Consider the following 71,314-nt stretch of genomic DNA (forward strand, 5'->3'; position numbering starts at 1 on the left):
GGTTAGCGGGTTGGGTCAATCGGGTCGGGTATTTTTGAGCACCCCTAATTAGTAGTCCCTCCATTGTTTTTTGAAGGAAAATTGCTCGAAATAATCCAACCTTTGTCTCATCCGCTCAAAATAATCTCATCTTTCGATTATTTTTTAATAATCCGACCTTTATACCTCTTCTGCTTTAAATGGTCCTAACCGGTCATCTAATTTGTTATTACAAGTTACTAGACACGTGTCAGCCTATGATTGATTAAAAAAAATTAAAAAAAAATAATCTTTTTTTAATAAATATAAATAAATATTAAATAAATAAAAAAAACAGAAAAATAATAATAAAAACCTCCAAACCCAGATTCCGGCAGCCCCAGCCACCGGCCTCCTACCCAATTCCGGCCACCATCTCCCTTCCCCTCTCCGATTCCGACCAACTCCTTTCCCCTTCCCGATTCCGGCCACCCCTTCCCCGTTTCCGGCCGACCCGACCCCAGCACCAGTCCGCAACACCTACTGCTGTTGCTTCTTCGCAAACGCGCCACCTACAACACCTACTGCTGCTGCTTCTCCTTAGCAAACGCACCACCCACAAACCCGCAACACCTACTGCTGCTGCTTCTCCTTTGCAAACGCGCCTCCCACAAACCCGCAACAACATCACAACCACTCTCCCCGCAGCAAACATCAAACGAACCCACCATTGCAATCAGTCGCCACCCACCACAACTACACCAACAACCGCCGGCAGACACCACAAACTCGAGCAGCCGCTTCGAACGGCCACAAATCAGCCCGAAAATCGCAAATTAAACCCATCACAGCCGCCATTCTTAAGGGAAAGGGACAGTTTCGGTGGGTGGGCTAGGTAGAGGAGGTGGTTTCGGTGGTGAGTCTGCCGAAGAGAGGGTGGCCATTGGTTTTTTTTTTTCCAACAATTTTTTTTGGAATAATTTTTTTTTTTAGATTGTGTGGTGACACGTGTGCAAACAATCCCAAGTCACAAATGGTAATGTGTTTAGTCAGCTTCAAATCACTTGGGACCATTGGGAGCGGATTGGTTATAAGGTCGGATTATTAAAAAATAATCAAATGGTGGGATTTTTTTGGTAGATGAGGCAAAGGTCGGATTATTTCGGGCAATTTTTCCTTTTTTAAATGTTATACTTTGACTTTTTTTCACTATTTAAATAATTATACGAAATATTGATTTTCGCACACCTTTATATAAGAATAGCAATGAAAATAGTGCTCTCAGAATAATGGACGTGTCAAAATCATTTTGGGAAATTCTCAATGGTAGCCCCGAACTTTTGGCAATTCTCAATGGTAGCCAGTTTTTTAAAAAATTCTCAATGGTAGCCCTGAACGTTTTAAAAAGTTGCTTCCGTAGCCTTTATGAGTAAAAAAACGTTAAGTTTCTGTTATTAAGTGGTCATTTCGGTTGTTAGGTTAACTAAAGCTAACTAAAGGTTATTTTAAAAGGTTAACTAAGCCTTCTTTCAAATTAAAAAAAAAAAGGTTAACTAAGCCTGGGCCACGAACGCAGCAGCAGGCAGCATTCAACGCAGCAGCAAGGTGTAGCAGCAGTCAGCGTAGCAGCGCAACCTTTGCACGCACAGCCACCGCAACCAAAGTAGCCGGAAAACGTCGAGCCACCGCAACCACCGACGTCCCAGTTGAACGGCGCGCAACCCTGGCACGCAACCACCTACGGTGGTGCCGCGACGAAGAAAAAGAACAAAAACGTCCCAAAATTCGAACAATTTCGAATTAAAATCAGGATTTTCTAGCGTTTGATGTTCGAATTTAATCCCAAAACAAGATTTTGGTATCAATTTTCAATCTTATTGAATTAATTTGATGATTTTCATTCAAAATCAAATTGGGGAAAAAGTTAGGGTTCATAAAAACTTTTGAATCAAACTCTTTGATTTCAAAACGAAAATAACAATTATTTACATGATTTTGCAATTGAAATCAAAAGAAAACAAAGCCCTCAATCAACTTCAACACAACTTGTCGAATTAGAGATCAAAATTTCGATTTTGTTTCCCCTTTGTTCGTTCTTTTTTTTTTTTTTTTTTTAATAATTAAACGAATTTAATTAAATATCAAAAAGTTAATTCCAATCAATTAAACAGTCTTAAATGCTGACCAACGTCAAATATTTAACCATAGTTCAAAGTTAACGGTTTCAAAGTAAATAGGCTACGGAAGCAACTTTTTAAAACGTTCAGGGCTACCATTGAGAATTTTTTAAAAAACTGGCTACTATTGAGAATTGCCAAAAGTTCGGGGCTACCATTGAGAATTTCCCAATCATTTTTCTCTAACATCTGATGATTCTGATCACATAGTTCAACAACTACATGAAAATTTTATTATAGCTTACCTCCAACAACAAAAACACTTATGGTTTTAAATTAGATATTAGATGTTATTTTAAGGATGTGGCCTTGCATAAAAGAGTGATTAAACGCAAAACTAAAACCAACTTGACATATATAGCTAACCATTAAAAATAAACCAACTTGACACATATAGCTAACCATAAAAAAATGCTACCCTTTTTCATGACTTTGGCTCATTCTATACGCAAAATAATCTAAGAGTTCAATTGTATCTATTGGATCCAAGATTAATTGCAATGAGTGTCGAATTATAGACCTAGCTACTCAACTATATTGTATGATTAAACCCAATCGATATGACAATATTATTTCGAGTGCACTGTACATATACAACTTAGCATTTGACATAATAATACATTAACACTTCCTTATTGCATAGCACTTTTTTCCCTTTATTTTCGTTATAGTAAAAAAAAAAAAAAAAAAAAAAAAAAAAAAAAAAAAAAAAAAAAAAAAATCTACCTAATGCAGTCAATCACAATCATAAAACACCTTGTAAAAACTAACAATGACGCGTATGTCACATCTTATAATCAGAGCGTTATTATAATAACTTTGTTTTTCATTTACCTATCACTCCATACGTAATACTTAATCCATAAATCTAATTTTAAACATGATTAGTATTCTTGATACAACTTTAATAATGTTACCCTAAAATAGCAACAATTTAACCCATACAAAGAATCCCAAAATCACACCTTGAAGATTCTTTCCTGGTATTATTATTCATCCACCCAGAAATTAACTGCAGTTTCACAATTAATCATCATTATTATTTACATCTTTCTCCCACAAATTCAATTCGCAGATTAGGAGAGAGAAAATCACTGAGATACCCAGAAAAATAAAGGTTCGTTACTTTCTTTCTTCGATCTCAATTTTTATTTTTATTTGAATCTTTCATCTTCTTCAATTTGTACTTTTATTGTAGTGGTATTAATTAGTTCAATCAATGCAATGTTGCGAATTCCCTTTATTTATTTCTTTGTGATTATTACTTTTTTTTTTTTTAATCATGATTGAATAATTTATGCATTGATTACAATACCCCAGATCTGATTATTATCCTGCTTTTCGTTTTATTGTGATATTCCTATCGCTGATTTCTTGCAATTTTTGAATCGCACTCTTGTTTTTTTCTTCAATTTGGATATTATTTTTGTTGATTTGTGATGAATTTTTCGAATTGGAGAGTTACATGTTTATTGCTGAATTGTGTCAATTGGTGCTGAATTGAAGTTTCCCCAATTTTTGAAAAATTGATTGATTATTAGGGTTTTCGGGCATGAAATTTCCGATGGAATTGATAGTGTGCGAATTTCTGAGAAAATTAGTTTGTTTGGGTTATTTAATTTACTGCGTTATTCTGACAAATTATTGTTAGGAATCAGCATTCCTATTAAGAGTCAGTCAATCACATGGAAAAGTTTATAAATTCCATGTTGTAGTATGGATAGATTTAGAGGTTAGACAGTGCAATTAGAACTCTGGAGCCTGTTTCTAAAAATGGAGTCTTAAATGGTTGGGGAAGAGTAAACTATTGACTTTTTCGCCTAGTAGAAATCAAGCATTTTGTTGTGTCGAAAAGGAGCCGTGTTCCTTGCTGCAATAATCATAATTTTCCATCGGTAAACTTACAACAAAGCCCAATTTATTGATCAATCGTTGCATGATCTTGGACCATTGTCCATTGCTCCTTTTTTTTTTTTTTTTTCCAATAGAATGGTTTCTAAAGATTTTATTGAGGAGTGAGATTAATGGCCCTGGACCATGCATAAACTTACAACAAAGCCCTATTATCGATTAGTCGTTGCATGATCTTGGGACCGTTGCTCTTTTTTTTTTTTTTTCCACAATAGAATGGTTATTAAAGGTTTTATAGAGTAGCGAGGAGTGAGATTAATGGCCCTGGACCATGCATAATTTTTGCTATCAAGGGGCATTTGGGAGAAGTGATTGAACCAGGGCCAAATTCCTGGAAACTAAATACGTACACTGGCTTAGCAACCTTCACTTCCTTTTAAAGTTGTGTGCTTAATTGCTTGTGGCCAAATGGGTCAAAATTTTGATCTTCATGCATTGCTTTCTCTGTTGAAGATCTGTTTTTTTTCTTACCAGCTGTGAAAACTGGAGTACTCTTTCTACAGTCTTAATAGAGCTCCGGATATAAATATTTGGTTCCAGTTATGAAATTTGTTAGTCACAGCTCATCTTAGTTTTTTTTGCTGCTAATCATGACTTAATTGCTCTGCTAGTGACCATCTTTTTTTTTTTTTTTGGATATTTTAAGCTTTTTGCATTGCTTGATATTTGTTATGATCATTAGCAAGACAAATTATGCCAAAATTTCCATCCTTGCATTTCTGAGAAAGTAGATTACTTGTTACCTGCTGTTCATACAGTTGTGAAATTCCAGAACTAGTTTGTCTAGCTGGCCTCTTGAGCTGGTACATTTGCCTAGCAGCAAGATGTTTATGCTGATACGTATAATGTTCTTTTTCAGCAGGTTGATTACATTTTGGTTAGAGACTGAATATGAGTCTCGCCTGTCTTGTGTGCCACAGTGTAGAAAGCCCGTCACATTCATTCAGAAGTTACTCTGTGTCTAGTTCAGACAATGATGGAAGATGTTCAGCAATGGCTAACTGCTTGAGTCGGAAGCTTGCAATTCCTCCACCTAGGGGAAACCCAGTCACATCATCGTCTAAAGTGACTCCACAGCCAGATATATCAAATCGGGGTGATATTTCAGGTCCTCCGCGCCTAGTTAGAAGTCGTGCTGTCAGAAGGGACCAAGTCAGAAACTGGAATTTCGAGGTTATTGAGCTACAGCAGTAGTTTAGCTAATATGACCAAGAGAATAGACTGCTTCTCTGGGTATTGTTTAGATATAGTTAGATCCCTCGGTCTTTCATCCTCCTTTCTCTCCCACTGTCAACATTATTTTCCCACTAGCTTCTTTATGTAACTGAATTTCGTTAGATTAATGTCTTTTTCTTGTCAGGATGACTGAATTATGTCATTGTGTCCAATCTTTTACATGAAAATCTTGTGCATATTAATAATAGTCGATGTGAAGTACTCAGCTCATTATTTTAAAACTGCAGTCACAAAGGTTTAAGATAATTATATGCAATATTGTTTAAACAAAATGTTTACAATAAGCTGCAATGTGTAAATGAACAATCATAAGTTTTATGTTGTTACATTTCATAATATTGATATCAATACTCTTCTTTTGAGAAATTCCAGGTCTAGTGGTTATATCCTTAACCGCTACTTGAAGTAGTGATTTTGCTTGTAATTTTTCAATTTTAAACCTTTGTTTCTATTTTTAAAAAAACTTGGATGGCCTCCCATGTAAAGAGGGTTAGACTTGCACAATTTACCCATACAATAACACATAGGATGTCAACAAATGAACCTTAATCAAATACTCCGGAATTAACAACATACGAAGGGAGTACAACGGATCGATTTGGAGCATTTGGTGTTTGTATGTTACCCATTACACTTTTACGTTATGCCATTATAGTTCAAAATCATTATTTAGTCATTAAGAAAAAGAAAATGTATGGGAAATTTTAAAAATCACATCATTTGTTATTTAAAAATGTTAGGGTAACATCTAATAACGAGAGATTCTACACCTCATTCCTCAACCTACATACAGTTCATACTAGAAAATAAAATAAAATAAATAACGAGGGCCATTCACTCTCTAACAAGCCCATGCATTCATAGTAAGAAGTAAGAACCCAAAAATTAAAGCTAGCCCATTATTATGAAAAAACTTTATAAATTCATCCTTCATCATCAAGACTGGAGTTTCTGAACTTACAAATTTTTACACTCACTCCACTCAGCAAAGAATAATACTCTGTACTTCAGTACTTCTGTAGCAGAAACCCAGAATCCGTGACTACTTAATCATTCAAACAGTGCTGCGAAAAAATGGCGTTGAAGAACAACACTCCATTATCATCTTTCCCATGTTCAATTCCCTCTCTTCTCCTCTCTTTCTCTCTCCTCTGTAACCTTTTTTTCATCTTCTTCAATCGACCCACTTCCATCTCCAATGACCCCACTTCGATCTCTCAATTTTTCCAGAAAAATTCCCTCAATGTTATGGACTATTGGAGAAATACTGGTCTTTACCCCCTGATTCTCGGATCCCCAGTGACCCGGATCACGAACCCGGCTCGAATCGAAAACCCGGAATCCTTGAGTTCCCAGAAAATCCATTGATAAAACAGTATAGTGCTGAGTATTGGATATTGGGTGATCTTATGACACCTCAGAATTTGCGAAGTGGGTCTTTTGCAAATAGGGTTTTTGATGCAAAAGAGGCGGATGTGATTTTTGTGCCGTTTTTTGCAACTTTGAGTGCTGAAATTCAGCTGAGTTTGGATAGAAGCGTTTTCAGGAAGAAATCTGGGAATGAAGATTATCAGAGGCAAAGAGAAGTTCTGAATCTGGTTAAAATTCTGAGGCTTGGAAATTATCTGGTGGCCGTGATCATGTTTTTGTTTTGACAGGTATAATGTTTCGTACTCTTATTAATTAAATGTAATTAGCTTTCTAAATTTGTGAAAATTGCATGATTTGTTAGGATTGTATGGTATATGGTTGCAACTGAAAACTTGATGGTTTTTTTTATTATATGGTGTATTGTTTACCACTTTGATAGGATTCAATATAATGTAGAAATATTAGAACCAATGATGTTACGTGCTTTAAGCTTCTATTGAGTTATAATTAAGTGTCTGTAATATGCATCGTTCCGGAGGTGTAATTAAGCACTATCTGTTATGTGAGATATGATATGTGTTGTAGATGTTGTTGGATGGTAATTGTATGGACTGGACTCAAAGAGTGTGTTGTGGATATTCATTATAGCAGTCCTTGGCAAGCTGTACCGTTCTTTTAGCTATGAGATTTGGTACTCTATAAATGACTGTAAGTCATTGCCCTGTGCTGTAGGGTTTGAATATTGTTGGTGGTTTAGAGTTAAATATCAGTGTCCAAAAATAGACTGGGTTTACTACAATGGACCCCTATGTTATACGGTTTAACTTGAATCTTTTCACCCTTCATCACAATTTCACATAGCCATCAAGGAATCATGGTCTTTAGCTTAGCAGCTTAGCTATTTGATCTGTGTAGTCCTTCTACTGCCCAAAGGTATCTAGAAAATGACACTCAAATGGAAATTTCACAAATACGAAGTATTATAGAAGGGAAAGCTATAATGAGTTTACTTGCTGACTGCTGAGTACCAGGTTAAGGGCTTGACTGGCCTGTTGTCTGAGCTGCTCACTTATAATTTGGAGAAGGGGTGGTTTCGTGGTTTCTTTATTATTGGCGTAAGAAAAAGCTGTATGGTCTTTTACTTACTAAAGTACCTTCGTCTGGACAGGACATTTTTATTTTTATTTTTAATTCTGTGACCTTGCAACATTCATTCCCTTGTTTGGCTCTTTCATTCTGGAAAGAAGGGAATTCTACGTGTTGATTTTTTTTCTTTTTGGGTTGAGTAATTGATTGTGCAAAAATTTCTATTGCTAGATATTACCTTTCAAAAATATATGGTCTTTATTTCATTGTATTTCTTTGCCAAAGAGGTGCTCTAAATTAGAAAATATGAAGAAAAACCAGGAACTTATGGAAAAAATTGTATGATCTCCATTGGGAAATAGTTATCATTGCTCGGTATTGGCATTAGTTGATGTAAAAATCTCAATAAGAACAACATGATTGTAGTGAAGGGGACTGGGGAGCACAGTTAACAAAAAATCATGAATTTTTTATGTTTATAAGTAATCGTGGCTGAAAATAACATTACTATATTTTGTGGTAATAGTGAGTTATGAGAGAGATTCAAATTGAGATTATAAATTAGCAGTCACATTAGATGTGATTTTTAAGAATAATGTATTATAAAAGTGTGTATTTTATGGTGATGTCATTAAATGCATGCAACTCGCTGTATATACTTCATGGCTGTATGCGCTGAATATGTAATAGTCTCTTACAACTTAAGCAACCTTTGTTCGGCAAATTTATGGCTTATTAACCTAATCGCCTTGTATGAGCCAATATTTTAAACCATGGGTTAATATTTAGTAATGTCCAAATAGCCGATGTTAGACCTCAAATGACTGTGTTGTGCATCACTTACATTTGGTGCCATAAAGGATTATGGTCGTCTGTTTGAGGTTAATATAACCAGTGGACAAACTGGACACTTCCATATGAACTTTTCTCGAAATTTTCATTGTTTACATGAAGCAATTATTCTTTTTGGCATTTAATGTTGGGCTTAGTGTAGTCAGTGTCATGCTAGCCAATTAGGTTTCTGCTGATGATTTCTTTGGGAAGGAACAGTGTCAAAGCCTGTCAAGATTATATCCTGGCGATCTGGTCTAATGGCACCTAGGATACAAAGGGTTTATAATCCCACCTTGTTCATCTCTTGACCTTTACTTACATTATCAATTTTCATCAAGTGTTTACTACTTAACTGTGCTCTCAAACTCTCACTAGCTATCAGGTCATCCAATTTTCTTTCTAGAAATGTTCTGTGTTTGGGAAGATCCTGCAGCCTGCAGGCATGACTTAGCCAGCACAATAAGTCCTTTCAGGTCTCTTCTACGTTGTAAGTAGATATGCGATGTTGTCAGCCTTGGATTGTTGTTTGGACTATATGTAATTCCCTCTAATTTTCCTTGAAATAATTTGCCAGTCCTATGTATAAACCTATTATGTATGAGTTATCTCTTTGCCTGAGAAGTACTGGATTTGATGTAGTTCATTGCTGTTATCATTGGGATGGCCCTTAATATGCCTTCAGCATGGCTCTTTGTTGCAAAAATATTTTGGAAAACGGTTGGATTTTTTACCTCTCTCTCTCTCTCTCTCTCTCTCTCTCTCTCTCTCTCTCTCTCTCTCTAGATCTTTCCTTAGTAATTTAAAATAATTTTTCATGCATGATTTGTGGTTTTTAACTTGGGTTCATAATGGTCCATTGCTCAGTTCTATTTTTGTTCCTGATAGAAACCATAACATACAAGTAATGCTGTGCGCTTTAGCAGCTTATGGTTTAGTGTCTGGATTCTCAGGTTGTTTTAAACCTTGAAGCATTATTTGGCAGACCCTGTTGCAATGTGGCATGTTAGAGATGAGATTTCCCCAGCCATACTTCTTGTTGTAGACTTTGGTGGGTGGTATAGACTTGACGCAAAGTCATCCAATGGCAACTCATCGGAGAGGATTCGACATACACAAGTTTCTTTGCTGAAGGATGTGATTGTTCCATACACCCATCTGCTCCCTGCATTGCGCTTATCAGAAGATCAGCCACGGCATACCCTTCTTTACTTTAATGGAGCTAAACATAGGCATAGGGTCAGTATTCTATTCATTGTTTGTTTATTGGTTTTTCTTTATTAGCCATAAGTTCCATTGTGTCATTCATGGTGTTGTTGGTTGGAATATATTTTCAATCAAGCCAAAATACCTTCATGAGGTTTTATACTTATTGGGGGAAAGACATGAAAAACATAATCGTTGGGCATTGAAATCTTTTGACAATTCTTAGAATATCAATCACTTTTCTCATAAAGTAGAAATTTTTTTTCCATTCAGAAGACTTAAAATGTTTCTCCTTACTATCTTGTAATCTTGTTTTCAAATGACAACATAAAGGAAGATATATTCCACCCAACCAAATGCCAATAAGCAATAGAGAACATTCTCTGATCTGAAGCTAAATCTTGTATGCAGGGAGGTGTAGTTCGAGAGAGATTATGGGACTTGCTAGTAAATGAACCTGGGGTAGTTATGGAGGAAGGTTTCCCCAATGCCACAGGTAAAGAGCAATCAATTAAAGGGATGAGAACCTCAGAGTTTTGTTTACATCCTGCTGGAGATACACCAACATCATGCCGCCTTTTTGACGCCATTCAAAGTTTATGTATTCCTGTCATAGTCAGTGATAGAATTGAATTGCCATTTGAAGGGATGATTGATTATTCAGACTTTTCAGTTTTTGTGTCTGAAAATGATGCACTGCAATCAAAATGGCTTGTATCTCATCTTCAAAGCATTTCTAAGAAGCAAAGAGAAAAATTTCGCAGAAACATGGCTCTAGTTCAGCCAATGTTCGTGTATGATAATGGCCATCCTGGCGGTATTGGTCCAATTCTACCAAATGGAGCAGTGAATCAAATTTGGAAAAAGGTTTACCAAAAGCTGCCAATGTTAAAGGAAGCTATAGTTCGAGATAGAAGAAAACCACCTGGTGTTTCAATTCCACTTCGCTGCCAATGTATCTGATGTTATATGTAAACCCCTTTGTGGCTTTTTTCTTACGAGTCCCTCATACATATATTTATCTTTAGTTTGACTAATTTAATGAGAATCGTTTGTTGTTGATTTGCAATCAAAGGAATTTCCCCCAGATCCTGTTTTTCCATAGTTTTCTAATGTTACTGTTACAGTGTTACTACTTCGGTCATTGGTATTATGGTATATATTATTGACATGTTATAGTGCATTGATATTCAAACAAATAATAATGCGTGAAGGGAGTACTAAGCTGATTTTTTCCATCTTAAGGTTGCAAATACAGGGGATGTGTCTGTAGCAAAAAGGGATGGCAGATACCCCTTCTTTTACTAGGAAACAAAACAAATAAAAGACTTACTACAAATCCAACGACCAAAGGAACAGTGTTGGTCACTTTTCTTGGAATTGCAGGGTAATAACATTGCTGAACATCATTGTGTAACGCAGCAAAAGTCAGAAATGCAATTACCGACAGCAATGTATGGAAGAGATCGGACCATCTCAGCTTGTAATCAGATGGAATGAGGGGGCTCTTCCGACCTCCGTTGAAGGTCCATATTCCTCTGATGGTTGCTATCCCATAATATAACCCCCCATTTGCAGCTCTGAAGCTGTCAGTTATGGAGAAGAAGATGCAGGAAACAGAACAAAGTGCCCAGAAACTGCCCATGAGCCATCTGTCTAGAGTACTGCACTTGCCGTCATTTGTCAGGAGGGGAGTGAAGATAGTGTAAGCTAAAATCGTAAAACTGGGCAGAAGAACATTGAGCCGAGCAGTGCCACTAAGGATGGCATTGAGAATATACATGCAATAACGTTCATCTATGCCATCATCCAAGTAATTAGAATTATCAGATTCATCAGCTGCAAGTAGAGTAGCATTGATTGATTCATCCATTTTGGTGGGGATGGAACGGTAGTTTTTTTGCATGTATTGCGGAGGCACAAGTCATCCATTTAAAGACTTCTAGTTTTTTATGTTTGAGCATCCTTTGCTTTCTGCTCAATCCAGATATAGCAAGAATCTCATTGTTTTAGAAATGAATTATACCTTTCCATTATTTACGGAGTAGGCAAGAACCTATTTGGTCTCATAATGCCTACTTTGGAATTGTTCCTCTTTGACTTCGCTGTGAAGAAATTGGTTTCAGTTTTTAATGGATTACATAAGCTTAATCCGCCTACTCTGCCTTAAGTTCAGGAAAAACGTCTGAAAAGCTAGAATCAAAAATTATATTCGCAGAAACGGCTGAAAACCTGCACACAGTTGGCTTAATTCTAACGTATAACGAAGATAGATCAACCAACACTCGACTCCCTTGTAGACCATAAAAAAGTTATTAAGGTAAGAGGACTTTCATTATACAAAGTATAAGGTACCAAGGTAAAAAGCCCTCGATTAACAATTAGGAAGGACTTCATATTTGTGGATAAAATAAGCATATTCAAGAAGCAGCATACAAACAATTATCTTCTTGAATTAGACGATCAGGATACCAATGTTCAACATTCAACTGTTCACAGAAACAAAAATAGTATAAAAAATAGTTTCAGTATAGTAGTTTTCAGCTTCAGCATTATCAAAGCTCCAAATATATGCTTTGTCGTCATTACCGCAGCTTGCTACAGAATTTACAAAATTTTCATGCGTATATAGCTCAACCTGCACACAGTTGGCCTAATTCTAACATAACATATACCCAGTTATCTGCTAAATAATCGCAGCATAACCGGTTGTTATGTGCAGCAGCAGTAGCAATCTATGTACAGTATCAATTTTTAACTGTAAAAAAATAAAAAAAAAATAAAAAAAGGGAAAGAAAATTAAAGTGCAAATGAGTAAAGAATGTTGAACTGAAGCTAATCTTGGGTTGGAAGACTATCTAGCTCCTCCTTGCGCTTCTCTTGGGTTGGAACACCAATTAGCTCCTCCTGCTTCTCTGACTTTGTGACAGATATATCATGAACTTTGACGCCACAAAGTTTGCAAGGATTGGAAGATCTGTTTGAACACCAGTGATCTGGGACAGTCAGGAAGTGAGTGTCCATGAACTTCCTAAACCTTTTCTTATATTCTTGTGGTGAGATAATGGTTGGTGAGGAATTCTTGGGAACAACAAGAGATGACTTCACCCATGTTTCAAATTGCTTATCCCAAGTGTATTGTCTTAGATAATCTATGATCCCACATATCAGCTCTCGGCGTTGCCTATCAACCCCCACCAATAAAGAATAATCCATGACTCCTATATTCTGCCATGAAAGGAAGAAAAAATGATCAGAAACAAAAGGTACACCATAAGGCCCTACCCATCTAATCCCTAAAGATAAATGTTAGTAAATGTCAACTTTCACCAATGAAAAATAGCTTTAATTAGTAAAAGGGAGTACTGGATATGAAAGCAAAAAGAAAAAAAGAAAAGAAAAATAAAAAACTCTGTAGAACCAGCATAAATTATTTTGAATTGGTGAAAATCAGTTATTAGCAGTAAAATTCAGTTCTAATAAGCAAAAATCAGAATTTTCATTTCAATTTAGTCCAAAATCAGGTAAAGAGAGCAGAGTCTAGGTAACTTGATATATACTTGTATATATATAAAAAATAATAATAATAATAATAATAATAATAATAATAATAATAATAATAAAAATAAAAAAAAATGTAGATTAACTAGATTTCATTCATTCTATCCTGCATTCATACATGGGGTGAGGGTAGAGGATGCAACCAAAATAAGATGCTATGCAGATCATCAGAACTTACTTTGAGAAATGTTGTATCATTCCAGACTGCCCGTTGTAGAAGTCTCTTAGCTTTCTGGCCAACATATAAAGGTGATGAATTCATGTCATTCACAAAATTCTGGTCCAATAGAACATCTCCTGCACCATCAGCAGTTGTGGTGAAACGAGCATGCAATGCACCCTTTAAATCATACTGACGAGTAATGTTCCTGCCAAAAGAAAGGTTCTCCTGAACCATGAGATCATGCTTTGTCTCTTTGCCGCTCTTGGGATTTCTAATAGTGACCTGCAAACACGGATGCAAAGATTAAAAAAGGTCCATGCATAAGGCAATTATCGATATAAAAAGTGAAAGCAAGGATGAAACCATGTAGAAATGTATTCAAACCTGATAAATTCCCAGAATTTTCGCAAGGCAAGTCTGATTCCCAGAGTAAACAGATTCCTTCATGTGCTTAAAATACTCATTGGCAAACTTCATGAACGACTCAAATTCAGTCTTCTTAATTTCCTTGACAATAAGCCTCTCGTCAAGTGTTTTGGCAAAGACAGACTTGCTCTTCCCACCTTTGGCATCCCAAATTTTACAGCGACTAAGGGAAGCAATATAATCAAGTTCTGATGGGCAGCATCTTTCCCGAAGATCGCGGAATTCAGTGGGATGTATAATAACTACTGAATATTTTCCCTTCATAGGATACTTTTCAATGCCTAGAATAACTTCGTTGTACACTCGCCCATAAGAAACAAGAGAATCCACTCGATTCAAGCTGTCAATGCTGGATAGATGAGATTCTGTGAAAGTCATGCTTGATGAAGAATGAATAAAATCTGGATCATGAAAGCTGCTCAAAGGCCAAGGCTCAGATGTAGCACGTTTCAGAGAAGTAAATTCATCTCTAATTGATGCTGGAGGGGCTGAAATTTCCATTAAGGCCAACGCACAAGCGACGGAGCTTGAGATTTCACCATCAAAATCCGATACAATGAAGTCACCATCTCTGAGAGGCATGTGAATCCTGGTACCCTCATCAATGATTACTTGAGATACTGTAGGCAAGAAGTCAGGAGAGTGTAGCAGTTCAAATTTGGGCAAGTGACCGAATTTAGACGGGCGGCCTTCCAGAAGATCCTCCATGCACTCATTTCGAGTTTGTTTAAATGGATTCCACCACGGGGAGTCTAACTTCAGCAGAGAAGTTATTCTTTCAGATACCTCTCCATCAGCAGAGCAACTACTATCTTCCTTATCCGCATCAATGGATATGCTTCTATCTTCCGACAGATGGCTAGACAGTGAAACACTGTCCTGTTGAGTAATCTCATCAGAATGAAGATGGGAAGGAAGATCTGTGCTCCCATTAGACTCTTGAGACAATGATATACTTGAGACTAAATCATCTGAGGGTGGCATCACAGTATTCTCCTCGACAATGGGCAAGCTTATCAAGTCTTGCTCTCCACGGCATACAAGGATTCCCTCATTTGGGAATTCCTTATCTAAATGATTTTCTGTTTCTGCAACCATCTCAATTTGGACCTCTACATCATTAGGGTTCTCAGAAGTTCTGTCATAACCATGTGCAATAACTTCATTCTCAATCTTTAAATTAGAATGGCCATCTTCAGTTCTCTGTACTCCAATTTCTTCAGCACCTCCATTGTTTGACCCAGTTTGTCTTTCCACCACCTTAGTAGTAGTTTCCACTGTCCCGTCACTATGCTCTTTTTCTGAATCCACAAGCGCTTGCGAATCATTATCAGCAATCTTTTGTATCATTTCACCCTCTGTTCCAGATCTGTGCTTTTCCAACAGCATTTGCTTTTGTGCTGTTTCTGCAGCTGTCTTAGACTCTTCAGTTACTTTTCCAGGGAAGCCATCCTCCTTCAAACCCAGTTGCCTCTGCGCCACTTCATTATTGTCAGTAACAGTAGACTGGGGAAATTCACGGGAAGAAGAAAGTAGTGACTGCAATCGCCGGTCCCAAATACATGCTTCAAGCATAATTTCCCATCGAAGTCGGTTCATGCTCAGAAGTTTATGCACAGAGTCATGTGAATCTTCATTCTTATTTTTAAAGTTCTCCTGTTTTTCACAATAATACAGCCAAAATAATAAGATAATCTTAGTTTGGGTTTTGGAATGCAGTGATGCACTACATCCAAGTGCCGTGACATGAGCGAGTGCATAATTACTTTGGCATTCATTTAAGTTAAATTTAAGACAGAGAATCAAGGCTAATGCTAACTGGGATGACTAAATAGAAAAAAGAAAATGAAACAATGATGATGAAGAAGGAGAATGGTTCCCTATATCCACTCAAGCAGTGAGCACAGATCAGGAATTCAGGATACATGAAAGCTCACATGCATGGAAAAGGAAACTTACTTCAAATTCAGACTTTTCCAACTTCAACATGTCTACAATGTCAGCAAACCCTTTTGAATATCCATTAAGAACCAGATTACAGCCAGAAAAGCGAGATTCAATTTTTTTCAAGTATTTTTCAAGTTCATTAAAAAGGCATAGCCCTGAAGTGTAGACCTGCAAGGAATAGAGGGAAGGAAACTAATTAAATCTTACAGAAGAAACCATTTGGCACCTTTCTTCCATACAGAATCTTAAAAAAGAAAGGGCATACCGTCCCAATATCGGATTGGAGCCAGTCTCTGTCAATTAAACTATTGAACTCCAACTTGTGGGCTGGCACAGAAACGGTATATATTGCAACACGAGAGTACTGAAACATAGCAACCATAGAGCCCAGACTGCAAGTCGTGTAATAAATCAGAAGGTCATATAGAACAGTGAACGATCATATTTACAGTCGAAACAGAAACAATGACATTTGATTACACTTTTTGAACAAAGTTTCAAGCCAGATACTTGCATTTCCAACCATTAGAAAGAGCTTTCCTAAGAGCACAGGGTTGAAAAAGTTTTTCCTTAATGCAGCCAGTAAACTAATCAAAACAAGGATAAAGTGCAACACTGTCATTAGAAAGAGTTCTGAGTTCTGAGTTGAAATAGGACTTTGTTTCTAAAATGTAATTAAAAGGGCTCTATCTTACGGAGTAGTAATTAATACCACAAAACTAAACAAAAGTGTACAATAGGGAAAATAAGTAAGCAAAAATTAAGCATATAGGACAGAATATATACCCAAAAAAGTAGAGGAAGTCCTTCTGAAAGGAATGCCCACAGCCAGCAAGCCTATTAAATGAAGAATGACTTGAAAAGCTGAGCTCCAAAAATTTGCCAAATGACAAGCAACGTGCAGCATCAGATATCAATACTCTTTTGGTTGCCTTCTCTTTATCAGGTTCACATTTACTACAACGACTCCACATCCAAAGTTTCCCTTCAGGTTCTCTAGGCAAATGCTTATCACCAAGTTGTTTGACTCGTATAGTGAGCTGCTTGCTGTGATGAGCATAATAGTAGTAATGAGCTTCAGGACCTTGACCGCATGTCTCACAATTAAGATCCTACACATCCAATAGATTCAGTAAGGCTCGCATTCAAAATATATAAATACACATTTAAATACAACACACCCAACTTTATGGAAATAAACGGATTTAGAATCAGACTACACCGCATCAGTGAAACATACCGCCAGTAATTTAAAAATTTTACGCAATTCTCTCATTTATTCACAATGAAATCACACGAGTCATTCACATATAGTGCAGAAGGATTTACTTATAGTTCTATAAATCACCCAATCAAACGTATAGAAACCAACCACAAAAATCTGAGCAACAACAGCTTAAGAAAAAACAAAGTTGCACATTCAACAAAGGATAGTTACTAAAACAGTCCAGCAGAATGGATATAACCTGATTGAAAAGATTATCCCGTAAGAACTTCCCAAGGGGAACATCAAAATTCCTGTAAAATTTGATTTGAGAAAAATGGCTTTGCTCGCAAATAGTCCCTTTTATAGCATTTCGTCTAGACATCAAAACCAAGATACTCTCAGAGTCCAAAACACTGCTGATTTCATCCTTTGCAGTGATGCTCTCTTCACCATCATCTGCAGGTCCCTTTGCCCCCTCAGCGGTAGAGGAAGTGGACACTGGCTGGGAATCATTATAAATGGAATTGTCTTCTTTGGCCAAGTTCTTTGCCTCTATGTCAGATCGCTCGGCAGGATCTTCAGTGGGTGACACAGGAATTGAGACTGCAGTTTGAGCTTCAAGTTCCCTCCCATTCAAGTCCATGTAAGTAGACATGTGTTCATAAGTAGCTGGGGAGACAGTTGAAAGTATCTCTGGGGCATTTGAGAATGCTCTTGATGCGACAGAGAGTTTGGGAGGCAACTGGCAGTCAGCTGCAAACTGCATATTGTGGGAAAGTTTGTCATGAGATCCACGGGGAGAAGCAATCTCAGCATCTTTGGCAGTGAACTCCTTGGCATGAAAGGACTCTCCCTCTTGAACCTCATTGGAAGCCATAATATCATGGGCAGCTCGCTCATAAGAAGACGCCTGATCATCACCATCGGAGATGAGGACCTGTACTCCATCTGCCGGTAAATCACCTAGATTAGGCTCCTCACTATGCGGAATACTGGAATGTTCAGAGACAACAGAAGTGGACTGTTCATTGGTTGATGAGATATCAGCAGCTTTTCCAGAGGCAATAGTGGAGAACATAGATTTCTGATCCAAAAGAAAGGAAGTTTCCAAGAGAAAATGATAAGCCATTACAACAGCACACTGTACAACACACTTGATCTTCTTCAACTCTTCAGCATGAGAACCCTTTAGCAGAATCTGTGCCATTAAAATTCAAGTCATTTATTTAATATTCTAAACAATAGTCATATCAACCCTCAACAGTTTAAATAATTCACAGTATTCCACCCTGCTCCCATTTAAAGCATCAGTACTTTACTAGAAGATAATCCTAATGGATAAGCGTTCTAGGACACCAGAATAATTAGGAAAGCTAGACACTGCATAAAGAATGGCACACAATAATCTCTTTATTACTTCCTCCGTTTTTTATTAGATCCATCACTTTCTAAAAAAGGAAGTTTTAATTTAGATGCATCTCTTTCCCTTTTTGTTAAAAAAATTTCTCTATCTCTCTCCTATCACATGGGCCCTCTATAATTTTTTCTCTCTTTCTCTCTCTACTCCAAAAATTGCCTAGGAATCCGCAATTATATAAGTGATGCATCTAAATAAAACGGAGGAAGTAGTTCACGCGACATGTAATCAGCCTTTATCCTTGTCTCAAGTAATTATGCATATGTCAAAATCATGTGAACTAGAAAATCTAGACCTTTATTTACCACAGGACCCTGCACATAGGGGCAAATCTAGACCTTTATTTGGTAGGAAAAACGAAAAAAAAAAAAAAAACAAAAATGATTCTCCAGTAGCTCCTAAATGATCAGTTTATCATGTGAACTAGAACATTATACACCTACTCGTGTATTTCGGTACTCCTGTCCTAAGTAGGCCAAGCTCAGGATCCACTCATTCCCCTGTTTTAGTAATTTGCATAGGCAGTGAAAAGACTTCTACAAATAAATTTACAAGAGTAGCATATTAAAATTGGACTTACTGTGCAACCAAGACGTGTCGGACTTCCCACCACAAACATCAAAGTCTTAGATGGCTTTTTTCCACCTTCAGCAACAATAGTATGCTCCTCCACAAACTTCTCAAAATAAAGTTCAGTGCAATGTTTTAGCTCCTGATTAAATGGTGAATCACAGGACAAGATGGGTGAATTAATACAACGAGCAATCCTTTCCAAGCGATCAAGCTTCATATCAAGGACCAGGGTAACTCCCATTTGAAGGATCTTCTCCATGACAGCACGAGAAGCAGATTTCTCCACCAAAATAACGTTTGGTTGACATGCTTGCAAATTCTGCATAAGTTCACCCCAGTTGACTTCATCCTATCAAAGGAACTTAATCCAATCAGAACAAGCAGCAACTTATAATTAAAATGACAAGAAAGAAATTTAAACTTTCAAACAACGACAATTTACCTCAGAAATCATTGAGCTAAATGATGACAGCCCAGATGAAACAGATGATGGACCCAGCATTCCTTGTATTAGTAACAATCTAGGATTTGTGTAATTGGTAATCATGTGTTTGTGAGCAGCATGCTTCTTAAAAACCAAGCCTTTAATTAATTGACTGCAAAACATATGTACACATTAATTTTCATTAAGACAGAAGCAGACAACTTCATTACAAAACTAATACCTCGCTAAAAATCTCAGTACACTCATGGATTCCTTAAATCACAGAAAAATTTACTAAGATAAACTATGAAGTATGTTGCAAATAAAACTTGCTGTCATCTAGAGACTTCTTTTACATCAAAGAAACCACCAAACTGATTGAGAAATGGAAATCAGTGAAGAAAACATAATTTACTAGAGTTTTTTTTTTTTTTTTTTTTCAAACAGTATGTAAGCAATCTAAGATCTCCTGAAACCACAAAATTTCTCGTCAACTGATTAACAGAATGCAAAAGGTGCATGTAGAAAGCTCAATATGAACCCAAAAAACCTTTCTTTAGGAGATCCAGCAGCAACACATTTGATCTTCACATATCCAAATGGATCCATAGCTTTACCCTCAGTGACACCAGGCTCCACAAATTTAGCAGCTTGCCATGCCAAATCTGTAACAATATCCACCCAGTTTTCATCCTTGTCATTACAGATTTCTACACCAAGTTTACTAAGTAGCTGGCTCACCAAGTCCTTGAACTTCTCATTCTTTACATTTTCCCTGGCCAACTCAATCTCCTTCGATCTGGGATTTCCCCACTCTGAGCTATCGGCATTAGCATACTCTTCAACATCAAAACCCACGCTATTTGCAATGTCATCATTTGCATTCTCAGCTTCTGGTGGATCCCAAATCTCATCTCGTTCATAAAAGGTAGGAGTTGATACATCTGCTTCATCAAAAGACTCATCACTGCTTGTACCACCCTCACTATTTGTAACGTGACTGTCCAAGTTTTCAAGCATCAAACCATTTTTATCCTCCTCGTGATTTTCCTTAACATCATGTAACTGCTCAGGAGCTTGATACAACCTAGCTTGATATAACCTGTATCTGGGATCCTCAAAACCACTCTCGGACCCATGCCCATCTTCTCTAGTATGTCTAGCAAAATTAAATAAGAAAAAAGAAGTCATGCATCTAGCATACAGAAACTTAGGAAAAGTGTAAACCCTATGTAGAATATCATTGTCATCTGTAATCTAGAACACACAATATTATCATAATTACATTCACAGTCCTGGAAATACAAAGTTACAGACATACCCATCACTATATGGGTTGACATCCACAGAGTACTCACCTGGAAAACAAAAGGCAGCCATGAGATCATACAAAATCATACTAAACTCATCATTGAAATGCACAAGTACAGCATCTTACTGCTAATAGAAGCAGAACTTTCACAGCTCGCCAGTGATTTAGGTGGACCGAGTGAGGGCTCTTCAAGAGTACTTGAAGCATCCTTCTGTACAATTCCGTGTTCAGGATTAACAGCATGTGATATAGAGGAAACTACTTTCTCTTCCCCGGTAAGCCCCGACAATTCTTGATTATCATTTGGTTCCATTTGTTCATTTGACTCGGAACTAAACTGACACATCTACAACATTAGTCCAAGTCAAGAAACTCGTCTGCTGCCAAACTAGATGAACACAAGATATTCAGTTGACTACATCATCCCAAAAAAAACTTATAATGTAATATGCACAAACATCAACAGATTCCAATCTCAAATACCAAAATCCAGTCCATTATTGGTTGTTTAACAATTCCTTTTTATCATCCCCTTCTCAAGCATCAAGATCAAAATTCGTCGAAAGTCAACGATTAAGACTAATACAATCAATTAACTCATGAAACTACCCATATTGATCAATATAAACTGCATAATCAATCAAAAGAAACCCAGAATTGATCAAAATACACCCATACCATAATCAAGAAATCAGTCGAAATATACCCAAACAAATATACACCCAAAAATCAAATTAGATGACAACCATTTCAATTTTCACAATATACCCACAAATCAAACTACTGAAATTTCAAGATTCAAGTATCAATTACTCCATATACTCACAATTCAAATACTCCGTATACCCATAATTCAAATACTCCGTATATTCACAATTCCACAAGCTACTCAAAACTAGATTTCAACTATAATTTATCCACTAATTGAATTTTCAGGGAAAAAAAAAAAGGATTGATCACCAGAATTTAAGTTCGAGAGGATTTATTTACACGCCATTAATGAAAACACGCAAAGTAAAACAAAAGCAAAAAAAAAAAAGACAAACATACTAGAAATTCACAGAAATCAATGGAATTGATACTATAAAAAATTGAAAGTGGAAAAATAATTAAAGCAACTGACCTTACAAGTAACCAAATTAATGCAAAGTTAAGCAAATTTCACTGGAAATTGAAGTCGTAAAACAGTCAACAGAGTTCAAACCAATAAATTCTGATTGTGCCCCAAAAAAATTCTCAAAGAATTTCTGATCAGAAGCAAATAACCCGTGAAGAAACGCAAAGACTTCTTCAGGAGGAGAGAGAAAAAGTGTAAGAGAGAGAAAGGAGGAGAGGAGAGAGAGAGAGAGAGAGAGAGAGTGAGAGGAAATGTAGAAGAGGAAGAATAGAAACGAGGAGAAGAAATTGTCAATATAAAGGTGGGTCCACACTCTTCTCCGTCACCACAACTAAATTTAAATACCATAGTATTTTATTTTATTTTTTAAATTATACGAAATATAAATTAAATTTTCCACCGCTATTAATTAATCATAATAACAATAATATTAATGTTGATGTGCTTTCAAAAAAAAAAAAAAAATGTTGATGTCCTGCCAAAACAAAAATTATAATGGAAATGATATACATAGTCCTGCGATAAAAATATGATCAAAAAGATTATTTCTGCTAATTTTACCATTAATTTGAGATAATACACTAATTGAAATTTTCATTAGAAATTTAGAAGCTTGGCATTTACAAGTACATTATAAGAACATCACTTGTCAAGTTGTTGCCAAATTTGAAAGATGATAGAAGATGACATAGGTTTAGCGGCTATAAATATATTTGTATTTCACGTGTGAATCCTTTTCTGTAATAGATTATGTGTGTGTTTATTTCTAGTTTATGTCGAAAAGTTGATTGTAATTATGAGATCATGTCTAATCCATTAGCTTAGTTGCTTGTATTTAATATAATTTGATCATGTTATTGTCTATTGTGGTTATTGTATATTTTTACATGAAAAAATAATTTAAAAAGTGTAGGAATTTTTTTAGTAAGTGCAATTATACACACATAGTATTTTTATTTTTATTTTTTTTGAAGGAAAAAAGAGCTATCATTAATATACAATACATAGTATAAGTCAAATAATGATGAAAAGTTAAAAATCTTCACCCCAATTTCCCTTTAAAAAACATGCATTTAGGCTTTTGCACTTTTAGTTGTTTTAGGTACGGAGTATTATTTAAGGGGGAGAGAGTATCAAATATCATTATAATGTTTAAGATTCTGGTCTCATTATCTAAGATGAGATCTGCTGGTGTATGTGTTGTGGCCTTTGTGGGGCATGTGATGTTCATATATTATTACTATGGACTTGTACGTATAAACTTTTTTGTTAAAAAAAAAATAATAATAATAAAAAAATCATTTTTAGGTTCCATTGAATATACAAATTACATATATTTAAAAACATAAAAAAGAGAAAAGAAAATTTAGACTTGTGGTATACATACTTTTAATTTTTGTATAGTTTAAATATGGAGTTTGATTATGAATAAAGAAGAAATACTAATAGAACGATGGAGGCGATAAAACTGTTATATACGAAGTAATTACAAAACACGAAATATTCTGTATAAAATTTTAAAAAAGTTGTTGAACTGTAATTTTATTTTATTTTCAATGGGAGAAATACACAATTGAAGGTATTTTTTTTTTTTTTTTTTTTTTTGGTATACGGTAGGCAGGCATACAATTGTTGGTACTTGGTACAGAGGTGTGGTTGACTTTGATGTCCAAAATTGATGTTTACTTGTATTTTACTGTACGGCGCAAGGTTTTCACATTTATTTCCTGCCCCACAAAATTTTATTTTATTTTATTTTATTTTTATTCACAGGGCTTGAGAGAGTAAGTGAAACATGTAATTTTCCCAAGGTAAAATCCAATTCCTATTTTCTACAAATCTCACCAATGAACATCAATGGGCTGAATCTCAAAACAATAGGTTTTTGTAAGAGGGTAGTCATATAAGGGAATTGTACTGCTATGTTCCAATACTTATGTGGAAATCAATACTATCGGCAATGACTTAATTTAGCAACAGCTGATCTGAGACGGTTAAATCATTGATTTGGTACAGGTAAGACTTGACATATTAGTATATGAAAGGGTTTGGCGACCTAGTTCTTACAAGGATTGACACGTATTACTAATTTCTATACTTCTATAAGTTCTATATTTCATGTATTGAATGTGGTATAAAGGCATATAAACAAATTCATTGGCTAAAGTGCTTAGAGAGGTACACTTGACAAAATATAAGGGGTAGTTAAACGTCGCTCCCATTTTACCCCTCGCATTTTTTATATGAACTTCCGTATTTACCCCTCATAAACAAATACTCACAACACTCATTTCTGAAATCACAACTCACTTCACTCTCATTTCATCTCTCTAAAAAAAAAAAAAAAAAAAAAAAAAAAAAAAAAAAAAAGTGGAGTTCCGCCTGAAAATTCCGGAAGTACCAAGGAGGATCCGAAATTTTCAGGCGGATCTACCCATCCGCCTTAAATTTCCGGATGTTCGGTGGTGGATCCGCCTGAAAATTCCGGATCCTCTTTGGTACTTCCGGAATTTTCAGGCGGAACTCTACTTTTTATTTTATTTTTTTTTCCAGATTTTACTTAATTTGATTTATTTTTTTTTATTTTTTTTTTAATTTTTTTTTTTCCAGATTTTACTTAATTTGATTTTTTTTTTTTCCTAGAGAGATTAAATGAGCAAATAATTACAACATGGATCACAACAACAATAATAATACTAATTACTCAATTTATCACAAAATTAATAATAATCACAATAAAAATTATAATAATAATCATACAAAGATTACATTAATAAATTTGATTATTTAATCAAATAAAAAAATCAAAAAAAAAAACAGATCCGCCCAGAATTTCCGGATCCACCTTTAGGCGGATGTTTTAATTTCAAAAAAAAAAAAAAAAGTACGAGGACTTACAGAATACTCCGACGATGCCTCCGGTGTACGATCGTTGTCGTCGTCCATCGTCTTAAACCCATCGCTAAAGCTTAATAAATTTTTTAAGAAAAAATTTCGGATTTTTGGTGTTGGATCGAATGTGGTGGGGTCGGGATTTTTTTTTTTTTTACCACGTGGTAGTAAGTGGAGGGGTCGGGAATGATATTATACCATTATATACTACAACTTACACAAAGGGCAATATCGTCCTTCCATGTCAAAAAAGGAGCGATGTCATGTAAAATGGGAGCGTTGTTTAGCAGTTCACAATAAAAATCAAATCATTCAGTAACATTCTAGTTTTAGAAATAAGATCGATGAAAACATATACAATTAATGGTGCAAACCGACCATGAGAAAATCAATTAATAAAGTTAGTTATACTTAATTTAAAGCATTAAATTCCATGTTCCTTATATTTTTCCGCCAAGGTTGGATATTATGGTACTAATCATTTAATCAAAATGTATCCTTGAATTAAATTAATCAAACAAAGAAAGAAAAAGGAATAGTCGTTACAATTTCATAAAGAAAAAAAAATTCCAAAATTTGCAAATTATTATTTATTACTATATATATCAAAGTATGTAATACGTGAAAGACTTTGTTGAGTTTATAATCATGATGTATAAAATAAACATTTTACGTCACAATCACACACTTTGTATCAAAGGAAAATATGAACATGACGTTCACCTAGAGCTGATCAAAGTGAGCCCGGCCTGATTTTGGGCGGGTTTTGCATGGGTAGATTTTTTTTTTTTGGGCGGGCTTGGGAAAACGTTTTTATGCCATTTTAGTTGTTTTTTTTGCCCAGCCCGACCATTTTAGACGGGCTTGAACACATAATTTCCGGCCCAAACTTGGCTCGACCCGAGAAATGGGCTGATTTTTTTGGCCTCAACCCGCTCCTTCCAATGATCACCTTTACGTTCACCCATAGTTTAGTTACCAATTACCAAAGCGTGGATGTGAGATTCATCCATCGCCTGAGACCAAAATTTCCTAGGACCAAAATCTCAGGCTGACTACGGAGTAGTATATTTACTATTTTACTCTACTTGCTACAAAGTACAAATTGGTTGTATGGAGTACCGTCCAATTGGTTTTTACAGCGGTCAATACAATAATTTAACAAAATTTATCTTTAATACGCAATGGTTAATATTACAAAGTAATAAGCTTATACTTCGTATATTGAATCATCATTTTTAACATTATCTCACATGATTACATTTTTTCATATATATATACTAGTGAGATTTGCAATTAAATTTTTACAGCTCCTACCGCATGATTTAGGTATGTAGTTCATTCCATATCAACAAGTCACAAAATCATCCATATCATTAATAGGAGTATATAATTCATATAGATCCTAATCTCATTTTAACAAAATTTTTTGTTCCTAAAAAAACCTGTGTTTAGTATGGAGTACTATATTTTTCTTATAATAGTCCTATAAATGCATAAAGGGTAACTCCAACATAATAAATGAATTTGGGATGCTTAAATATACGAAATACTTCAATTCGTATTTAAATAATTTCAAAACAAATTTAGATACAAGTATTTGCGTTCTCCACCCTATAGTTGCGTACAAGTTCAAGTATAAGCAAGATGTAATTCTCATTTCAATGTTTCTTCCAAAATCTTTGACGAGAAAAATTTAGATATTATTTTTAACTTTAAAAAAATCAACAACTATTAAAATACAATTATTTTGAGAAGCCAATGATTTGGGCACCAACAAATATGGAGTTCCAGCTGGCTACTCGTACATGAACACAGATAAGCAACATTATTAAAAAAAAAAAAATCCTAAGAAAATGTAGTAACATGATTAATATAATTAATATCCTACGTGTCCGAATATTAGTGGAGAATTACAATCCTTGTTTGCATCAAAAGTTACACATTGGTCCATCAATCATTTGTGATTATGTTAAGGAAGCCTAAGCTGTCCTCGAACTAATCATTTAATCAATCCCATGGTTACGGTTTTCTTTCATGTCATTTCATTAGCAATTTGAAGTTCCTAGGATTTTTGATTCTTGATGTTATAACTTATAAGTGATGTAAGAACTTGAGAAGATACAACACCCTATCTAAACATCACCTAAATCGAGAACCAAATGTAAGTTGGCTTAATACTTCATGTATGTTTGAAAATTCGTCTTAAATTTCATGATATACAGAACAAAAAGAAAAGATATACGTTATATACGGCAACTCATTTGAACTATAAACAAATGTGTGATTGAGTTGTCCAAAACATAAAAAAAATAAAAAAAAATTTAATTATGTTCGTTGATGGACTCGACATAGAGGGTTCACTCATTTGAAGACGTATCGTCAATCATTTTAGATATCGATCCATAGGTTTAGATAACATTGAGCACATCCTTTTGTTATTCGTGTAACTTATACTTGTAATACAAAATTTAGGTGCAAGTAAAGAAAAAATAACTAATTACTTGTCATATATATACTTCATATATAACTAATATCTCGGTTAATACATAGAAAATAAATTATCTTTTAAAGGCCTATTTTGTTCACCTTATTTTTTACTTAGGTCTAATAAGTTCAATTCAGGAAAAATAAATTCTGATAAGGGTAACCCAAGTTCAAATTACAACTAAAATAAGTTTTAATTTAATAAGTTCAGATAAGTTTAAATAAATTCAGGTAAGATAATTAGATAAGTAAAAATCAGGTGAATAGAACACAAATTTTTTATTTTTTATTTTTAACAAAATTTATACTTCATATTACCTTGGTGCACCCCATAGCTAGGTTGTTATGACATACTAATTTTAGAAACTTCATAACATAGATGGATAATAAAATTAGAAAAATTAATTCCTTACTTAAATTATTAAACATATAATCAACATTAATAAGAGATAATTAAGTTTAAGCATGTAACTCACACATCACCTTTCACAATTAAGTTTAAGTGTATGATTGACGGCTCCTTTGGTCATTATGGATTGATAACATTATTGGGACTCTTAGCTTAAAATCCTTAAATTAGGAGTTTATGATCATTAAAAGCTAATTCGTACTTAGTATCATACCACACACTTTTCTCTAAATTCATTAAAAACATTTGGTAAGATAATTGACAATTAAATAATTGAGGGGAAGTAAAATTGACAATCAACAAATTTGGAGATAACAAACATTTTTTTGTATATAAAATAGCCATTAGATATATATTACTCCATATATAAATCAATGTACTTAACACATAGACATATTGTTCAACTACTAAAATTAGTGGCAATGTGGCATCAATAAATTGTTACATAGTATAAAATTTTAAAACATCGTCATGATCTTTCGTAAAGACAAGTTAGAATAATCGTATTACTATTATTATAATAAGAAATCAATTGGCTGAAAAAAATTATAATAAGAAAACCAACGGGAATTTCCTGAAATAAAATCTGCAAGTGGGCAAGCATAATTCGGAGTAGTTTGTCTAATGGATTTAAGAAAGTTCGAGGAAGTTGAGGAAAGTAGACTACTTCTGTTTTTTTTTTTACACCTTTCTCTTTTCACGCTTGTCAATGCACTATTTTAACGTTTAATATCTCTAAATCACGACATTGTAAATTTATAAGAAGTGGATTTTAATAAAATATATATTGAGACGATTCAAACAAGAGTCCACTTAACTATGTTTTATCATAGTTATAAATCACAAAATCTAGTCAAAGTATAGTTAATGAATATTGTAAAAGTCAAATGGTGTCATTAAAAAAATGAAAGAAATACTATTTGTTTGTTTTTTTGTACGAGATTTTGTCAAACCCATTATTCCAATATCTCTTAAAAGTCAACTATTATCAGTTACTATTTCTTATTTTCTAAACCAATGATCCATCCAACATACATCCATCACATGTTCCTCCATGTTCATACATACAAATATACAATATACATCCAAGACGCGGTGGCTAAAAAAATTACTTTCCTCGTTTTAGAATTATTGTAAAACGAGGAGATTTACTCATCTCAATATACTATCTCCGTTAAATATTAGTTGCAACTTTGGAATATTTTATATTTCACAAATAATACCCCAAAATTACAACAAATATTTAACAGGGTATATATTTTTAACCTTAAATTTATGTGAGTATACAAATTACAAGATACAAGATTACATAATGTTGTAACTATTATACAACACTGCGTATAAAAAAAATATGAAATAAAACACAGTACACCTTAAAACTGAATTTGTATTTGTGATAATTGATTACAAAGGCAAGGAGTACATTGTTACCATGCATATTTTTCCAATTGTTGTGGAACCTAAAAACTTAAACGTGGGATCCAAATCATCTTATCATCTAAATATAGGTATAATTCTCCAATGCGTAATAAATCATGCTTTGAAAAACACAAAATAGTTATCCTAATAGTGTAAGTCACTTTCTAAACCCTTGAGTTTGTGAATTTTCATGCCGCCCACTTTTGATTTTTCGTTTTATTGATTTTTTCCATAATTTCATCTCTTGTCTCTTTCATAATCTATAGTTCCCGCAACTTTAATTAATTTATTTCAATTGATGTAAATTTGTGTTGAAAGCTAAGAACAAACAAGAAAAATGCCCTTCGAACTAAGTTAAGAACATTCCGTTGTTTGGAAGAGAAGAGTCCACTTTGCTTAATTGCTTGCAACAAATTATGCTAAAATCGGAGTTTTCACATTATTAAAGGCATAGCTACTGTCTCTCTCTTTTACTGTATTATTTTATTTCGAGTAATATGAAATAAGTAACTAAATTAAAATAGTTGAACATGACCAATATGCATGCGTGCTATGCATCCATAAATTTTGAAAGAATATGGCCATGTTTGGTAAAAAGCTAAAAGGTGAACCTGATTGTGTTAACTGATTTTGACTAGCTGATTGTATTAGCTGATTTGACTATGCGTGACCAACTGACTACTCATATAACGTTAGTATTGAAAACATTAATCTTAACTAATAATAGGAAAAAGGTATTTTAGGTGAGCATCATTCAATTTTTCTAGAGCTGATTTGTATAATAGAGATTTACTCGAGTATTTGATATGATGAAATAAACATAATCACCCTTCACGACGTACTGGCATATCCAAGATTCACATACAGGGTGTGCACAATTATGTACTTAATAGAAAATAATCCTAAATGTTCTAAACATATAGTAGTCAGTAAAAATAATGTTGGGAAAAATGTTTAACAATAGATTCGAACTCTAGATTAGAGTGACAATGCAAGAAAGCTTAAGAGACACTTGGATAACTAGCTAGTTACACTTAATTGTTTGCCATAAAGCTACTACAAATTTTATTTTATTGAACATGCCGGGTATGCAAAGGCATACCCTTGGTGTTAGCTGTATCCGACCCCTGCGTACTATCATATCTACTTTTCGATAATTGTTACTACCGCATTACTTGGATAACTACTACTTTGTAATATTCACTAAAACTTTTTTTGCTTGACACTAATTTTTTGACGATTTGTGTTAATTATAGTAACAGAGAAATTTTGTGCTTGAAGATTGAATATGTCGGTTGTAGGAAGAACTCAAGGGGATGAATTAAAGGAATATACTCCATACGTAGTTGCAAATCGATCTATACTTGTTAAATGTTAATTATATAAATGCGGTACTCATAAGCATGGTAAGATTTGTTTGTCCTTCATGGAGCATGCATATCAATTATCAAAGGTTGGTATACCACATTAAAAAAGAAAAAAAAAATCACATTTATTTAGAAAAATATAAGAAAGAATTGGCAGAAGCATGAAATGAAATTATAAGATAATGTTTGAAGGTCAATTGTATTTTATATGTGGCGTTTCTAGCCACTAAAATAGACTTGTACGGAAAATATACTTATATTATTGAATCATGCTATCCAATGTCTATAACATTTGTCAAATAAAAATAATATCCATGCAATGAGGCAATAATTGTTATCTTATTCAGTTGACAATTCATATACAACCTTACAAAAGAAGGTATATAGACATTTATCGTATATACTATTTGATGTCACGTCGTTATTTTGATGATTATTCATTCTCAAGGTGTTTACATATAAACATTTTGATTAATTATTTGCTATATGCCAAAATTTTACTATCTCTTTCATTGATGCCGGATTAGGGAATATGGTGTGTATTATTCCAAAAAGAAAAGGTTAGTATACCTTTTCTAAATATATTTTAATCATGCTTAAGTACACATTTACCACATATATAATATAGAATGTAGGGTTTATCGCTTAGGAGTAGTAGTTCAGTCATTAAGTTGTACAATATAGATGATAAATTCTTGTTTTAATTGAAAATATTTTGGCAGAAGAAATATACGAACATATAGAATAAGAAAATTCACTTTTCAAGCTAAGATTTAAGTTGTTTTGATATATACTTCAACGTAGAATTTACATACATATACTTATAGCGATGGAGACCCCTTTACCCCTACCACCTAAATTGTAGCAAGTTTTAAGGGCAATTCTTGCCTCATATTAAGCTTGTCAGTTTGCTTCACACCTTTATTACCTAGCCAATCATGCCAATCAACTACCATATCGTCCTTCATGTTATAACGAAGCAATTTAACTTCCCAAAAAAATACATACAATCAATATAGAATTAAATAGATTACAAGTGTACTAGCATAGATATGAAAATATTGAATTATATATATCTGATTATCTAACTCAAAACCGAACCACATGTGGTATAATGAACCCGAAAAAACCGAGCCGACTCAAAGCTGAACCAAATGTGGCATTATTGACCCGACCTAAACCATTGAGGTAAATTTAGATAAGACACAAAGCGTCAAGAAACACATTTTTCTTTGGGCCTTGAGGCATTTCATCAATCACTGAACTCACTCACTCAGCTGTAAATCCAGAACTATATTTCCCGCGAAATTAACAACTCTCACTCTGTCTCTCTCACTGTAACACCCACAAACAATATTCCAGAAGTTTCTTCTTCTCAAAATTGTTACACTGAAACCCTAACCAAAGAAATCACTCTGTAATCTACTAACCCCAATACTAAATTCATCAAAATAATCCCAAATCAAAACCCTAATATCAAGTTCAAAAATCAAATGGATTTCTGGAAAATGCAGGAAACCCAGATCGTGGATATGAAGGATTTCGACGATAATGGCGTCGACGAAGTAACAGGGGAAAAACAGAGGATTCCATTCTTTGGGTCAATGTCGAAGAACAAGGAGACTACTTGGGTCATATCATTGTTCGTTTTTGTTCATCTTGTCGTGTTTTTTTGTACGATGATTGTTAACAATTGCTTGAGTAACTCGCATGGAGATTGTGCTTTGATGTTCTTTCAGCCTCTTCATGAGAACCCTCTTCTTGGTCCTTCTTCTTCTGCGTTAGTCCCTCTCTTTCTCTCTTTGGATTTTTTATGTAATTTTTTTTTTGAGTATTTTGGGATGATATTTATGTGATTTTCTTCAAAATGTTGTTTATATGAACTTGTGATTTGTGGAATTGAACTGGGTTTACCTGTTTTCTATTTGTTTTATTGAATATGTAGTTGGAATTTCTTGAATTGAAATGGGGTTGAATTATCTGTTTTATGTTAAGTAATTCATACGAAGATGCTTTAAATTAGGGGTTGGATTTTGTGGGTTGATTTTGAGGAATTAAAAAATTGCATAATCTTGGACTGGAATCAATAGTACATACTACATTTGATGTGTCAATTGAAATGGGATGTGATTATTGCTTACATGAATCAATCAGATTGAAATAATGCTTACCTAGTCAATCAGATTTTACATGTGTATATTGGATTATTAAGCTATTGTTGAACTTTGAATTGGATTGGAATTCGTACTTTAATTCTTAAAATCAAGTGATCTTTCAATGGCAGACTATTAGGTTATTACTTCTTTTGAGTAGTAAAGTGTGGAGCAACAATGTATATCAATGTACCATACAAACACAAGTTTACAGTGATGTGCTGTAATGAAATGGCTACAGGTTGGGTAGGATGGGAGCGCTTCGTAGAATACATTTGACAAACATCCATGGAGTATGGCGCCTCTTCACCTCCCCTTTGCTTCATGCTGGTGTATTTCACCTTTTCATCAGCCTCTCCAGTGCTATCTTCATTGGGATTAATCTGGAACAGAAATATGGACCATGTAAAACTTCTTTTTTCCTATTTAGTATTCCCTAAGTGTCCTGGAAATCAGATATGTTCATGCTCTTCGTATCTTATCTGCAGCGAGGACTGGGATCATCTACATATTGTCGGTCTTCACTGGTAGTTTGATGGCCACACTCTTTGTCCAAAATAGACCTGATGTTTCCTCTTCAGCTGCTCTCTTTGGTTTGATTGGTGCTTCCTTTTCTGGGCTTATTCGAGATTGGAAATCATTCAGCAATAAGGTTTTTCTTTGCCCTCTACACATTATTCTCCTGCTTGATTGATGTGTTGCTTCTGTATCAAAGTTTCTAAAGTGCCTGCATTTGTGTGCAGTTTCAGGCTGTGATGGCACTACTCTTGGTCTTTGCAGTGAACTTTGCTCTTGGGATGCTACCCTTTATCGATAACTTCTCAAACATTGCAGGATTTCTGGCAGGATCCCTTCTTGGTTATGTCCTCTTTTTCTCTCCACAACTTAGGAAGCCAGCTTTACACAAAGGTTTATTTGATTATGGTGTAAAGAAGTCTGTGGCATTGAAGGATAAGTTGGACAGACCAACGTTAAGGATTGTCTGTCTTCTCCTATTTTTCCTCATGTGAGTTCTTCTCTCACTGGAAACAAAGCAAATACTTAGATGTTCGATCAAACCTGAGGTTTGGATTCCACATGCAGGGTAGCTGGCCTCATTGTAGCAGCTCTCAGCAGCATAGATATCAACAAATACTGCAGTTGGTGCCACTACGTTGATTGTGTGCCTTCAGGAAAGTGGATTTGTGATATCAAAACTTCATCCTGTAAGGTAATGTTCATCTAACAGAAAGGAATTGAATATAGGGTATTTCTTAACTAATTTGGTATGCTAATATTCTCAATTACAGTACCAAATGACATGCATAATGTTTTTATTCAGAGTAATAACTTGAAATAATGAAATTGCTCAAAAGTTGATTGAAACAATGATTTGATATGCTATTTTATAGATGATTTGCACAGAACCATCTCTTCTCACTGCTAATGCTGATTTATGATGTGATCCTGATTTCAGACTACTGAACTGAGGGGGCAGACGGTTTTAAGGTGCTTGCGAAGTGACAAACTCAAGATCTTGCCTTACACAGGCATCTCAGCTACAAGATTGGAGGAATTGTGCAGTATGATTTGCTCTTAATACAGACTTGGAGATTGCTTATGCTGATCCAATATATTCTGCAGTTTTGATTGTATATCAAGTGGGATAGGCTATTGTACCTTAATATTAGTATATAAAACTACAAGCTAAGTACTGTATCAATGTATGTTCATATTTTGTAAATCAGTCCAATGCTTATTCTTTGCATAGAGGCAGCAACAAGGGATGTAGTGAAATCAATTTTTTGAGAAAATGAATTGAAATTTTGCTGTACAGAATAGTACATTCTCAAGAAAATTGTTACAAGTTCGAAGGCAAGTTCAAACACTAATGAAGCCTGCTGATAGATACTATGGTAGCTTATTATTTTGCTACTTATACTACAATACATTATGCTTTCTTGCACAAAAGCATATCTTCTCCTTTCGCTCGTTACTGTGCAAGAAAGCAGAAGAAGATGCAACCTTCATCTTTTCTCTTCAAGAGTTCAAGTGCGTGACAAACTTATTAATAAATTGCTAATCAATATTATCAACTAATAATCGTCCCCGCTAATATGCCGTTTCAACAATTCTTGATCGATCTTTGTTTCGCTTGTTCTAGATCAAACATCTTGTCGTACCATTAACAACCAAATATTTGATGGGACATAATCTTCACCCCTCTAAAATCTTTAAGCTTTCCCTTTTGCTTTCTTCGGCTACTAAAAGTTTAGGTTGTGTAGGAAGATCATTCAAACCAATTAAACACATTTTGGCATTTCTTGTACCCTTCTTGCAACTTCCGCTTCGTATTTTCCAACTTCTTACAATATGACGAGTCATCCAGTTTAGGTGGTGATGATGAAAAAGGTTTATTAAGATTTTGATGTAGTACTTTTAGCTCTTTTCTTTTCCCATAACCATGTTGCGTTGATATTGATGAAGATGGCGGCTGCGGTAATTCTTCAAGAACACTATCTACCCCTTTCGCACCCAAATTATCGAGGATAAATTTCATCTCTTTGCCTTTTCCATGACGACATTGATGTGTTGGCGGTACATAAACCGGTGAGGACGAATGCCGTTCTACCTCTTCAAGAACACTATCTACTCTTGTCATCTTCTCATCCAAACTAACGACTTCGGTAATTCTTTGCTGCATTGAAACTCTACTAATAACTTCCCATGTGTCCTCTAAATTATCAAATTTTCTAGACGCCTCCTCCCACAAAGCAACTACATCCATATTTTCTTCCACGTAAAAGGAATTTCTCTCCAAGACTTCTTAGCGAATGATGAATGCATAGACAAAAGGAAATTAAAAGGTTGACCTAATGGTAGTATTTATAACAAAAGGAATTAAAAAAGTTGACCTAATGGTAGTATTTCGTAAATGAATGTTTTAGGATTAGATTTTACAAAATAAGATTGGTAGATTGCAGGATAGAAATATTAAAATATATGGATTACAAAATTAAATGGAAAGAAAATCTTGTTACGTTTAAAAAATTTATTTGGAAAACAATTTTCGTCTAAATTAGAGACATTAACTTCTATAAAGGTTAAGTCATATCTAATTCACTTAAAACATCAAAGGGCGCTCGTGGCCTAATGGATAAGGCATTTGACTTCTAATCAAAGGATTGTGGGTTCGAGTCCCACCGAGCGTGCTTTTTTTTATTTATTTTTTTAATAAAATACATTTGTATAAATCAGTGGCGGATCCATGATTTGATTAATAGGTTGTCCCATCATCGTCCATCGACCGCATAAAGTATCAAAAAATAGTCAAAGCTTGTATAATGAACAAAAAAAAAAAAAAAAAAAATTACATAAAAAAGTTCATTTCATAAAGTAATGCAAATTCGTATTACAACTAAAAAATTACTAATTTTATTACAATTGCTCTCGACGAGTTTTCATATTTTGATAACGATTTACAAAATCATCCATGCTAACATTGTAAAACAAATCTCTTTCTAAATAAGTAATCAAACAATCATTCAACGTTTGATCTCCCATGCCATTATGCAATTAAAAAGTAATAATACTATAAATCTATAATAGGGCTCAAATGGTCAAATATCCGGCCATAACTCACATTCACAAATCACACCATTCAAGCTCTAATAAAATCATACAAATTATCAAGTGACGATAATCAAGTCATAACATTCAAGCTTTAATAAAGTCATACACTCATACAGATAATCAAGCTCTAATAAAATCAAGAAATTTCACCCAAAAAAAAAAAAAAAAAAAAAAAAAAAAAAAAAAAAAAAAAAAAAAACTCATACAATGAATCAGTGATAGTCATACAGTCAGATAATTTGATAATTAAACATTTAAACTGATAATTTGATATAGAATCTAATCAATCTATAATCTTATTGTAATGTAATTATGTAAATTAAAACTAACCTAAAAAAAATCGAATTTCCACAAAGTACGACTGTAGGAGGCTAGGAGCCATGGACAGACGTCTCACGCAGTCACGCCTGACGGACGAAGCTTATACCGGCGACGGCGACGGTGAGTGACGGAGCACGAAAAACCGGTCGGTGAACGGCGACAGGACTGCTGCGGGGGATTTCGATTTAGGCGAGTTTGAAACTTAGGGTTTTAATTTGGGGGAATTGGGGAAATGTTCTGAGTTTCTGACATATGTTTTAATTTCTAAATCTTGAAAATTGAAAGTGAGGTTGTAAAGCAAAAAAAGAAAAAATGTGTGAGTAATGGGATTTGAACCCAGATCTCGTGTGTGGTGGGATGGGAAAAAAAAACCACTGGGCTGCAAGCTAAAATTCTTGATATTTAGTTTTTTTTTCATAATAAAATAATAGGTGGTCCGCGGACCCACTATGACTACACGTGGGTCCGCCACTGGTATAAATAGTTGAGTTTAGTTTCTCTAATTTACTTGTTTTGCAAGGAAAATTCAACAAGATACATACTTGTATTTTAGTGGCCAAATAAAGATTTCAAAGAAAGGCCAAAGTATTCTAAAATTTCAAAAGGATGTGGTTTATGAAAATTTAAAATTCTAAAATAATACCTCAAATAAAAAAAAGGTATCCAATCGATGTGTTTTTACTCTATATACGATTTAAATGTTAGCATAACGATAAATAAGAACATTTTAAAATCAGACTTAATTAGTATATTTGTTACCTTGTCTTATCATCTCAAACGCTTAGATTATGTCTAGATGTGCTTATCGTTACATTAGATCATTTTCTTTCTCAACTATAATCTTACTCTATTTAAATTAACTCAAAAAAAAAAAATACGAAAAACAATTTCGATCAAAATTAGAGACGTAATTTACTATCATATACTACTTGTTTGTACTTCGTATTAATAAGCGCTCGTGGCCTAATGGATAAGGCATTTGACTTCTAATCAAAGGATTGTGGGTTCGAGTCCCACCGAGCGTGTTTCAATATGATTTTTTATTTTATTTTTTGGGCCCAATACAACTGAAACGATATCCAAAAGGCCCAAAATATAGCCCTGTTCATTAAATGCTGAATTTATGAAGTAGAAGGAATGTTTGATTATTCTGTAACACTTGGAATAATTTATTTCTTCTACTGTTAATATAAGAGAAGAGATAGTAATTATAATTGAATGTGACCTTAGGCTTCATTAATATGAAGTGTTAGACCACTCTACTATAGGTGGCTGCTCTTTGACAGGTAGTTTTGGTCCATTTCCAGCCCATTTTCTGTTATCATTTAATTTGATCACCTCTTATTCACTCACTCTTTTAGCTGGAAACATTTATTATTTCGAACATAAATATGCAACACTTACGTTAAACAACTAGCTTGATAGTTATCTTCTAATAGCTGACATTGTTAGTTTTGTCGAACAAACCCTTAAACTTAGATTTCAAATGCCGTTGGTGAAAGGTGATACAATACACACAATCACTTTTTTTTTTCTTTTCTATAAGAGATATGTATGGCATCTTGACATGGATATCATTTGTGAAGTAGTATATATTAATGTTAATGTAATGCTCCTAATCATGATTAGAATCATCTTTACCCAATTAACAATCTACTAGATCCAAAAAAAATAGTGAATTTATACCCACAAAATTCATCACTACACAAAAATAATTCTATTAAAGATTAGAGGATTGACACATCAAAAGCCTAGAGTAATAATAATATTCCTAATATTATTGAGCAAAGTTAGGAAAATCAACATTAATTAAAAGGGTATTCCCTCTTTTTAAGGGAAAAAATTAAGGGGGCTAAAAGGCAAGTCTAAGGGTCTAGTGGAAGAGAATCCTTTAATTAATAAGAAAGTGGGCTTTTTTAGTTTAGTTTTTGGGTAAGGAGTAAGTTGGTTGAACCAAAAAGTGAAAGCGAAACCCCTGACTCCTGACTCTCATCATTATCATCAAATTTTCTGGTTCAAGCACTCTCCCTATATTATGAGTTTTTAGGCCCTAAAATGGACCCCATTTTAGAATTTATGTTAAATTGACCTTATTCTAATCTCTATTTATCATACCTTCCTACTATACTATACTTTTTTTTTACAAAAATATATATCAATGATCATGAATCATGATTAAATAGGTTGCTAGTATATCTAGACTAGACTCCACTCTTGACTAATTAGTAGCTTCTTTGAGTTTCTTTATAACGGCAACTTAACCTTTTTTTTTTTTTTTTTTTTGTGTTCCTTTTTTAACCACAATCAAATCCAATAGATTAAATTAATCCTACTCTTTTTGTTGTCATTTAAGTTTCTTCAATCCTTGACCCCAACTACTTGTGGTATACAAGTCATGTAACAAAGATATATGCTGAAAGCTATGTAAACTTGTTACACTAGTTGCAGCAAAGTAAATAATAATTAATTAGTCTAAGCGCGGGTTGTAGGAAGGCATTGGAGTCGATGACACATGTTGTGACCCTTCGCTCCTTCTTCTAATAACATTTCATCTTATCAACTCATATTATCGATGATTCATCAACTTTTCCCAACTAAATTATATATTTTGTATTTTTTATAGAAAACATGTTAACTATTAGATAATACTAAGATCGAAATCCAAAGAAAACTGTCTTATTATTCGATATATATAATTATAGAAAATTGCACTCGATTAGCATAATGAAATGGATGGAGTAGATTGAGAGGGAAGTAAAGTAATGAAATGGTAACTCAATAACTAAAACAAAGTTGAAACCTAAATGAGAAGTAACCCAACATAGTACTTGTATATAAAATACACTTAATTTAGGTGAAAAAAATATGATTAAATATAAAAATTGAGGTTGATAGATAGATGGGTAGAATGGAAAAGCTAGGCAAGCAATAGTACTGGTAGCAGCTACAGCCGCCAATCTTTAATTTGAAAGAGTTGTTGTGGGGCGAAAAGGCTACCCAATTATTGGCCAAGCTTAAAGGCCTCTAGACCCTCTGCCCTTCCCACTGTAATTCTGCATGCCTTTGGGTTTAACTACCCTACGCACCACTATTTTTTAGGTGCACACAATTTTTTAAATTCCAAAATTTCAATTTATATTTCTATTTCTAATTATATTTAATTTGGTAAGCCATGGGCTCACTCTATTATAGTTTCCGTACTTTGTAGTTTCTGATAAAAGAAAATTGGAACGGACGAGCTAAGGTTTGTTGGATTACACGGCACACTCTTGCCTTCTAGTAGCGATGGTGGAAGGTGGAGCTTTTGCACACGTAGTAGGAATAAGCTAATCAAGCTTTAACTTTGAATTCAGAAAAGAGAATCTCAAATCTACTTCAAGATAGAGTAAGTGCACATTCTTGTGGAGTTTGTGGATAAAGGGAATCTCAACTTCAAGAGTAAGTGCTCATTGTTGGTTTAAGCAAATCGTAGTTAGTTGTTACAACTATTCCAACCACTCAACGCACACAGAGATCTAAAAAAAAAATACAAGAACGTATCCATGCATATAATACTTCCGCTATTATTTTTTATTGCAACATTAGAGTTTACACGGTTGCCAATGCTTTTTTTTATATCATTAATATTTTAAAATAAATTTCAGTAAAAATTATGAAAAGTTAATACTCCGTATTTTAAAAGTGTATTTAAGTAAGGCCCTATTCTTTTGAGTTGTTCTGCTGAGCCCTGCTCTACTTTGCTCTGCTGAAATCTGCTCTGTAATGTTGGAAGCTCTGCTCTGCCCAGAAACTTAAAAGAACAGGACCTAAGTTTTTCCTAATGTATAAATCACAAAGAACGGTTAATGAAGGTTTGAGTAAAAGCTGAATTATTTCAATTATTGTAGACATATCATATATGAAAAGTTAAAAACTAATTTGTAATCGAGGAAGTATTAAAAAGCAATTTTCGATTAAGTACAAACTCCATCCGGAATTAGTCCTTTGACTATAAGAGGATAGGTGGCAAAAGAAAGAGCATCGATCGATCAAAAGTTTAAATATGTAGTGGAAGAGCGAATCTTAAAGTGGGCTTCTAAATATTTGCCTAGTTACAAAAGGAACCCTAGCTAACTACGTACGGTGTATTACCAAAGTCTTCTCTAATGTCCCCATCGATGAAAGTGGTAATATTTTTGTGGAGAGGTTAATATTTAAGGTATGAATTCATACAATCTAACATACCCAAAGAAGTTGATAAGGACTAATTACGGCCCTGTACATACCCCCACACACTAAAAAAAATATGTAAAATGAAAATATAATCACGACGAATAATAAGTACAGTACAACACGACTCATTATATATTTGGTAATCAACTTACAAGTCTATAAAATAAAGATCATTACTCAGCTCATCTGTCGTATATGAATAATTCTAATTGAATGGTTTCGATGTTATATGTGATATTTGTAATATTTTTGATAGAGGATGATGTATTCTTATTAGAAACTCACATCTCATCATAAAGTTTACATAACAAATCTATGAGTTTCTATCCTTACACTATTATTTTGTTAATAAAATGAACAAGACATACTAAACAAAAATTATACTGTAGGCTTAATCTCAATTTATATATTTGTTCATATTTATGTTTGCTTTAAAGATAAGTTTTGATTGAGATTTGACAAATTTATTCTAAAATGTAATTCTTCACGATAATCACACACAACTTTGAAGATTAAAGGTAGGTGAGTGATTACAAATTAATGTGTACTATATTCTTGTTAGATTATAATGTAACCAAAATTTATTTGTCTGATTGAGGAACAACTTTAGCATGCAAATCATTTTATGTTTCCAAATATATCTCTCTTAATCACACATAAGTCTAATAGTATGAGGTTATTTTAGTCCTTTTATGAGTACTTTTAAATAGTGTTACAAATCTAAAGGTGCTAAATCCCATGCCTTCTATTGCGAGAAATGAGGGTCCCACTGCCCATATCAAATAAAAAATAGTATTGTATAATAGAGGCGTGCAAAAATTTAATTAAACAGCAATTAAGGATTAAAAGTCAAGCACCCAAATCTTAGAAACTATGAATTAATAGTAGTAAGACTAATAATTCGATTATTCAAACAATCTATTATGAAATCTAAAACTTAAAGACATTCAATTGGAAAACAGTCAAAATTAATAATGTCGAATATAATAATTATTAATTTGATCACGGAGAGGTATCAAGTAGTCATTTCAAAGTGCTTTAAATTTGGCCTATTTTGCATGATAATTGTACTGCAATGCCCCAGTAAACTTGCATGGAATCAATTAGATGGATGTCTTGTCTACCCTTTTGGTACATCCATCGATCATTAGTTGCACTAATAGTAAACTATGTGCTGCCTTTTTATTATTTCCTATGATCATTGTGTTGCTACATTTTATTTTTTCTTCCTTCCTTAAAGCATACTCGGGCCCTACACAACTCCTTTAGTGAACAGTCTCGGTCTGTTGCCCCCTTCTGAAAAAACACATGTAATTATCCAAGTAATAAAAAGATCCGAAGTTTCTCTACTTGGTACTTCGATGAGTCGTGATTTCATACCTCAAATGAAAAAAGAACAAACTAAAAGATAAAGTCTAAGATCCAACAGTAAAAAAAAATCACCAACTTGAAATAAATCCGTATTTACGTTTAAAAATTTATAAAATATGGCACTTTTCATAGATTTTGACTTCCTTAAAGATAATTATGTCTATGCTTTTATGATAATCAAATAGGGAAAAGGGGTTACTTTGCTTAGATTGCCAAAGACAAAGATGGAAGATGAAAAAAAGGATTCTACTTTAGATGGTTAAATAAGAAGCATAAAAGTTTCTCCAGCTGTTTAATTTTCATCTTTTAGCCTAAATTTATTACACAATGTTAATTTCATAGCTAGATTCATATCACTTTCTCTCTCCAATCTTTATCAAGTGGGGGCATAACACTTTTCTCAAATTTCTCTTTGTTCTTTTCATTTGATGAACATACAAGATCTGTTTTATTCTTGCTTTTATGCACATTTTTGGATAGAGTACCAAGTTGAACCTGAAAATTAAGCTGATACGCATGAATTTCTTTTTATTTTGAGAATATTTGAGGCGTAAAGGTTGTTAATACAATAATGTGTATGTATTAAACAAAAAAAAATAAGAAGGGTTTCTAAGCACTTTTTATACCTTAAATATCTACCATACTAAAATTATAACCGCTATGTCAACATGCACAATGTATTACGAGTATAAATTGAAGTTAGATATTATTCAAGTTGAAAAATGAATTAGAGTGGACAAATCACATAATACTAGGAAAGTAACTAAATTTGTAACCAACAATCGAAAGTATTTTTAACATTTTACGAGTACAAATAAAATGTTATATAAGTAATATAAATGTTATACCTAGGTCGAATATGTACCATGTAGTGTAATAATAGTGAAGTAGAAAGTAGGGAGCTACATAAGACGAGTTTATATTCAAAAGAGGAAGAATCCTTAGGATCTCTGACATGGCGGCTTAATGATGGTGATTGAAGACCATAATTTTGTTGCCAGAAATCAATCTTTTTTACAGTTACAATTACAGCACATATCAGCCAATAATGAAAGATAGGCATTCAATGTTTTACAGAGTTATTCAAGAGGAAACTCCGATCCTTCATCAGACTTGTTAGTTGTGATCAACTTCATTCAATTACTGTATAAAAGATAGGCATTTAATGTTCCTGAGCACTTTAACTTATATTCTCTAGCCTATAAACCATCAACATATTTTTTTTTAAGCTTATTATAACAAATTAGCGTAAATAACCTGTTTCATATCTATGAATCGGACCTTATTAGATGTTATATGAAGTACGGAGTATTCACTATGTTGTGTTTCACACTTGTTCGTAATATAATTTATATGTTTACCGCTTTAATCATGTTTCTGTTTAATTTAACGTTCGTAATGAGACATCACGAACTAACTAATAAAGGTTGTTCAAACAACACACATACTAAATAAAAAAAGCATTTCGCTGTCTAAAGTATTTATGTACAATGAAGAATGAAATGAGTCATAGTACACTAACTAAAAGGCCACATTCTAGGGTATGAAGAAAAAAAGAAAAAAAAAATTCTGATTATCAAAAAGAAAAAAAAAATATGGCACTTTTTTTGGCCGGAAAACGCAGGTCAACGCCGGAGTTTGGTCAAAGGACCCTCCTCAAAACCCAATCGCCATAAAAAGACCTTTTGTGCCACCTTTTTCATAAAAAGACCTTCCTCACAAGGTTAACCACTTAAAAGGACCTTCATCGTAAATTTTCCTTGAATTAAACAAAATGGGTTCAATTGTTAAGGAAGAATTAAAGAAAGGCTCAAAAATTAATTGGGTACACAAAACTTGATTTCCTCCAATTAAAGATCGGCAACAAGCAAGTAATTTGGGAAATTGGGGGTCCATTGAATTGAGGATAGGTTAAATCAACTACAACACGATGAAATTGGGGACCATTGTTTAAACGATTATTCACTAATTTACAACTTCAATTTGCATCACTAATAAGTCAATTGCATCCCCAATGTTGTCCCAATTCGGGTTTTCTAAAATTTATGCATGTCACATCTTTCATTAATTTCACCAAACTTAAAATCTTCTTAATTATGCATTGACATTACTCCATTCATTTATTTTTATTTTATTTTTGCTAATTTGATTTTTAGATTCAATTTTGACACAAATATTTACGAATGAATTAATGTTACAAAGCTACTTTTTTATTACTCCATATATGATACATGTATAAGAGAAGGTTATATATATTTGATGACCTTGAATTTTGAAAGAAAAAAATCGTCAAATTTTGATAAATTATTAAAAAGACAAGTATATTGCCACTAAAGATGTAAGTATAAGCTTAAATGAAACTTTTTATTCATAGGAGGACTTTCCTCCTTACAGTATACCTGTACTACGATGGGATTTAATAGATAGTAACATTTTTTTTTTTTTGTAAAAAAAGTAAACAAGTCTATTCATTTCCCTCCTTCACATTTCTGCTCAGTTTTATTGTACATATTTTGAGCATATATATCTTTAAATACCATGTAACGTAAAATTCATGTTGTAGAAGGTTATTATTTTGAAATTCTCCATTAAGACGGGTAAGAAAGAAGCTTACAAGAGCTTGTAATCCATATGAGTGTAATCTTACTTGTATAATCTAATAAATACTCAGGATTAAAGTTTTTCATTCTTTCTTTAAATGAAATGCGGATTGTATATTTGTATTATTAATTGGAGAAACAAAAGGTGATATGAAGGAATAACATTTATTTGAAGTAACATAATATGGGCTGCGTACTTGTTACTTGGATATCCAAAAATTTATCTTTTGTAATTCGTGAGCAAAGAAAGGCAAGATTTTCAGCAATGCAAACAAATTTGGTGCTTAAGGTTACGCGTGAAAGATGTTCACCATGCAAGTATACATCATTCATTCAATTTACTTCACCAAAAACCACTTATATAATTTAAGTTTGATAACTAGCAACTACAGTACCAGCTGTATGCAATATTGCAATTCATATAATATATGGACATAATTTTTGAGAGAGAGCTTTTAATATAGTAGCTAGAATTTTTATTTTTTTTTATTTAAAAAATTCCTAATATAACAATGCATGAAGAAACCACCAAAAATTATGAATTTACCACCATCTCTGCAACTTTTACTAAACTAAACAAACATTCAACAACCAAATTTCTATTATACAGCCAAGCCTTCTTCTTTGGGCCAAATTCTCAAAAAGTTTTCATTCAAGAAATTTGATTCCCTGCTGTCAAGATTTGCATATTCTGGGTGTTCTTTTAATTTTTTTTTGCCATATGTTACCTCAATTTGGCCACCTTTTCTTTTTCCTTGCTCTACCAATTTTGGGTTTGTTTGGTCAATAATTAGTAAACACACTTTATTTTGGTTTTTAGTATTTGGTGCCAACATTTTTCACGGTTCTTCTTCTTGTACTGTTGTTATACATGCTCGTAAAGTCGTAATACAATATGTAACGACAATTGGTGATGGAGGAAGTACTACTACTAATAGAGATACCTTAAATTTTTTGTGTTAATATTAAAAAAAATACGGAGTATGTATGTAAATTATTTTAATGACATAGCACATAGAAGAAATAGAAAGCATTAGATGACATATCACATAAGCATGTCCGGTATAAGCAAAATTTAGGAAAATATTAAAAGTACTATACTAAAGTGGCATAAGTTTAATTTTGAACAGCTCAATGATTTAATGCAATAAAAAATGGAAGTGGAAAGATAATTTAGTCGAGATTCTGAGCGAAGTGCATGATGAAGATCACTAGCTTTTATTTTTAATTTTAGTAAATTGGGCGCAAGGTCACTAGCTTCTAAACTTACATATGCTCATACAATATTTTAGTACACTTGTATATCTAACGGAGAGAAAATGGAATCAAAATGATTAGAGGTATGTGGTGACCAAATTATTATGTTATTAACTTCATTTAAAAAAAAAATGTGAATAAAACATTGCTTAGTGGACAATAAATCCAATGAAGATAAGATAAAAATTTATACATTTCTACAAATCTAAAACTATTTGAGTATCTGATCTAATGCAATCAATCAAAACTTGACCATTTAAAATACCTGATATAGGTTGTCTAAAAAAACCCCTAATATATTCTCTTCATATAATACTATTTCTCAACATCAATTTTTGATAATTTAGAACTCTAATATTCCCTTGAATACTAAATCAAAGCTATATATGAATCTATATCACCCTAGATGCAAAACACTTTGTAATACAGAACAAAGGGAGTATATGTCGTACTAATTAGAGGTTTAGAGTAGTTGGGTTATTCTTATGATCTCATCACCACCCAATTTTTAATAATTTTTTTTTTAAGGAATGTTCAAATTATGGACCAATTATATTCATGTATAGGAAAATGAGTCATTTATTCCAAACACCCTACACATATCATCGTAAACACCATATATCCATTTTCTACGCAACCCTAATGAACCAGCAAGAACTCCAACAATAAGTCACAAGTCAATTCATAAATTAACTACTCCTATTTGGTCCAACAAATGAGGTTAACTGCAATTTTGTGCTTTGTGTCTAGCAAGTATGAAGCCAAAAAAGAGGGGTGAAATATTAATTAGGGGTGGACAAGTTTAAGCATAAAAGTCTTAAACTAAGCATTAGCATTAGCATTAGCAATAGGGCCCTAAGATAGATTTCAATGCTCTTAAAAATATAGTTAAAGAATTTAAATTATAAAAAAAATAATAATAAATTTTTTGGAAAAATCCTCTTAAATATGGTGCGTTCCAAACTCCAAGCCTCTTCACTTTCCAAAGAGATCTCAAAAGACCAACATACTCCTACCGTCGTATTCTCCAAAAACCCACGAGCATTCTACTATTAAACCCAACGCAATTTTTATATTATGCTAAACAAACATAATCCACATATTTCAGATTTCCTGGTCCCCCACCTGCTACCTTCCCTAGGCCCTCAAAACTTAGAGAAAAAGACATCTTTACAAATTTTTTTAATTATTTTTTTAATTATTTATAATTAGTTTAATTATTATACTAGTTGTTGGGTAGAAAAGAAAGCATAAGGTGTTAATCATCTATAGGAAGAATGTAGCTCTTTACTTTGTCACAATTCCATCTCTATACATGAACTAATCAAATGGTCATCTTTACCTTATGTGAATCATATATCAGCCAAATTGTAAGCAACTAATGAAAAATTGTCGGAAATCTTATTACTCAACTTATTAAAAGTTTCCCGTCACAAAAAAAAAAAAAAAAAAAACTATTAAAGTTTGACCCCTTCGAGAGGTGTGTTATGACGAGTCCAATATGAAAAGAATTAGTCTGATTACACTCTTAAAAGTTATAATAATAAATTCGTAATAACACATTGATTTAGAAAATCCTCCCACATATAAATGAGATTACGAGTAAATTTATTTCAGCATGAAATTAGATGAATAATAATCATATAAAAATAATCCTTAATAAAATCCTCTCCAATGCTAATAATTGATTCGTTGTATGAACCTATTGATTTCAAAATTTCTCTTAGATAGAAAGATACAGAGTATCAAATCAGATGAATAATAAACCTATGAAAAGAATCCACAAAGAAACTTCGCAAATAGAAAGACATCAAATAAGATTTCGGTATGAAATCAAATGAAGAATAGATGTACGAAAAGAACCCATAAAGAACGGCCCGGAACAATGAAGAGAGAAACAAGTAGGTTTGCCCCCTTGCCAAGGGAAGCAATGCACCAAATAACCAGGGAGCTAGAAGTTTGGAATGAGAAGGGGGCCTAAAAAGACTTGATAATTTGCATAGTAGAATGGAGTGTACAAGACAAATTCAAAGAACCCCATCGTTCCATCTGTCCCTTACATATAAAAAATAAAATATAAATATAAAAAAGGGAAGTAATCTAGGACAATTAGGAAGAAACGAAAATCCAGATTTCAATAGAAAAGGATGGAATTGAAAGTATAATTTGGGAACAAAGTCAGTTGCTCGAGGAAGGAAAAAGAGGGAAGAACAAGCCAAATTTAGCACTCAAATCAAGCATTACATATCCTTTGAAATTCCATTATCACAATTTTCATACATATAGAAGCAATTTAGAAGCAATAACTATATAAATTAGATTTAAATATCTCAGTCAATCTTCAGTCAAAGCTTTTTACTAGCCAATTACAACAATCTCATTTCATAGAAAACATAGCCCACCATATTATTAAAATAAGGAATTCAAGAATTTTTGTTTTATTGTTAGTGTTTTTAATTAAAAAAATAAAAATAAATGAAATGGACAATTCCACAAAAGTAACAAATTGGAAGGAAGCTCATGAAATTTGCATTGTTACTTAAAAAGAGTTTGTCCACTCTCTCATTCATCATCTCTTGCTTCCTTTATTTGAATTTTAATTATTTTTGGTTAAATAAAAATTTGATGAAATTCCCACTTAAAAATAAATTCCTTTCTGCCCATTTAACAATGAAAATGGCAGATTACCAATCATCCTTTCCCCTCTAAAGGAAACACCCATCATTGCTCCCAACAATCCTTTTCAACCTTTGAAACCTGAGCTTCTAAGATATTCCAATTCCTCCCCTCTTCAATTGCATTCCAATTCAATTCAATTCAATTCCCCTTTTTTTCATTTAATTCTATCAAAAAAATATAATTAAAAAAAAAAACTTTTTTTTTTCCTTCTCAATTTAAATACCCCCTTCTTTACAACCTTTTTCCTTCCCCTGCTTCTTCATTCACTCACTTCTCAACTCATAATCACCAAAATTCTTTCTCTTAAACTTTCTCTTTTGGGTTTCGGTGTCTCTCTCCTCTATCGTTAAATTATGGATCCTAGTTCATCTGTAAATGGGTTTTACACCTTCTTAACCAGAGGAATAGATGATCTAGAAAGAGTATTCCTTTCCAATAATTTCATGTCAATCCAATTCCTTCAAAGAACTCTTTCTCTTCTTCGATCATTTCATTCCCAATTAACTCTTCTTGTCCAAAAACTTCATCTTCCCGTTGGAGACAAATGGCTTGAAGAATACATGGATGAAAGCTCCAAGCTTTGGGAGGCTTGTCATGTCTTAAAATCCGGCATCTCTACCATGGAGAATTACTACTCTTCCGGCCTCAACATCGCTTCTTCTCTCGATAACCATCGCCATATCACTCCCCAGCTCTCTCGCCAGGTAATAATAACTCACACGTTCAAATCTCTCCATCCCAATTTGTATTTCAAATTTATGTTCTGATTGATCGGATTGGAAAAATAAATAAAAATACAGGTGATTCGAGGGCTATCAGGATGCAGAAGAGAAGCAATAGGATTGGAAGAAGAAAACAGAGCGTTAGTGGAGACAAGAATCCAAGCACTATCACTAAGAATGGATGAAAAAGTATTAATCGAATCGAAATTGAATGGATTCAATGGGTTCAGAGGAGTACTTTACGCGATGAGAAATGTAAGCTCATTACTACTAATGATCCTACTTTGTGGACTAGTGTACTGTTGGCCGGAATCAAGCAACTTTCTGAGGGGAGGTTATGATGATTACGAAGGGTGTGTGATATTCGGGTCGGGTTTTATGGTATCCACAACACGACTACAGCAAAGGGTAGGAGGACAAATAAACCAGATGAATGGTGGAGGAAGAGCAGGGGTGTTGTTGTACGAGTTTCGAAGATCGAAGGCGGCCATGGAAGAGCTCAGGGCAGAGTTGGAGAGGAAAGGAGGTGAGAGAGTGGAATGGGAATCTGAAGTGGGGATTAGAGATAGAGTGGACAATTTGAAAGGTTGTTTTGGAGTGTTGAGATCTGGTGCTGAGAATATTATTAGCCAACTTGATGATTTCTTTGATGAAATTGTTGAAGGTAGGAAGAAACTTTTGGACTTTTGCAGTCACAGTCACAGGTAAATTTAATTTAATTTTTTTTTTTTTGGAAAAAATCTAGGAAACCCCCAAAAAAAAAAGAAAAAAGAAAAAAAGTTGGAATTTGCTGGATTGGAAACTATCAGAGATCAAGCAAAGAAATACAGAGAAAACAAAAAAAAAAGGAAGAATGAAGATGACACAGTCAAAAAGAAAGAAAAAAAAAATGTTAAGTAAAATTAAGAAGGAATTGAAGAAGATGGGTTTTGGTTGTAATTTTAATTGTTGTTGTTGGTAAAGGCTTTTTTTCCCCACATTTTGCTCAACATGGTTTCCTTAGTGCACTTAGCAGCAACAACACTGATGATGAATCAAGGAGGATGTGTTTTTCCCAAAAAGCCCTTGTGTTTTTTTTTTAATAATTTATTTAATTATGTTTTTTTATTAGATGAGAATATTATTAGAGTAGGAATGTAGTAGTAGTAGTAGTTTCTTAATTTTTTGTGTTCAGCAACTAGTATATGATTCCATACTGCTGTAATCAATCATTTTCTGAATGTAGAGGAGTTTCAATGTAATCTATAAAAATCAAAACTTTCACAGTTTTTTTTTTGTAGTTTTTTTTTGTTTTTTTATTTTTCATTTCATTTTATTTTATTTTATTAGATTGTTATTCAAGTCAAGGATGAAATAACATAAGATGGGCACACAGATATGGTAAGTGGTATTCACCTCATTTACTCAAAAAAGAAAGGGATGGAAGGTTCTTCCAATTTTCTATTATCAAAGTCAAAATACCAACTATTTTTTTTTTTTTTTTTTTTTTTGACTTGTGCTTTCTTTTTCACCAGTACTAAGATTTTTTTTTGAAGAAACTAGTACTAAGATTTTATTTTACCCACATATTTTTTTTATCCTTTTTATTTTAAATTTAGTTTGTGAGATTGCCTTACATTACTGTTCCTTCTCAAGGGAACTGAAAGGAGTGCGGTCAAGTTGTGGCAGTAAATGACTAATCATTTCGGTTGAGAAACAATCATGAATTGGAGTGGGTTTCAACAGTAAAAATTAAAAATAAAAAGATTCCTGATTTTTACTGTATTTATTTTACTGTATCATCAAGTTTTAACCTGATTCGATTCTATTCTTCTTCACTCATGAAAGCAATGGAAGTGATAATGACACACTCTCTCTCTTATATCTGACTTCCAACCTGACATTGTCTCTTCTGCGCCTGCCTTTCTTTTCTTTTCTTTTTTTTTTTTTACTCTCAATTTAGAAACAAAGAAAGAAAAAAAGAAGCGTGTTTTTTCTGGGTTTGGTGTGTTAGTCACACCCAGAATGTTGCCCATTTCTGAGGGGGATTTTTGTGGGAGGCAACATTATATATTTATAATTAAGGGGCAACCCGACTCTAATCCGACCCGATTAGATGTCATGCTTTTTGTCCCATCCCTATTTTTCATGCTTTGCCTCCTTCATGGGCCTCTCACGTAAGTTCCTTTTTTTAATCAATAATTCAATACTCCGTATTTAATAAATAATATTAATTTCTGTAATTCTTGTTAATTATAATAGTCTTTAATCAATGATTTACTGTTTGATAAAATATAATGTGGGATGTAAACATAATTTTTTGTTTGGTAAGTCAGACATTTAATGTAGCAAGCAAGTCTATGTTTAGGTGTGTTAATCGAGCGAATCGATCAGGAACTGATGGGTGCTCGACTCAACTCGAAAACTTTTTACCTGTGATCAACTTGTGCTCGCTAAAGTTTCGAGTCAATAAAACCTGCTCGACTCGTATTCGTTAAAGTTTCGAGTCGAGTTAAATATCTCACGATCTGCTTGTTAAGGATTTGATCATTCTAAAATTATAGGCCTAATCTTTTTATAAACGGAGAGAGAACGAGATTCTCACTTGATAATTGAATGCCATTTGATCTTTTATGTATCTATTGTCATTCAACGTTTATGAAAAGTGTTAACTCCATTATTTGGTGATTAATATTGTATTGTGAAAAATATTATATGAAAAGCAAAGTCAGGGAAAGAGATATCTAGTGCACAACAAGAATGAAGAGAGTTAAAGCCCAAAACACAAAAGGATGGCCCAAATACAAAAAACACAAATAAAACTGAATGCAACATATCAACATCGATTACCAAAAACAACAGAGAGGCTCGCTCATATCATCATAAATGAATATCATCATGACAAGTTAAATATACAAGTCACAACACCAAAGACAAACCATAAACAAGCAAAATATACTACTGATACAAATTAAAATACAAGAAGACAGAAAATAAGAGTAGTGTAAAAGAGGATGATTATAAAGACAAACCAGTCCTATGAAATTGCCAAGATTTCTTCAACTTCAGTAAACATGGCGAATAAATGTTGAAGCTGGCAGCAGAAATAAAATGATGGTATCCATGTTAAGGAATCAACCATGATGAGATCCTTTCTGCAGCCTTTCCATGTCTGTAAAATTCACATGCATTTCATGGCCTTTTCCAATATCATTTGAGATTTTTCTTACTCCAATGTAGTGTACCTAGACAAGAAGACAATTTTTTGAATAAAATATGAAAAATCAAGGGAAATCTTTCACCTGATTATAATTTTTTTTGAAGACAAGTTTTTGATTTTATTTAATAAAAAATAATAACTTCTGTAATCCATTTCAATTATATTTAATCAATAATTATTACTCCGCATTTAATAAAATAAAAGTGTGGATGTAAGTCATTTTTTGGTAAGTCAGCAGCCAAACAAGTGAATGTTAAATGTCATGCTGGTGGACTTGCCAGTTGCTACTTCCTAGTTCCTACAACAAGATTGTATATATAACTATGTACTTTGTAAGTGTTAAGACTTAAGACTATGAGGTAGGGTAGGAAACAAACCAACCCTATAAAATTACCGGGATTTCTTCAACTTCTGTAAACATGATATTAATTAATACTACTTCACAAATGATATCCATGTCTTATAGAAAAACAAGGACTGATTGTGTGTATTGTATACCTTTCACCATTGAAAATATAAGTCTAAGAGTTTGTGAGGGAGGGGAGAGAAAACACAATACCCGCTTCAATGGTGGAGGGAGGGGAGAGAAAACACAATACCTGCTTCAAGCCTTCAATGGAGTACTAAATCGTGAAAAAGGAAAGAAAAATTGAAAATGACATATTTATCCTTATTTTATTAGTTTAACAAGACAATTTTAACCCCATGAGATACATTCCATGTGTATCAAGTGAAGAAGCGAAACATGGAATTACCCTTTTCATGGCTTCAGAATGCTAAGGAGGTTGACAGTATCACTGGGTTGTAATCAACTTGAGGAGTAGTTAGAACCAAACATCTTTTATCAAAACAACAACAAGAAGCAGCCAATCTGAGCATCCTGTCATCGTCATCATCACTAGAGGTGGTGGATGGTAAGACATGTCTGCCAAACCCGAGAACCCCGTGGTTAAACCTCAATCCGGAACTGGATGAGAAGACCGGGTGCATTGTGGACTCATTCTACAGCCTGGTAGAGAATAAGGTTGTGAGGCTAAAGCGAAGGGAATGTCTTGGTATACCCTGCATCGGTAGGGGAATGGTTAGCCTTGAGGATCCCCAAGACGAAAGCCACCCCATCTATTTAGCCAATCCATATTTCAGTGCTGAGGATATTAATGCCATCCGCCTGCCTTCCTTGGCTAGGGGTCCTATTGAAATTGCAGATATTTTGAACAAGAGAAGAGTCAGGAACTCAAAGATTTGAGAGAGATTCGTCATAGAAATCATATCTTGACAACATTTGAGGATAGCGAGTCTAATGATGTCGTGCTCATTGTTAGGCATTTGGTAAACAATGATCCTCCGAAGGGGCATGAACCCCCAATAAAAACTATGCACTTCGACATTTTCAAGGTTCGACTTGCTCAGAAGGAGTTGATACGTTTGACAACACTAGAAGACCGATGTGTTTTTATTGGTCACGATCAGGCATTTTCTCTATGTGCTAGTAAGTATCCAGGTTTACACCCCAATTCCGTCTACTTCATTGATCCAAGTAAGACTTATTGGGAGCATAGTGACCGCGGGGTTTTCAATTTGAACAATAACACAATTGAACCTATTTCATGTTCGTATACTCCAGCATACCCTCTTGATAAAGATCTAAGCAAAAGAAATCCCAACTGGAAAAGAGATCAAGTATTTTTTTGGGTTGCCCCCTCCAACCTTCATCATTAAGCAGAAAAAATCAACATAATAAGCTTAAAAAAAAAATTAAAAAATAATCTTTAAAATCTTACCGAATATGAATGTAATTTATCTTGTTCTCTAAGATAATATCTTAAAATTTTAAGAATATGAAATTATGAAGTATATTGTGTATTCAGTTAATAGCAATGACCAAATTACTCTAGATTTTCAATTTTCACCAAAGAACAATTCATTCATCTTGTAAACATCAACTTCAGCAAAATGCTGCATGACATAATAATTGATGCTTTCCTTGTGTGTGTATGTTCACAAAAGGGTGGATGAATGCTAAGAAGCCTAAAATAGGTTATGAACTATCACGACCAACGAATCATTATAGTATAAATACTAAGCCAAAAGTTCTTCACATTCAATATTGCATTGTGAATCAATGTTCATCCATGCCAGCAGCTGCGGCGGGTTGCTCCAAGGATATTTGAGTGGCTGTTTTATCTATCTTCCTACCAGGACCTGAAGAAACTTTTACCATTGCTGGTCTCAAAAGTTGATCACCAAGGAGAAAAGCACGTCTGAATTCTTGAATTATAATGCCTTCCTTGAATTCTTCAGACTCCTCTCTGGCAATGGCCTCGTGCAACTACAATAAGAAACAAAACAAGTTCAAGATGCTTAAATTTAACACTAATAGAGTAATGCGTATCAGAGCCACAAATTATGTACAAACTTCCACAGAGTTACTGTTAATATATACCAATGGTTTAGACTTTCCATCATTGTCGATCAAGGCAGCAATAAAATATTGACTTCAGCAGAAACTTGAACAAATCTTCAATAATTTTACCTAAAAGTGTTGACACTGGCCTATGTGAGTACAGACTACAGAGTTGGTCAATTTTTGGTTTTTGTTCTTTTTATTAAGAAGTACAAAGTAGCTTTTACAGTTCAAGAAGTGGTAATAGGTCTCCAAACCACACTGACTGATGTCGCCAAAGCCGAAGAACCTTCTGACAAGGCAACAAGTGAAGGGGCCATTGGGAATCGCTTTCCCAGCATGGATGATCTAATTTCAACACAACCCTTGTTTTTACCTCAACTGCCATCGTGTAAATCCTAACTAAGTTGCCATCTAGAAGTGGCATGACGATCTGGCAATATATATTATTCTCACTGTATCTCCATGCAAGGAGCATTATCTCCACCATTAAACATGACAATGTGAGCAGGCAAGCAAATGCAGCTACCCTTGACCGAGTGAGCTCGGCCAATGCAATTGTAAGTACACTTCATGTAAAAAAGGCAAGTAAGTAGCACGTAGAAAATGAGTAGTAAGCATAGAAATGGAGAGAAAAACACGCTGAAATCAAGAGATTATAAATTTGCCAAGTCAAACCAGTGTCATTCTTAACTGTAACTCTTAACTTCTTTTGTACTGAATGGCTCTATGAGGGATGTCTCGATAGAGGCCTAACCCGCCCAACTCCACTCCTCTCATCCCATCTAAAGCTTATTGTGAAAAAGGAAAAAGAAAATGAAAGAACAGAAGTTCTAAATTTGGTTGCAAAGGTTACAACAGTAAATAAAACGAATTCACAACCAATTTCACAATCACAAGTTCACAACCAATAACAAGCATGCTTAGGAAAGGACTACTGAGCTTCCAGCAATAACTCAACTAACACCATCTAAACTAGTGAAAAACTGGAACAGTTTTAGGCTTTTAGAATATACGATGTAAAAGTTCTATGTAGCCTCAATTATCTGAAAGCATTTTGCAGGTAAAGCGAATTCAAATCAAATGCTAAAGAAAAATCGTGAATGAGCACAGGCTTAGAAAAGGTTATAGTTAGTGATCAATGATAAAAAGGCTTACCGATGGATCAAAAGGCTTCCCTACTGTTGCAACGACAGCAACACGCAAACTCCTCATGATCTCTACAAACTGCTTGTAAATACCTTGATAACTCGTATCAATCTGTTTTTCCTTATCTGTTTCTGGTTTGATTTGTTGCTTCGCCCTCTCAAAATTGTCCACCATTGGCAGAAGACTCTCAATAACTTCACCTTGTGCATTGCTTCGAACTGAAAGTCTCTCCTTCTCTGATCTCCTTCTAAAATTATCAAAATCGGCTTGCAGTCGGATAAACTTCTCCTTCCCAGAAGTTATCTCTTCTGTCAATGTTGATAATCTTTCTTCCAATTTGTTCTTTTCGGTTTCTAGTCTTAATAATACAGTCTCTATTTCTGTAATGGTCTGATAATCCCCAGCTAAAACAGCCTCCTTATAATATTTAGTGAGAGTTTCAACACTTTCCCACATCCTCTTAGCACCTGCCTCCCCCCTTTCCCCATCTTCCTCCTCTAGCATTCCTTCATCCATCTACAATACCAATAATAATTTTCAACCATTGAAATACATCCACTTGCTTTTAATTAAATGGAGAGTTTGAATTTCCAAAACATTATAGTTGCACAATTTATTCATCAACCATTATAAATGTATCAACCATTATTGCAGGTAAATTTTTGGCATCATAGACTAAACTTCAATTCAATATAATATGAAGCAAAATATTCCAGCAGCTTATGATACTTCATCATAACATATCAATAACAATGACATACTACTAATATTTTAGCCATAATTCTTTCAAAAATTGAATTCCATCCTAACAGTTTTCTATAATCATAGACTAAATTCAATCAATCAATCAACAAAATTTTCCAGCAGCTTATGATATTATACATCAGCAACAGTGTCATTAAGTAATTATTGAAACATAATTCTTTCAAAGAAGAAATAAATCCCATCATAACAGTAACAATTTAAAGATAAAAAAACCCAGAAAGTTTGCAACTTTATTAACAAACTATTTAAAAAAGAGAGAGAAGATAGCTTACAATGTTAGAGAAGCAGCACCTGAAATCATGGCGGTTGTGAAGAAGAAGAGGAGGAGAACAAGAGAGAGAATTTGAAATAGAAAGATGGTTAAATTTGGGAGAAGATTGGATAGGAAAGATTAAATGTTTGTGGGATTTACAAAAAGGGTATATTTGCTTAGCACTTCAAATTAAAGGAAGGGTACTTGTGCTTGTGATTGAGAGAGATGCCATTGAAATTAACAGAAGAATGAATGTGGGAAGCGAGAGAATTTGATGAAGACAAGGAGAGCTCTGGAAGGAGGTTCTTCTACTGATTTTGCAAACACTCTCCCGAGAAAATTTGATTTTTACAAATATTAATTTGTTTATTTATTTTCCTTTATTCGAGTGAAAAACGGCCAAAAGTCAAGAGGATAACTGGTTAACACGAATTCTTAATTATGAGCTTTATCGGCTTTGGCGGATATCAATTTTTTTTTTTTTTTTTTGAAACAAATCAATTATTAATAAAAATTCATTCGGCATCTACAAATGAAATTTAAATTAACAAACACATAAAATTGAATTAAATTAGGGTTTCCTTATCAAAGCTACGATCGTTGAAAAGATCTAGCACTGTGGTACGTCTCTCGCACACATCGCTGGAATATACAACCTTTTCGGAGAGACGATCTAACAATTTGTTGTAGTCATAAGGATGATTTTCATTTGATTCGCTTGAACGCATTTGAAAACTTGACAACCGTTGTGATTCGAATAAATTTTTACCAACGAATTGACTATAGGGCAAAAGATGATTACCTTTCTCATAAACCCTAGCACAAACAAACAACTAAGCTAACAAAAACTAACGACTCTACTATAGGGAGACAAAGTAGTGTAGATTTATTTCCGGCCTAAACGAACAAGATTTTGTATAAACCCTAGAAGAGAGGCTGGCGGACATCAATTTGATTCAATAAAATGTCAAAGAATATGGTTCTTATAAGATTTGAACCCACGATTTTAAGTTTTAATTATAAAATATTAGCCACTAAGCTATTACCATATTACATGGTATTTAATAAAGATTAAATATTAATAAAGATTTTTATCATAGAAATATACAGTAACTGATGCCCGGGCCTAAATACTAGTTATCACGTAAATGGGGTCACTAGTAGGGCTTGAAGCAATTAGTTCCCTAGCCATAGGGGCGTGAGTAATATCCCGTATTATTAAGCCTATTTTTTTATTAATTATAATTATTTAAGCTTAAATACGTTTTTTCTTTATTTATTTATTTTTGATTTCGATGAGGATAGAACTTCCAAAAAGAAATAAAAACAAAAGCAAAGAAAAAACAACACATCAAAAAGAACAAAAATTACCTACAGAGGGACAAGCCGTGGAAAAGTCACGCTCCTAGTATCCTCTTTTAACACCCTATTAAGTATGGAGCATTTTCTTATTTATTTACTTATTCGAATTTCAAACTTTATTATATATCTTATTTTAAACTATAACTATTCTATTAAACTCTAATTAGTTAATAATAAGAAAATTATATTTCCTAACTTTAATTATTAAGTTATTTTTTAAAGAGTTTAAAATGATATTAAACAATATAGTTCTACAAGAATGAACACCAATATATAACAACTTTGAACAATATTAATCATGCTTGTAATCTTTGAAATATACGTTCATTTATCATTTTGAATTTGGGAAGGATTTGGAAAATTAATGAAGTAGGACTCCTCTTCATGATCTGTGTCAGTAGTGAGTACTGACAATGGGTCAACATTGTGGACAATGACAATAATAACAAAGAAAAAAGAAGGATGAAAAAGAGGAAAACAAATGTATAATTTGAAACTGTACCCAAATCCCATTGTCAAACATTATATGTACAAATTCATTTTTTTTTATTTTTAAAAAGGATCATATACAAGTAGATCACAATATTATTATCTCTAGAAAAGACTGTCATTTCCCCTCAAAAAAAAAAAAAAAAAAAAGACTGTCATTGGAAAATGTACTATACAGTATACTTGTAAACACTTGATAATTTGACATGATTGAACCACTTGATTCATTTACCACCTTCCCCTCTGCCGACTTTCCTCTCCATTTATGTATCTGAGATTGACATAGATAGAAGATCTACTCATTACCATTCTTATCAATCTATGACAGCAAGGTTGTTTCGAATAACATACTATCGAATATAAGTAGTAAAAGATCATGCTGATACTGAAACCATCAAAGCATCGACTGGAAGCCTACGACAACAAACACTAACAAAGGGAGAAGCAAACACGGCAACTACCAACTGCTGTGACATGCAAAAGAAAGAAAATCCACGTAAAAAAAAAAGTACGCCAACTTGGGAAGCCCTAATGGTTTTTCTCCATCCGAGGTATGGAGTAAATTTACATCATGTCCAAATCTAAAAGCACTCCACCACAAAGCAAATTATTTAGACTTAGTTTGATAAGCGTCTCTAAGATAAAAATTTACAACGCCAAAACAAACCATACTAGGTGAAAAACGAACTACCATCAGCAAGCTACATAGGTCCAATACTAAACTAGAAATTGCGTGGTGCGTGCCTCTACTCACCGAGCCACATACCTGAAACTGAGAAAAAAAGAAACTGTCACTTCCTGGAGACTTTGCAATGGTCTATAATGTAAGACTTGAGCATTTAATTTCCCTACAGGAAGTTAATTGGATTTCACTTTGCTTTGTTGCATGAGAAGCATTTAACTACAAGCAAATATAGAGTTACTACCCATACACATTATACACCTTTATCAAAAATAAAAGACAAATGTAACAAAAATGCAAAAATATATCAAGCTATTGGTCAGCCAAAATATCATATGATTTCACCACATGCAATGCTAAAGAACCATGCCACCATTATCAAGGTAATTGAGACCATGTGATAAATGCAAAAGCTAACCAATTCAGGAGCCTTATGCATTTAACAGATGAGATATTTAGGTGCAGAGATGGCCTAAGAACCAATAAGGTGTATTTAAAACACAACGGAGTTCCTTTATCAACAGAAGAAATGAAAAGACACAATTTAAAGCAACTGTACATGCTTTTTGAGAAGGAAACTAAAATGCAGTCAGGATAAATAAAACATTTTATCATAAATTATCAAGATGTATACCTGTACAACCTTCTCCCAATTGCCAACACATTGCAAACCGCCATTCACATAGCAGATGGTTTCATCACAGGGGGTCTCTGAGATTCAGCATCACATTCTGTACAGCTTATGTCATCCGTATCTGCAAGAGGCTGCACCATATGAATGGTCTTCCCAAACAGCTGAAATGAAGTGACACCTTGTCTAGTTACGTTGCATGAATGACGCCCAGTACTCGTCGAACCAAAGAGTTGCACACTGTTGTGGCTGTCAGGTGAAGGTGTCTCACAAGATGAACTGGCAACATTCGGGTTTGTGGATACACCTTCCACTTTCTGTGACATACTACTGTCCATATTATCATCAGGACCCCCCTGATGAGAACTGTCATTCATGGTGGTAGATGAACTAGGTAGATAAATACTAGGAAATTGCCTGGCTCCCTGCATGCCTGCGGGAAAATTGTTGTAGTTTATAAAGGATGGGCTTAACGGGCCCATCATCATTGGACCGAATTCGATTGGAGGAAAGGAAATATCTCCCTTCCCATCAGCTAGCATTACAGAGTTCTGCACACCCTTTAACTTTTTGCCAGGGTTAAATGTAGGATGAATAGGTGGTGGTGTTGGAGCAATACACTCCAATTGCCATGGACTAAGCATCTTAAATTCTTCCATCTTATCAGCCTCATCCCAAGCAACCTGCAAAGAATTTATTTACGAGTGTTTCACATCCCAAAATCCCAACTAAGTAATACTTACAGCTTAATAATTTAATTACAGGCCAATTACAATGCCTCAACTGGTAAACTAAAAATGACAATGCTTGTACCAGAGAAACATAGATAAAGACATGATAGCCAGGCACGCAAGGACTGCCCCCAAGCAGAAACAGCAACACCTTGTATAAGCTCATTGCACATAAAACAAACAACTTTAACACGAATATAAAAATTGTCACAACAGTTCATATAATGATGTCTTGGGTGAAAAGGAAACAAATAGCATTGATGCAGAGTGAATGCAATACTTCTCTAGATTTCAGAAAAATATCTTTGGAAACACTCATTTAGCAGTATAAAAAAAAATCGACTGTTAAATCAAAAGCTATTCATACACTTGCTTCATAATGCTAAATAATTCATTGGATTGTGAAGTCGATTTTCAAAAACCTTCGAGAACCCCCCTCCTTTCTCTGTATCATTTGAAATTGGAATAGGAACTGTATCAACAGCACTATTACTGCGTGTAATTTACTTCCACACAAATGAGGGATCAAGAAAATGCCTGACAAAAACTACTAGATCAACACATTGTAATCATCACAACAATACCTCTCGCCGCATATAGTTGGATAATTAAGGCCTTACAACAATTTCATAATTTAAAGCAGAATGTCATACTTTCAGAAAACAACAATGAGGAACATGAGAAACATTCTAGACAAATGATTGGGAACATGTTGGAATACCATAATTTTATTCAGTAATGAGGGAGAAAGGGGTTGGCCGGGTGAGGGAAGAGCCCAAAAGTTCCCCATGTGACTACAATTTCTGGGCAGATTGGAATCATTAAATAACTCCCAACATTTGTTGCTAAAGCACGACACATACAAGAATCTATAATAAGGTTAAAATTGCTGTATGCAAAGTGTAAAAATCCATCTCTTGGTGATCAGATAAGTCACAGGATCTGAATAGTATCCAGTTTAAATCAATTCAAGTCTTCAAAGTAGTAGATAATTTATCAAATTACTTATTTTTGACCAACCAGATACATAGGAAATTCAGAAAATTCTAAAACCTCTATAGAGGAAGCACCCAACCATAAACCAACATCAAGTCATCAACTTTCCCAAAACGATCACTTCCTCGCAAAATCTCAAATCGAATTCTCTAAAGAAACCACCCATGAAAGGCCAAGAAAATATTCATGACTATTTGATTCAGTCCTAAACTAGTTAAACCCTAAATGGCTGAAATATAAGTCCTAAAAATCGTCTCTTTGGAGGGAGAATCACAATTACACATAAATTGCTCAATAACACCATCACAGAAGCTTCAACAAAAAAAAAAAAAAAAAAAAAAGTATGAAAACAACATAGTCAAATTACAGTTGTTCATTTCTCAACATACGAATATGATAAAGAGGAATTGATTAGCAGACATCTGAATGAAACAAGAAAACGAGAATACTTGCTAAACAAAATTACATGTATAGCAGAAAATCAAGGGGAAGATAAATCCTATTTGTTTTTTTGTTTTTTTTTTTTTTAATTCAATTTTTCCAAGACCAACCTTTAATTTATAATATTATCAAACAACTTGAAAATGATGAAAGTAGAGTAAATTTCAAAATTAAATCTCATTATAAGGACAAGAGTTCAGTAAAACAGACAGATTCAAACATTTAAACACTGTATGATTCATGTCAATAACAGTTATAGCACACTCATCTCCAATGAATTATTTTAAACATCCATAGAATTCCTATTACCATTCCTACAATCAACTGCATTTCATAATAATAGCATACCAAATAATAATAATTAATAACATAAACATAACTAAATAAACAAAGTAAGCAATGGCAAAACCTGAAGCATCCGCCACGGAGAACCGGGCCAAGGCCCTTGATCAGGACCAGGAACCACAGAAGCAACCGTCCCATTAAACCACGTCGGCTTTGGGCCTCCATCTTCGATTTGCCGGGCCATTTTAACCCGAATTCCATTATTCCAAAACACTCCCCAAGCCTCCTCCACCTTCTCAGCTGCCACCACAAACTCCGGCAACCCACCCCTCGAGTAATACACAACCTCGAACGGCACATTACTCGCCGCCTTCTGAATCGCATCCACTATCGCATCCTCCGGAACCCTCCCCCTCACATTCCTCGAAAACACCCCAATCGTCCGGGGTTTCGGCGGCGGCAACACCACCCAAGACGAAACACGGGCATTCGGCTTCGGCAACGGCTTAAACGCCCTTCGAATCCCAACAAACAACTGACCAGTGACCTTATTCTTGATAAAAACAGCACAATCATTAGCAACAAGATTCTTGCTATTCACAAACTTACTCCACCCAGAAGTCAACAAATGTCTCCTCGGAGTCCCTCTGTAAATATGCCTAAATGGCCACTCAACTCCATGAACATCAAAGATTCTCAGATTCTGCACTGGCGGATCATCCTCAAAATTCAATGCCGGAAAAATCGACTCAGCACAGTACCTCGGCACAGAAAACCCACCTCCATTATTCGCATCAGAAGCCGTCAAACTCTTCACAAACGATTCAATCACATTCTCACTCTCTTCATCTTCTTCAACACCATCATCTCCATTACCAACACTTCCAGAACCTTCCACCACAAACCTACTACTCGACTTCAATGGCATAAGCCGAAACTTCACGAAAACTTCATCAGTAACAGTATCAGCATAAAAACTTCTATCAAGAACACGACACTCCACAAAAGATCTCGAAGTATCAATCGATGAGAGAGAAACTGGGTTCAAAGCTTGTTCCAAGTACCCTTGAGGAAAGAAGTAAACCCTAGAATCTTTCTTTGGTACATGAATTAAGCTTCCTTGTATAATCTTCGCTAATGCAGCACTCAATTCCTTCTCCTGCTGCTGCTGCTGCTGCTGCGGCTGCTGTTTCTGCTGAGTACAGCTTCGTCGTTGACGTTGATCCGCCATTGAAATTCAGATGACAAGATTCACCCAAACAAGGGCAAAATCAAGAACAATTCAATTGAATTTTGGGAATTATCTAGAGTTTTGTTTCAGAAGAATTTAATTTGTGTTTTTTTTCTCTTTCTTGTTTGTTGTTGTTTTCTCTCTCTAAAAATCTCGCTCTCACACTCGTCTGTTAGGACTTAAGGAGTAATATAAGGGGGGGTGGATGAATTTGGTAGAGACGAGACGACTGGTAAAATGACTAATCTACCCTTGTCATGATAATTACAGTGATTAATCCTCTTAATTAGCCACGCGATTTACAGCGCGTGTTGTTTGTTTCAGCTGTAAAACAGGATTTGATTAGAGCGTGAAAAAATAAAACCAGTTTCAGTGTAATTAGGGTTAAGACAGTGGTTTTGGAAAACCGCAGCATTTGTTTCAGTAGTAGAGTAAATAAATACTGGAAATGACGAAAATGTCCCTTGCAAGGGTTAAAATATGTCGTACACTTGTTTAAAATTGAAAAATCTAAGCAGTTAGAGAATTCAGAAATTTAAGGGATAGGTAAAAAATGAATCTAAGCTGAAAACATGATAAAATTACTATTGTTATAAAATTAATTAATTAATTTGAGTGTTTGAAAAATAAGATAATTATGAAAGTACAGTGAAATTAAAAGAACAGAATTTCCGTTAGGTAAATATTATAAAAGATAAAAAGGAATTTGGTATTTGTTAGTACAGTAAAAAATTAAGATTTAAAATATCTTTAACAGAATTAGTAAAATTCTCATGGTTTACTTAGTCTACTACTCACACTCCCTAAAAAGATGTTTGTGGTTTGTTTTTGTAATTTGGAGTTGTTGATTTTTAGTCATTTTTATCTTATGTATTGGGACACTTAAGATTAGGTATAGGACAACTATCCCAAAATTCAAGTTTTTACTAGTAGATTTTTAAAGATGAGTGTCATGTATTGGACACGAGTCACAAATTTTGTGTACATGATGTTTATTGTTTCGAATGGATTTTACAACTTTAAACAAATTAATGTGACATATTGAAATAAAAAACAGGCAATTGTAAAGTAAAAATTTACTTCTAGTTTTTTTTTTAAAATAATTAAAAAAAAACCGAAAATATAAAACAATATTGAACTTTTCGTTAAATAACAATTTTTGTTTAATTATTAAAAGAAATTATTTTAAAAAATCGTAACGGATTATAATTAGCCGAATCAATTTAAAAGTAACTCTAAATTTATACAAAGTATACTAAGCTAGCCCAAAGTTTTTTACTCCATAGATTTAGGCTACGGATCTTAGTTTTTGAATCAATCCAACACAACACACAGTCACACAGTGAGCTAGTTTCACAAAATACTTGGCTTTCACTTATCATCAAGGGATTCTTCTATCTCACATTTATATACATAAATCTTCTTAATTTTTGGATATTGTTTGGGTCCAATTTAGTCCAATTGGGCTTAGGCATTAAATGATCCAATTAAAAGCCCAAGGTCAAGGTTCATCTCTCCAATTGTGCTAAAGTCAAAGATCAATCCTCAAGGCAAGCCAATTGGGCTAAGGCCCAACTTCTCCATGTATGAAGAGGTATAAAAGCCATCAATATTACATTTTTACATTCATTCTCATATATTCAAGCAAAGCCTCAAGCAACTAATTCTCTTGCATAGTGTTCTCTTTCTACACATTGTACTGACTTTAGCATCGGAGGGGCCTTCCTCGGCAACACCCCCAAGGCTAGTTTACGTGTGTTTACTGTGCAGGAAACCTTCGGCCCAACATTTCTTGGATCGAATCTAGTCTTCACCACTTCATCGGACCTTCGGCAAGGTCCCATTGTTTTCACCCGAAACAATTTGGCGCCGTCTGTGGGGAAGACTTTCAAAAATCTTTAAGCCAAATTTCTAACCAAGATCATCTTGCAATTATCTTAGTAGCAATGGCTAAGAACCGCAAGAGTAAAGGCCTCCGTCAAGGAGCGGGCGAAAAGCCTAAAACCCCTACACCATCACCCTCGCCGGACCGGAACTCTCCTTAGGGTGCCAGCTCGGGGAGAGGATCATACAAGGAGGATTCCCTTTCTCCCGTAATTCGTGACTCTCATCATAGGCCGAGTCACTCTCGGTCTATCAGGGGTGAGTCCGATCATATGACACATTCAGTGCCCCAAAGCCAACCATCGACTGTGCGCCCTCATTCCCATACTCGGCCGAGGACCCCTTTGACGGGGCCCAGCTCGGAAGAGGTGGCAAGAGCGCTGACAGTGCTCATGGAGGCGATGAGGGCACAAAATATGCCACCACCTCGTGATCGAACTCCTCCGCATACCCGGCATCAGCGGAGGAAGCTAGACCATGATGGTGGGAAGCTTCCTTCCTTCCGGGAACTGGAAGAGTGGGAAGAGGATACCTGGAAAAATGAAAAAGAGAGGAAAAAGAACCCTCAATTTTTAAAAGGATCCTCATCCTCCCGACCAGAAACGCATAAGAGCAGCAGCTCAGCTTCTCGGCCAGAATCTACTCACCGAGAACCTGAGACTGTTCGCCGAAGAGTCCTCGACCGACTCGGCGGCAAGGAACAAGGGCGTGCGCAGTCGCCTCTCGTTCCCTGCAGCCGAGGCCCAGACTTCCCAGCCAGGGACGAAAACCACTCCTACCTCTCTAAGAGGGCGGAGCGCGGTCCCTTCGGCCAGGAACAAGGGCAAGGCCGTTATGCTACCCGCTAGTTCGTCATTCGAGCAATGGATACTGGAAGAGCACGTGCCCACGGTTAAAATACCGTCGCACATCACATATGACGGGACCTCGGATCCGAAGGACCACGTGGCCTCTTATGAGACTCATATGCATCTTTGCCCCAGATCCGAAGCGACTTGGTGCAAATATTTCCCAACCACTCTCAAGGGGGTCGCGCAACCGTGGATCTCCAAGGGAGTAAAGCAAGGCTCCATAACAGGGTGGGATGATCTGTCCTCCAAATTTAGGAGCAAGTTTTCCACGGCAAACCGCCGAGAGAAGACTACTGCAGAACTCATGAGTCTACAACAGGGGGAAACCGAAAGCCTCCGAGACTATCTGACCCGTTTCAGTAACGAGTCATCCAGCATCTCTCAGCTGGACCAGGGGCTAGCCGTTTTTGTAATGCAGAATGGTCTTCAGCCCGGGAAGTTCCTAGACTTTATGGTCATGCATACCCCGCAGACCCTGGAGGAAGCTCTAAATGCCTCGGATAAGTTCATCCGAGCCGAAGAATGGAACAAAGCGAAAACCCAACCTCAATTCGGGGGAGGGAAACAAAAACAAATACCCTTGTCTGAAGGCCAAGGCCATAAGGCAAAGGGAAAGTCAAAGGCCTCGGAGCAATCTTCGGCCAGCGACCCAAAGAAGGAAAAATCTGCCTCATACACAGGCAGATACGAGTCCTACACTCCGCTCTCTCTTCCACGCGCCAAAATTTACAGCGTGACGAAGGAGGAGCAGAGTTACCGAAAGCCGAGACCACTCCCAGAGTGGTATCAGCGGAAAAATAAAAATCAGTGGTGCGAGTTCCACGAGTCTCCGGGACACAACACTGAGGAGTGTATCCAACTGAAGGACCAGATAGAGGACATGGTCCGGAAGGGATACTTGAAAAAATACATCGCGGATCACCGCGAGAAAAAAGAGTCCGAGAAGTCAGCAAAGGACTCTCGGCAAGACCTCGACTTCCTCCGGAAGAACAGTAAAAAGCCGGAGGGGAAATTCTCTCCGATCAATGTTATCTCGGGAGGAATATACTCTCGGAGGGAGCACAAGCGACACCTTAGAGCTTTGACTCACCAGGTGAACAACGCTGACATTCAGTCTCCCCAATCGCCGGTGCCGAACATGACGTTCACAGCCGCCGACTGCCGGGGGATAACGTTCCCTCACGAGGATCCGTTGGTGATCATCGCCACGGTGGCCAACCACGACGTCAGTAAGGTCCTTGTTGACGGTGGCAGCGAAGCAAACATTCTGTTCCGAAAGGCCTACAATCAAATCAAGCTGAAGCCCAAGCACCTTACGCCGGTACCCTACCCGGTATCCGGGTTCAACGGGGCTTCAACTTATCCAGATGGGAAGGTGACACTTCCTATCACCATCGGCTGCGATGAGGCAGCTAGGAACGTCATGATTGAATTTTTGGTCATTGACACTCCTTCAGTGTACAACGTGATTTTGGGGAGACCCATAATTCATGAGATCCAAGGGGTCGTCTCAACTTATCATCAGCTGATGATTTACGTCTCAGACGCCGGCTTCCCCGAGAGGATACAAGGCAACCAAAAGGACGCCCGAAGGTGCAACTACCTCAAGCCATCCAGTAGTCGCCCAGATGACGACAAGGATGAGGAGGAGAAAGAAAAAGAAAGAGAGCTAAGCACAAAAAAGCCGAAAGGCCTAAGTGCTTCGGCCCAAGGATCTGAACCCAGAGGTAAAGGGCCCGAAAGGGAAAAGGCTAGCTCTTCAGCTGAACAGCAAGACTCAGAGAGCCAGCCGAAGAACAAAAAGACTAGGACACCTGCTGACATAGGCAGCAGGCCAGATTATGAAGAGTCCAGTCCATCAGCAATGGACATGGACCAACAGACTGAAACAGTTGAGTTGGCCGAAGGAGACGTTGAGAAATGTGTAACAATCGGGATGGACCTTGATCCGAACACCCGTTGTGAACTTATTCATCTCCTTCGGGACAACAGAGATGTGTTTGATTTCTCGGCAGCTGATATGCCCGGGATAAGTTCAGACCTCATCTCCTATAAGCTTAATGTTGACCCAACGTGTCGACCAGTTAAGCAAAAGAAGCGGAATTACTCCGCTAATAAGAACCGAGACATCGCAGCCGAGGTCAAAAAATTGCTGGAGGCAGGCTTCATCGAACCTTGCCAATATCCAGAATGGCTGGCAAATGTGGTGATGGTTCAGAAGGCCAATGGTACCTGGAGGATGTGCGTTGACTTCACGGACCTAAATAAGGCTTGTCCGAAGGATTTCTATCCCTTGCCGAGGATCGATCAGCTAGTCGATTCGACAAGTGGCCATGCCTTGCTTAGTTTCATGGACGCATTCTCGGGGTATCATCAGATCTTCATGCACCCCGACGATCGAGCAAAGACAGCATTCGTCACGAACGCTGGGGTGTACAATTACAAAATGATGCCCTTCGGATTGAAAAATGCGGGGGCAACCTATCAAAGGCTGGTGGATCAAGTTTTTGCCGATCAAAAGGGCCGAAACATGGAAGTCTATGTCGACGATTCGATCGTCAAAAGCAAAAAACCTGAGGACCATGTTAAGGACCTGGCTGAAACTTTCGCCACCTTAAGAAAGCATCAAATGAAGCTGAATCCGAAGAAGTGTGTCTTCGGCGTGAAGTCAGGGAAATTCCTTGGGTTCATGGTCAGCAAAAGGGGGATTGATGCCAATCCCTCCAAAGTCAAAGCGGCGCTCGACCTTCCTGAGCCGAAAACGAAGCGGGATGTTCAGCTGCTCACCGGAAGAATGACAGCCCTCTCGAGGTTCATTTCCAGAGCTTCCGATAAGGGGTTACCTTTCTTCAAAGCCCTGAAACTCCCGAAAACAAAAGAGCTCGTTTGGGAGGAAGAGCAAAAAGACGCCTTTAAACAGCTTCGGGAGCATCTGGCTCAACTCCCAACGCTGGCTAGCCCAGCTGAAGGAGAAACTTTGTATCTGTATGTGGCCGTTAGCCCAGCCACCATCAGCGCAGTACTGCTGAAGGAAGAAAGTAAAAGTCAGCAACCGATCTACTTTGTCAGTCATACACTGACGGATGCCGAGACTCGCTACCCTCTACTCGAGAAAGTCGCTTTCGCGGTAGTAGTAGCCGCTCGGAAGCTGAGGCCCTATTTTGATTGCCATCAGATAGTGGTCTTAACTGATCAGCCGTTGGAAAAAGTTCTCGGCAGGGTTGAAAAATCCGGTAGGCTAGCTAAGTGGGCTTTTGAGCTCACCGAATTCAGCATCAGCTACCGTCCGAGGGCTGCCATTAAGGCTCAAGCTCTAGCGGATTTCTTGGCCGAATGCTCATACCAAGAAGCGCTAGACAATGAAAAGAAAGTCTGGACCGTGTTTACGGATGGATCTTCCACCGAAAACGGTTCGGGGGCAGGAGTAGTGATAACTTCTCCCGAAGGCAAATCCTTTGAGTATGCACTAAAATTTTCTTTTAAGGCCTCAAACAATGAAGCCGAATATGAGGCAGCAATCGCCGGCCTAGAATTGTGCATCTCCCTGGAAGCCGATCATGTCTGCCTGAAAACAGACTCTCAGCTAGTTGCATATCAGATCAGCGGCAGCTACGAGGCTAAAAAGCCCTCCATGATAGCTTATCTTTCCAAGATCAAGTCAGTCATTGCAGAGCTGAAAACTTTTGAGGTTCAGCTGATCCCAAGGGGTCAGAATACTCAAGCCGATGCACTTTCCAAACTTGCCAGTTCATCTCTTACCGAGCTGAACAGATCTGTATATGTAGAAGTGCGTCGAGAGAGAAGTGTCGACGAAGCACCTGAAGTGTGCTGCGCTGACCCAGAGCCTAGTTGGATGGACCCCATCCTAGCTTTCAAGCTTCGGGGAGAAACTCCCGAAGATAAAGCTTTGGCCTCCAAGATGAAGAGAACCAGCTCAAGGTTCATTGGATTCAGGGGGGAACTTCTGAAAAAGTCCTTTTCAGCCCCATTGCTAAAATGCGTGGGACCAACAGATGCAGATTATATCCTACGGGAGATTCACCTCGGCATCTGTGGGAACCACATTGGGGGAAGGACCTTAGCCCACAAGGCATTGAGGGCTGGATATTACTGGCCCACCATGATCGCAGATGCTAAGGAGCTGGTTCGGAAATGCGAAAAATGTCAAAAATACGCTCTAGTTATCCATCAGCCAGCAAGGGATCTTCAGCCGATCCTTAATCCACTCCCGTTTGCCCAATGGGGACTGGATATACTGGGACCATTTCCAGAGGCTGTGTACCAGAAAAAATGGCTGATAGTTGGTGTCGACTACTTCAGTAAATGGATCGAGGCCGAAGCAGCCTCGAACATTACAGAGCAAACTGTCAGAAAATTTATCTGGCAGAATATCATCACTCGATTTGGCATCCCGAGAGTATTTGTCTTCGATCATGGGAGGCAATTTGATAACTTACCGTTGAAGCGGTATACAGATCAGTTCGGCATCAAACTGGCATATTCAGCAGTATGCCACCCGCAAAGTAACGGACAAGCC

General features: G+C 35.2%; 7 protein-coding genes, 2 non-coding genes and 1 pseudogene across 11 annotated transcripts; 6 read left to right on the forward strand and 4 right to left on the reverse strand.

Annotated features, from left to right (window-relative positions):
- Positions 1-2,875: 2,875 nt before the first annotated feature.
- On the forward strand, positions 2,876-5,538 carry LOC110725296. 2 transcript variants are annotated; one of them, XM_021904786.1, is made up of 2 exons: positions 2,876-3,252; positions 4,909-5,538. In XM_021904786.1, exon 2 carries the CDS (start codon positions 4,938-4,940, stop codon positions 5,238-5,240), a length of 303 nt encoding a protein of 100 aa, XP_021760478.1. In that variant the 5' UTR covers positions 2,876-3,252; positions 4,909-4,937; the 3' UTR covers positions 5,241-5,538. The 2 variants fall into 2 exon arrangements, with proteins under 2 accessions (XP_021760478.1, XP_021760477.1); XM_021904785.1 differs by having other exon boundaries at positions 2,883-3,252; positions 4,906-5,538.
- A 304-nt stretch (positions 5,539-5,842) lies between these two features.
- Positions 5,843-10,781, forward strand: LOC110725297 (annotated as a pseudogene).
- Positions 10,782-11,016: 235 nt separating this feature from the next.
- Positions 11,017-11,649, reverse strand: LOC110725104. Its single transcript, XM_021904571.1, has one exon. The coding sequence runs from the start codon at positions 11,647-11,649 to the stop codon at positions 11,017-11,019; it is 633 nt and encodes a 210-aa protein (XP_021760263.1).
- Positions 11,650-12,243: 594 nt separating this feature from the next.
- Positions 12,244-22,242, reverse strand: LOC110725298 (putative 1-phosphatidylinositol-3-phosphate 5-kinase FAB1D). Of its 2 annotated transcripts, none has more exons than XM_021904788.1 (13): positions 21,930-22,242; positions 20,933-21,152; positions 20,816-20,852; positions 20,045-20,653; positions 19,513-19,666; positions 19,078-19,419; positions 17,340-18,278; positions 16,660-16,985; positions 16,139-16,265; positions 15,886-16,041; positions 13,885-15,582; positions 13,516-13,782; positions 12,244-13,004 (listed from the first exon to the last, which is right to left on the reverse strand). In XM_021904788.1, exons 2-13 carry the CDS (start codon positions 21,150-21,152, stop codon positions 12,612-12,614), a joined length of 5,268 nt encoding a protein of 1,755 aa, XP_021760480.1. In that variant the 5' UTR covers positions 21,930-22,242; the 3' UTR covers positions 12,244-12,611. The 2 variants fall into 2 exon arrangements, with proteins under 2 accessions (XP_021760480.1, XP_021760479.1); XM_021904787.1 differs by having other exon boundaries at positions 20,933-21,194.
- A 9,462-nt stretch (positions 22,243-31,704) lies between these two features.
- Positions 31,705-34,498, forward strand: LOC110725051 (RHOMBOID-like protein 8). Its single transcript, XM_021904524.1, has 6 exons — positions 31,705-32,277; positions 32,892-33,055; positions 33,139-33,302; positions 33,394-33,656; positions 33,734-33,860; positions 34,107-34,498. The coding sequence occupies exons 1-6, from the start codon at positions 31,991-31,993 to the stop codon at positions 34,227-34,229; spliced, it is 1,128 nt and encodes a 375-aa protein (XP_021760216.1). The 5' UTR covers positions 31,705-31,990; the 3' UTR covers positions 34,230-34,498.
- Positions 34,499-35,768: 1,270 nt separating this feature from the next.
- TRNAR-UCU lies at positions 35,769-35,841 on the forward strand. The gene has a single exon. It is a non-coding gene; the product is annotated as a tRNA-Arg (tRNA).
- Positions 35,842-37,535: 1,694 nt separating this feature from the next.
- On the forward strand, positions 37,536-37,608 carry TRNAR-UCU. Its single transcript has one exon. It is a non-coding gene; the product is annotated as a tRNA-Arg (tRNA).
- A 10,815-nt stretch (positions 37,609-48,423) lies between these two features.
- On the forward strand, positions 48,424-50,694 carry LOC110725299. Its single transcript, XM_021904789.1, has 2 exons — positions 48,424-49,406; positions 49,503-50,694. The coding sequence occupies exons 1-2, from the start codon at positions 49,056-49,058 to the stop codon at positions 50,130-50,132; spliced, it is 981 nt and encodes a 326-aa protein (XP_021760481.1). The 5' UTR covers positions 48,424-49,055; the 3' UTR covers positions 50,133-50,694.
- Positions 50,695-54,501: 3,807 nt separating this feature from the next.
- Positions 54,502-57,944, reverse strand: LOC110725301 (protein GrpE-like). The gene is made up of 3 exons (XM_021904790.1): positions 57,214-57,944; positions 56,186-56,692; positions 54,502-54,952 (listed from the first exon to the last, which is right to left on the reverse strand). The coding sequence occupies exons 2-3, from the start codon at positions 56,690-56,692 to the stop codon at positions 54,743-54,745; spliced, it is 717 nt and encodes a 238-aa protein (XP_021760482.1). The 5' UTR covers positions 57,214-57,944; the 3' UTR covers positions 54,502-54,742.
- A 1,571-nt stretch (positions 57,945-59,515) lies between these two features.
- Positions 59,516-64,351, reverse strand: LOC110725302 (auxin response factor 17-like). The gene is made up of 3 exons (XM_021904791.1): positions 62,936-64,351; positions 60,362-61,041; positions 59,516-59,817 (listed from the first exon to the last, which is right to left on the reverse strand). Exons 1-2 carry the CDS (start codon positions 64,040-64,042, stop codon positions 60,406-60,408), a joined length of 1,743 nt encoding a protein of 580 aa, XP_021760483.1. The 5' UTR covers positions 64,043-64,351; the 3' UTR covers positions 59,516-59,817; positions 60,362-60,405.
- Between the last annotated feature and the right edge of the window lie 6,963 nt (positions 64,352-71,314).

The sequence above is a fragment of the Chenopodium quinoa genome, unplaced genomic scaffold (genome assembly GCF_001683475.1).
Source record: "Chenopodium quinoa cultivar QQ74 unplaced genomic scaffold, ASM168347v1, whole genome shotgun sequence".
Lineage (NCBI taxonomy): Eukaryota > Viridiplantae > Streptophyta > Magnoliopsida > Caryophyllales > Amaranthaceae > Chenopodium > Chenopodium quinoa.

What these genes read in the sequence shown, in the direction of transcription:
- LOC110725296 (XM_021904786.1), top strand. Translation starts at nt 4,938, where the DNA reads ATGAGTCTCGCCTGTCTTGTGTGCCACAGTGTAGAAAGCCCGTCACAT.
- LOC110725104 (XM_021904571.1), bottom strand. Translation starts at nt 11,649, where the DNA reads ATGGATGAATCAATCAATGCTACTCTACTTGCAGCTGATGAATCTGAT.
- LOC110725298 (XM_021904788.1), bottom strand. Translation starts at nt 21,152, where the DNA reads ATGTGTCAGTTTAGTTCCGAGTCAAATGAACAAATGGAACCAAATGAT. An exon ending in TTAGCTCAATGATTTCTGAG is followed by an intron (nt 19,420 to 19,512) that starts GTAAATTGTCGT and finishes TTCCTTTGATAG; the next exon opens with GATGAAGTCAACTGGGGTGA. An exon ending in TCCAATCCGATATTGGGACG is followed by an intron (nt 16,042 to 16,138) that starts GTATGCCCTTTC and finishes TATTCCTTGCAG; the next exon opens with GTCTACACTTCAGGGCTATG.
- LOC110725051 (XM_021904524.1), top strand. Translation starts at nt 31,991, where the DNA reads ATGGATTTCTGGAAAATGCAGGAAACCCAGATCGTGGATATGAAGGAT. An exon ending in CTTGGTCCTTCTTCTTCTGC is followed by an intron (nt 32,278 to 32,891) that starts GTTAGTCCCTCT and finishes AAATGGCTACAG; the next exon opens with GTTGGGTAGGATGGGAGCGC. An exon ending in CTTCTCCTATTTTTCCTCAT is followed by an intron (nt 33,657 to 33,733) that starts GTGAGTTCTTCT and finishes TTCCACATGCAG; the next exon opens with GGTAGCTGGCCTCATTGTAG.
- LOC110725299 (XM_021904789.1), top strand. Translation starts at nt 49,056, where the DNA reads ATGGATCCTAGTTCATCTGTAAATGGGTTTTACACCTTCTTAACCAGA. An exon ending in CTCCCCAGCTCTCTCGCCAG is followed by an intron (nt 49,407 to 49,502) that starts GTAATAATAACT and finishes ATAAAAATACAG; the next exon opens with GTGATTCGAGGGCTATCAGG.
- LOC110725301 (XM_021904790.1), bottom strand. Translation starts at nt 56,692, where the DNA reads ATGGATGAAGGAATGCTAGAGGAGGAAGATGGGGAAAGGGGGGAGGCA. An exon ending in GGAAGCCTTTTGATCCATCG is followed by an intron (nt 54,953 to 56,185) that starts GTAAGCCTTTTT and finishes TTCTTATTGTAG; the next exon opens with TTGCACGAGGCCATTGCCAG.
- LOC110725302 (XM_021904791.1), bottom strand. Translation starts at nt 64,042, where the DNA reads ATGGCGGATCAACGTCAACGACGAAGCTGTACTCAGCAGAAACAGCAG. An exon ending in CTCCGTGGCGGATGCTTCAG is followed by an intron (nt 61,042 to 62,935) that starts GTTTTGCCATTG and finishes AATTCTTTGCAG; the next exon opens with GTTGCTTGGGATGAGGCTGA.